This window comes from Neovison vison, chromosome 1 (genome assembly GCF_020171115.1).
Source record: "Neovison vison isolate M4711 chromosome 1, ASM_NN_V1, whole genome shotgun sequence".
NCBI lineage: Eukaryota > Metazoa > Chordata > Mammalia > Carnivora > Mustelidae > Neogale > Neogale vison.
This window is the reverse complement of record NC_058091.1, coordinates 272,583,928-272,656,016: the sequence shown is the minus strand read 5'-3', so window position 1 is coordinate 272,656,016 and position 72,089 is coordinate 272,583,928. Positions and strand designations below refer to the sequence as shown.

General features: G+C 38.7%; 1 non-coding gene across 1 annotated transcript; it reads left to right on the top strand.

Moving 5' to 3' along the window:
• The first annotated feature begins 34,311 nt into the window (after positions 1-34,311).
• LOC122898322 lies at positions 34,312-34,437 on the top strand. Its single transcript, XR_006382989.1, has one exon. It is a non-coding gene; the product is annotated as a U6atac minor spliceosomal RNA (small nuclear RNA).
• Positions 34,438-72,089: the final 37,652 nt, after the last annotated feature.

The following is a 72,089-nucleotide window of genomic DNA, read 5'->3' as shown; positions in this document are numbered from 1 at the left end:
GGGGTTGGTTTCTGCCTTTTGCAACTAAGAGCTCTGACCTTCTTGCTCTTACTCATCTAACCCCAAGAAAGGAGGTATTCGATAAATAGTTTATTTAAATTTATTATCCTCTCTAACACCACTCTGTGTTAATTTCACCAGGCGTGATAATTTCTTCCCTTCCCTCAACTGGTGGGAAAGGAGTCCTGGAGAAGTTAAGTGACTTACAAAGTCACATGGCCAAGAGCACCTGGGTGTCATAGTTGGTTACGTGATCAACAATTGGTTTCCATTTGGGTAGTGATTTTGGGGTCCTGGGATAAAGCCCCACGTCAGGCTCTCTGCTCAGCATGGAAACTGCTTGGGACTCTTTCATCCTCCCTCTGCTCCTCCCCTGACTCGTGTGTGCGTGCGTACTCTCTCTCTCTTTCTCTCTCTCCCTCTCAAATAATAAAATCTTTAAAAATATAAAACAAAGTCACATGGCCAGCAGTGAGCAGTCTCTTTCCACACCATACCTGAGGCCATATATACTACTGCTTGTGCATACAACATACCATAATCATGGTCATTTCTAAACCGGATGTTCATTTCACTTTCAAAGTCACATGAGGTTAGACTAACCCTGCACTCCAGCTGGTAGTGACAGACTACAGACAGGCTGACCACAGTGCCACAGTGTGGCAGAGCCCACAGTGCCCAGCTCCCAACAGTGCCTGGCACCTTCCCTGTCATACACTCTACGCTCTTCACTCAAATTATCTGCCTGGCTGCTGAACTGTACTGTTCTGTCTCCAGGGAACACAGAAAGCAAAGAAAATAAGAATCCACGGCTTACTGCTTCAGCACTGGAGAAGGCTTCCGGATCTAAACAGTAAAAGCTCAAAACAAACAAACAACAACAAAAAACCAACTTCAGAAGCCAGGATTCTGGCTGACAAAAGGTATAGGTCAGGGGGAGGAGGGTATCAAAATTCCTTACCTTTGCTTCACCCTTATATGCTAAACTCAAATATATATATTTTTTAAAAATAAAGTTCAAATGAGCTCATGCAGAGTTTTTAAATTTTTTTCAATCAGTCTTATTTTTGGATTATAGAAGTATTACATGTTGTACAGCTAATTTGGAAAATAAAAATAAAGTCAAGTGAAGGGGAAACAATGTGTACACCACTCAATTCCTCAACCCAAACAAATTCATTACTGGAATGTGTATCTACTATTTTGAATTATCCTCAAGTACTTCAATTATAAAGTTCTCAACGAAGGTACATTTTGTTGATATACTTCAACCACTGGTTAACTCCCACAAAGCATAAAAACAGACAATGTGGAGTACTAGAATCCAAAAGCAGGCATCCACAGACTTGAGTCCAAGAAGAAGAAGTACCCTGGCCACAGAAGAAACCCCAAGACCATCAGAGGAGGAGGAAGGCAAGAGAGAAAGTTCCACTCTCAGTCTTAAGGGATGACAGAGCCCTGCATCCTACTTGGCAGAGGCAGGGATGCAGTGATGTGGAATAAGTGCGCTGGAGCTTGGGATCCAAACAGACACTCCCCCCAGGAAGGAAATATGGAGGCAATGAGGCATGACACTGTTAAAAGAGGAACATTCTGGAGGTGGGAGAATAAATATAGCGGACTAGGCACAACCCCCCATCCCCAAAGAAAGGATAATCCAAGATGAAACATTATGGGGAAGAGGAAGGGGTATAAACTCGAATGCCTCCAGGAGGCAGAGAACCGGCAGGCAACCAAAGTAAATGAACGACAGTAGACCAGGTACAAGGAAAACATGGTATAGGGAGATTTAGCCAGAATTTTAAACACACAAAAAACATTCTTCATTTCAACAGAATATATGACCCCAAAAGATGCCACTTTGGCATGTGGATTATTTTGAGCTGAAGGCACTCAAGACCCAGCAGACTCAAGAACAACTTTCACCTCTTCCTTAAGTACCTAAAAGAATTTAGATAGGGGACCTAGATCAGAGACAAGAGCTATTACCAAGGACAACTTTTATCTGAATGACTGATCTGTGTGGCAAGATAAGCATCTAACCACCCATCTTCTTATTGCCCCATGAATTACCCCTCTTCCCTTTGAAGCCTATGCCCTACCCTATTCTGTAGCTCAGGATGGCAGAGAAACCTCAACTGCCCAAAATGCGCTTGGGTCTCCTGTTGTTATAGGGCCTCTGTATGTACAAACATCAATGTTTTTCTCCTGTTTATTGTCTTATGTCCATATATTTATTAGACCAGCTAAAGAACCAGAAAAGTAGAAGGGAAACTCTTCTCCCAGTATACGCCAAAAAAGAATTCATTCTCACTTTTTGGCAACATGGAAGCCTTCTTCATTTAACTTCCATTTTCACACTTCTGAGACAGATGCATGTCTTTACAGTGGGAAAGACAGCAGGTCAGAGTCAACGATAAATGAGAATGGACAACAAATCTTGATTTCAGGGAGACACCTAGAAGTGATGGAGTATCTAGGAGACTGGACAACTCTTATCCCATCTCAAGGGGTATGCCTCAGCTAATAATAATGAGGAATCAGAATACAGTATTGTAAGATGATCCAATTTTTTAAAGAAAAGGCGGAACTATAAATATTTATGTGCTTTCTACTGGCTTTTAAATTTGCTTCAAAGTTCATTTTTATATTAAATATATTAAATAAATAAAACACACCCTGTGCTCCCATAGAACCCATGAACTGCCCATCTGTGGCTCCTGCCTCATGCTTTTCCAGATCTAATACCACAGTGATAGAGCCACTTGAAACCCAATGGGATCCACAGCTGTGCCTCTCCTTCTCCTTTATACTGTAGATCAATAAAGAGTGATTTCTAGAATTGGAAATTAAAAGAGACACTGACAACTTAAATCATAACCAAAGGACAAGGAAGGAACCTGAAACCAGATGCGTGAGGGACTCATTCTAGGAGCAGACATAAATGTGCTATGATGTAGTGATAAAAAGAACAATTATTATTTAGAATTCTTTGATGCTTCCTAGTTTACATGGTATTTTCACATTCACTATGTTGTTGGACTAACAATAAATTCTAAAGGTAGGCTGGAAAAGTTTATTAATAACATAATAGGAGAGATGGAAGTGAGAGAATGAATGTAAGTGGTGGCTTAGACGTTACGTGACTTGCCAATATCATCATAAGTACTGGGAAGAATGACTAACTGATGAACAAAATGGGGAAAATTTCATGATGACTAAGTATAGAAAACATAATTAAAACCAAAGTTTTGTGGGGGTTTTTTTCCCTTTAAAACTATTTAGACAAAAAGACTAAATGTAGTAAGATACAAATGCTTGGTAGAGAATAGTGATAGGTGTTATTTTTTGTTTTTTTGTTAGTTTGTTTGTTTTTTCCTTGCAAAATTTACTCATGCTTTGAGGAATCAATACTGACATCTACATTTGTTTCATGGAGAGGATTCATGATTTTTCTCTGCAATTTTTAACTGTAAAGTAGAAAAGTACAAGATAATATTTTAGGTCACTATCAATAACATTTTCAAAGCAAGAACTATTCACCTAAAGAAAATAAAGTAATACAGAGTCTGGATGTTGGGTTCTAGAACCAGTATTACAGGTGAACTTTGCCAGGCAATAATCTTCCAAGCCTCAGGTGCTCCTTTTTTTTTTTTTTTAAAACTGGGCATAATAATACCTGGACATGAAAAAGGAGATGGACATTTATGAACTCTCTCTGCAAATTGCTTAGCATTCTACAGATATACATATAGCATAAGGTAGCCTAACATGATTGAAAATCTATAAATATATGTAAGGTATCTTATATTCAATTTAGACCCCTTATTTTAGAACTCAAGGACCTTATATCATCTGGTCCAACCCTATCCAGCTGATCGAATTCCCCTGCCTCACCCAACAACACCTAGCCCTAGGCTCCTCCAGTTCCAGAGCCAGGAGACCCACTTTTGTCTGGGAACTTAGCCCACATACAGAGCACTTTGTTGCCTTCCCCTCCCCCATGACTACCTCCCATCCCACATGCACTGTTGCCTCCAACCTTTTAGAAGTTCCGTTTGGACCATGCTTCTACTCCATATCACTCAGATCTTGTTATGTATCTACCCAAATCCTTAATCTCAGCAAGACTCAAGTCTCCTAACAATGCCCCACTTCTAAAAAACAAGTATACTCCTGGAGTTAAGAATTAGACCAAACTTAGTTCAAAATCCAACTTCACAAGCTCAGCCTGTCTGACTCTATTTCTTTAACAAGAAAATTGGGACTCCAAGGCTTCCATCAGAGGTGTTTTGTTTTGTTTTGTTTACAGAGAGATACAGAAAACGAACGTAAAATACTTATTAGAGCCTACCACAAAGAAACTATCCAATAAATAGAACTTATTACTTTTAATAATTTGTTATTGTTCTTAGTTTACTATACATGAAGATTTCTTGCTTTTGACATGGAGATTAGTTAAAATTTGATCACTCAAAGTTGTGCAATATTATCCAAAGTCAAGTGTTCATGCCCTGTCATCATCACAATTACTATATCACAAGCTTCTTGAGGGCAAAAATCTTTGATACAACATTTATGGAGTATCCTCTTCTGCTTACACTTCTCACACCTAGACCTCTCGGGAAAGCTGATTTCTTTTATTCTCATGGAGCTTATATTCTGAGGACAGGCAACTGATCAACAGCTAAAAAAATTAAAAAGCAGCTCATAGCACATAGTATAAATGAAATAACCAGGTAATAGGATAGAGATACCCTGGGTGGGAAAGACAGGGAGTTGCATTTGATATGGAGGGCAAGGAAGGCTCTTTGAAGACACAAAAGCGGACACAAGAGGAGGAGCCAGCCAGGCACAGATCTGAGGAAGAAAGCAGCACAGGCAAAGCAAGAACAAGTTCAAACACTGAAGGAACTTGCTCTGTGTCTTTGAAAAACAGCAGGGGAATGGGCAAGCTGAATGAGGAGGAAGCATTATACAAAGTGATGTTGAAGGGGTGGCAGTCTCCAGCTCTCACAGGGCTATAAGCAGAGATGGGCTCTAAGCATGTGCCTCTGATTTCACCATCAAGTCACACTTCATATCCTAGCAGTTGACCTCTAGGAGGTCATTTTCTATTTCCATTTTTGTTTGTCACATGCTTTCATCCAGGTCATTCTTGCCTTAGCACCTTGTGAGAAAACACCTGAATACATGTCACGCCCAGATTCCCAATTCCCCGGTGCCCAGTCATCTCCAGAAGAGAAAGATCAGGTGAGGAACCTTTGACCCATTTCAAAGTCCTCTCCTTCCAGCCATCAGAATTGTACTCTGTGTGACAGCCCAGGGAGAATTGCTTCAGCCCATATTCTACTGCTCTCTGGCATTTGGGAAGTTGGCTCCGTTGCCTGAGGGAGACATTTTAGGAGAGGTTTCCATAGAAACTCAAACTTTCTCTCCAGCTGCTCATGTAGTTTATCCCTTTATTTTTACATACACATTATTTTTCTTTCTTCAGCTATTGGGCTCTTGATTCTTTGCGTACCAAAGAAATAGTACCAAATCTCTAGGAAAATAAGCTCTCTCATTTTTCATTCAACAATCTCTCCTAATTGTGCTTCCGTAGCTGATGAAGAGAGGTTTAGAAATTTTACTGCCATAATTAACCATTTCAGATTAATATTTACTCTGTCAGATTCCTTAGATGGCTGGCCCTTCATCACTACTTTACCACTGAAAGCATGAAAGCACTACCCTTAAGGGGGGTTGGGGTGGGGGAGAAGTCTTACTAAACCATTGTCCAGCCTCAGTTTCCTTCCCTGGCCTCTGGCTCAGGACACCAACCTCCTGCCTGGATCACTACTATTCCAAATCTACAAACACCAGCACTTTCTTATTCACACAGGCTTAGGTCTCGCCCGATGAGGTGCCATTTCTTTGTACTTGAGACAACAAATGTCAGCTAGTATTTCATACACATTCTTAATTTATTTTAAATAGTACTTAACCAAATTAGAGACTTGAAATCCCAAGACCAGGGTATATTCAGCTCCATTTTCTTCACAACAAATTTTTAATTATAATAAATTTATTATTTTGACAATTGTACACTTAGTATCTTTCTCCATTAAAATGTAAATTCCTTGAGGAATTATATCTTAATGTCTATATCTATAACCTCTAGCACAGTGTTTTCTGAAGAATGAAAAGAAAAATCAGGGAAGTATTTATATTTAAACCCAGGAAAGAATCAAGTAGCTAAATAAATTCTGCTTTGTGCATTTATAGGAATGAAGTTTATTTTTTCCAAGGAAACATTATGTGTCACCTGTTGTGAAATAACTGGGAAAAATAAATCTGTTTTGGTTTTAGTGAAGCCATCATTTGATATGCTACAGATCAAAGCAAAGGCTAAGTGCTTTCAAGAGCTGCACACAGTGGTTTCATGTGGGAATAATGTGCTTCCCCACCTCCTCTGTGTACAGCTGCACCCACAAGCGAGCGGGACTGTCAGCATGGGCCAGAATTCTCACTGCAGAGAGACAAAAGAGAAAATGGAGGGGAAGGGGAAGAGAAAGGAAAAAAAAGGAAATAAGGCAGATGCTGGGACAGATACAACACTCTAGAAAGGACAAGAAATAGGAAAAAAGAGACCACACCAAGGAGGAGAGAAAGGAGACCCACACAGAGATTCCAGGTCCACCTTGTGGGAGGACGGAATGGCAATGCTCACGATTTGGGGAGCAGAGGCATAGGGAAGTGCTCCAACCACATCTTAGGAGACACAGAACTCTTAACAATTTACAATTCTGTTCTAAGTAGATGGATAGATACTAGGCTAGTTGGTAGCCAAGAGGCTGATATGCATCAGCCTGGAGGTCAATCTGATCATAGCAGCTAAGATGTCGAGAGTGTCTGGTCCATATGCCTTAGTCACATTGCTATACCTAATCTTTACAACAGCTTGTTTTTACCAGTGAGGAAGCTGAGGCTCAGTGAGCTTAAGATACTTGCTTAAAGTCATACAGGTAAATGTGGCAAAGTCTAAGTCTGTCTGTCTTCAAAACTGGGCTCTATCCATTATGCTACCCTGACCCGGCTCATAAAGAGGTCTTCAGAAAGGAGAACCACGGTCATGAATCCCAACAGAGGAAACCCTACAACATGAATATAACCTGTGGCACTTAACTATACTTTCTAATCATAGAAAAGCTGTCTAAGAAGAAAATAACTTCTCCGTGTAGAAGTAACCTCACTATTGGGGATTCAATCTGATGTTCTCTAAGAAACAAATCTCATTAGGTTATCCCTCTGCCTGACACCCTCCAGTGATTCTCCACTGCGCTTATGATAAACATCAAAGTCAAAAGTCATCATACCTGCAAGATTCTGCCCCATGTGGCCCATGCCTGCTTCTACAGCTTCATCCAGTACTCTGCCTTGGATGTCTGCAAGGATCCATGCAGGTCCTCCTCTTCTCACTCAGTACCACATACCTGTCCCAGGGATTTCACAGTGACACAACAAAGTTTTCTTCTCTATTCCTCATCTGGCTTCAGGAGGACCTCAGCTAACTTTCAGGAAAGCCTTCTCACAATATAATTTAGGCCCACACTTTCTTTCCTCTTTCCCATTGCACCTTGCACTCTGCCTTTATGTCATAATATCCTGGTAACTTCCACATATTTATTTATATTGTGATTTTTTAAAAATAACTGCCTGTGAGATAGTAGACTCCAGAAGGGCAGGGACCATGTCTCTTGTTTACGGTGTTATCCCCAATCCACAGTGCAGAGTCTAAGACACTATGGGAGTATAAGAACTCACATATTTAATTGTTGTTTATTTCATGAACTTCATTCAGGATGCTATAAAGGAAATGTCCAAAATGAGCAGGGTAGTAAAAGGACCACCAGAGAAACTTCCAGTTACAACCATGACCTGTGCTAAGAGCTTTGCTTGCTGTATTACTTCCCACAACAATAACTTAAACGGTTTATAAATAGTGGGGATCATTCGGGAAAAAAAGTGGTAACTAGCCCCTACTCCCCACCCTGTTCCCAAAATTGCTATCCCTACCAGCCTGTTTTCACCCTACCTTTTGAGGTGTTTTTGTGCCTTTGTTCTTATGCATTTTTACATCCATTTCCTCTTCATTCCAAATACCCATCAGAAAAACAATGCCATGGAGATCTTGGTCCTCAGCTACCATGAGGAAAATGAAAAGCAAGATGAATCACCGACAGCATTAGAATGGAAACAGTCTCTGAGCCAGCCCAGGCCCAAGTCTGATCTGGGTCATCAAGGCATTTCCACACAAATGAGTTTGATATCACAATCTTGGGATTTTGAATTCACGTGGGGCCCAAGACTGAACCTGAACTTCAGGAAAACAAAGAATCTGTTATTATGCAAATGGTTTTAGATACTAAAGAGAGGAAATGAAAAGATAAGCAAACATAGGCTGCATAATGCCACCTGGCTTCTAAAATAGTTCCCTCTCCAAAGTTTTAATAGGATGTGAGCTAATCTGAAACAAAGGTCTCTAATCACATAGAAAGTGTTTTACTCAAATGATTTCATTTTCTATTTTGGTAGCTCTTCTAATGGTGTGATTGTGCTATCAGAAAAAAGAATAACAGGAGACCCTGGATTTTTTCCTTGTATTGAGAGAAATTTCCACTTCTGCTGCCAAATAACAAATGGGCAATCATGCCCCATGCTTTTCCAACTAGCAATTATTGTGTGCCAGGCACAGTGCTTGGCAATGAGGGATCAAGTATGGAGCAGAAACAGAAAGAGCCTGTCCTCCTGGAGCTGGCAGTCTACTATGAATTTGTGTCCAACTTAGAGATCATAAAATGTTTGTCTTGTTATTACAATACATACATTATGGCACTTAGTGTTTTACAAAGTCCTTTCTCAGTGGGGTTTTGTCGGTTTTTTTTTTGTTGTTGTTGTTGTTTTGTTTGTTTTTCCCATCCTCCCAACAGCCCTATAAGAATAGCAGGAATGTAAGAGGGTCTCTCTAAAATCATGTGAGGTTCAGAGCCCCCCAAAAAACTAACCACATGTTGCATAAGTCATGTTCTTTTGGCTACACCAAGAGCAAAAAAACACAGCAAAATTTTAAATGGGTGATGGGGATTAAGGGCTACACATGTTCTTTTTTTTTTTTAAGATTTTAAAAAATTCATTTATTTGACAGAGAGAGAGAGATCACAAGTAGGCAGAGGCAGGCAGAGAAAGAGGGGGAAGCAGGCTCCCTGCTGAGCAGAAAGCCTGATGTGGGGCTCGATCCCAGGACCCTGGGATCATGACCTGAGCCGAAGGCAGAGGCTTTAACACACTGAGCCACCCAGGCACCCCAGGGCTGCACATGTTCTGATGAGCACTGGGTGTTATATGGAAATGCTGAATCACTTGAACTAATATACTGTATGTTAATGAACAAATTTTAATGAAAAATTTTTTTAAAACACTTATAAGTGCTATGCATTTACATGATTATAGTTAATTATTATTAAAAACCTATGATCGCTACTTTAAAAATGGTCAAACTAAGGCTCAAAAGTTGGGTAACTTATTTAAGTCTGTCATTCAGCTAAAAAAAAAAACAGATTTGAACCTAAGCAATGTGACTGTAGAGCAAACATTCAAGCACAGTGAGATGCTGTCAAGGTACTATAAGCTAGTCGTACTCCTTATTTTAATTGGAAGAGCTATTACTACCATGAACTTGAAAACAGAGAAGCTGAGTCCAAAGAGGTTCAGAGCCGCATCCAAGGTCATGTAGTCCACAGTGTCAAGGTTAAAATAGCATCTAAAACTTCAAGATGCAAAAATTCAACTTACTTTTCCACTTAGCCAAATGTTCTCACCTTGGTACAACTCAGAAGTTATTTGGAGAGATCATTTGGTCTAAATTGCTGCATTCAACATAGAGTAAGAGATCCTCTTCAACTGGACCTAATCTTAGTCAACACACTGGTGTAACCAAGAGCTGCAAGAGACCATTTATAGAGACAGAAGACTTGGAGCTATCCAACACCTCATAAGTGCTGGAGCACCTATAAATGAAATTTTATTCTTACTGGTATGTCAAAGTTTGCCTAAAGAGATTAACATCTTCCTCCTAAAGAGGAATGTAAGAAGAGCCCTTCTCATTAATAAGAATGTAATGGGGGTGCACTTGCATAGCATAGGGTACATGCATAAGAAAAATAAGGAAAAACTAGAAAGATGAAGTTCAGATTATTTATCCATCCAAAAAATGCTTTAGAACTTCCTTTGGGACTGACACCATGTTTAGCCTTGAGAAACAAAGATGAACATGACAGACATAGTCCCTGACCTCACAGACATTAGAATTTATTAGACCATGAATCAGAAGACTCAGAGTTTACACTTTTTCTCTTTGGGTATTGGAAAGCTAGTGAAGCTTTTAAGGAGGAATGATTTGACCATAGCTGCTTCTCCCACAGATTCAGCTACGGTTGGGTTTGGAAGGGATTTCAGAGGTTGTAAGCACCTTCCCTCCACCTCTAGAGCTATTCTTCGCAATACCATAGTCACTAACCACATATGGTTATTACTGAGCACCTGAAATACAGCTAGTCCAAATCCAGATGTGCTTTAAGTATAAAAAGCACACCGTATTTTGAGGACTTAGTATTAAAAAATAATGTAAAGTCTCAAAACTTTTGTATTGATTAGGACAGACATGAAATTAACATTTAACCCAATATAGCCAAAATACTAAGTTCACTTTTTTTTTTTTTTTTTTTTACTTTTTTAATGTGGTTACCAGGAAATATAAATCAACATATCTGGTTTGCATTATATTTCTTTTGAACAATTTTGTTCTACAGAATTCCTACTTGATATTCATGTAGGTTTTCTTGAGACTGACTGAACATTTATGGTCCTGGAAATTCCATTATGTCGCTCAACAGCTCTGACCCCTGGGAAAGAATTTTTTTCTGTTTGTTTGGGGTTTTTTGTTTGTTTTTGTTTTGTTTTGAACCACGTTCTTTCATTCCGCAGAATTTACGCACTGAGACTTGTGGTGCTTCAGTGTCTCCTCCAACAGAGACCTTCACCTTTCTCTTCCAGCCCCTCCGTTTGTCCCAGGTCTCCTAGTATTCTTTCATCTTAGTCATACCTCCAGCAGGTTTTGTTATTCCTTGCACACTATTTTCCAGGTCTCTAATGATCCTCCTCACAGTGCTCTATACATCCTCTAGATTATCAGCACTTCTTCAGAAAGATAACAGAATTCTCTGTTGTCTTGTTGAAGGTAACTCTATATCCTGGTTAAGGACTCTCAAATTGCAAGTCAAGGTAAATTTGCTTCCCAGCTCTCCTACCAGGGTGCAACTCCAGGTCAATAATTTCACATCATGTACAAAAGCGTATGAAAGCCCACTTAAAAGCAAGAACAAAACAAAACAAAACAAAAAAACATGCTCCAAATATACTCTTTGCAGTGAAGCTTTGTTTTCAATAGCCCAGCATTTATGTCTCCCACCAGTAGAAGGAATCTTCTCTACTTTCAGACTGTTTAAACTTTTCAGTTGTTAGGATGACGTAAGGGTAAGTTCACCCTATACTTCTAACTTCAGGGAAGACTGAGGCCAGGCTTGGAGAGGCAAAAATCACAGAAATTTGTTCAGTGACAGACACAGTACTCAGCTGAGGCCAATGCATTACATGGAAAGAACACGCTTGAGAACAAAGCCAAGAGAGGAGGCAGAACTAAAATACACGGGAGTGGAGAAGGAGACCTGATAACATAAGTTACCTCATTTGAACCTCTGCTTCCAGCTGTGCTTTAAGTAATATACCTCTCAGCTATTTTTCAGACTGAATTAATAAATTCCTTTTTTAAACAGAGCCAGTGAGGGCCAGAGCGATTCCATCTTGAATTAAACAGTTATTTTGTTGTTTATGCAATAAAACTTAAACTGACCTTGCCGCCCCCACTCCCCTCCCCCCTCCCCCCTCCTCCCTCAGGCGACTTACTTAAAAGCAAACCCTGGAAACCAGTCCCAGGTAACAAAGCCCAAATACAAGGGCAGGTCAGGCCAGGTGGAGATATCCAATCAGTGGGGGCACATACTGTCTCCTTAGCTACCAAGGAGTATGGGCCCTGCCTTTTGGGCACCAATTCTGACCAAGGTGATAGGCTAGTTCAAATATCTTCTAGGGTAAGTTGTAATTCAATTGGCCACCCGTGTGTGACGTAGCATGACTGTGCAGCTTTCTCTGTATGTTACAATCTCATTGGCCACCTGTGTGTGGCCAGGCCCAACCACATGGCCCTTGCCCTTTAAAAATTAGTCCGTAAGGTGGGTGGGAGGAGTTGCCTCTTTGTAAGAGAGGTGAACCAGAGGTGGACCTTTCAGTTTGAGTTTATAACCAAGACCCCTGACTAATGCAGTAGTATAAGTCACTAAAATATTTATGGGTCATCTACCTCATTTCAGGCCCTTCAGATTAGTCATGTATGTACCTAGCCTCACAAACAAACAGTAATGTTTTGCAAATAAACACAGAAGAACAGACATGTTCAAATGATGGTAGCCAGGGGTGGTTAAGCCCTGATTTTCTGAGTCTCTGTCCTTTTCTCTTAAGAAGTATATCCATCACTCTTCTATCTATGTCATAAAAAATATACATGGTCAACATCTAATTTACTCAAGTTGTCATTTCAGATTAAAATGATACTTGTTATATATTTCCTCAGAGGTGTGTGGCAAATAATTAAATAGCATTGCAGCATGCCTCATTTTATAAAGTCAATACATGTACCAAAAGAAAAAAAAAATAACTTCCGTTAGAATTCACAATACACTATTTGCACTTCTGATTGATCTTAAGTAGGCAGCACCCCCCCAGCACATAAGCCTTCTGGTTTTTTTCCCCTGTCCTTATCTCCCAACGTTCTAATAAGGTTTCATTAGACCACCCTACAACTAGAAAGGGATTTAAGAAATGGCTGCTCCTGGACTCTATCAGTGTATAAATAAAGAGTTCCAGAAGATGGGAAGCAATTTTCCCAATGTACAATGCAGCTGGAGACAGAGCTTAGACAAAAATTTCATGCTCTTGAAATAATACCGTATAACAGCTGTATTCTCAATGGAGCCCCTTGTTTAAAGGCTCTTTGGGTTATGCAAATCATCTCTAAATTTCTTTCTTTCATAAGATCAGATTACTCCATTTTGGTTTATATAAAGTAGGTTTATCTTGTTTGGGTGTGTAATGGTTTGTTTGTTTTTTTTTTTTTAAGATTTTATTTATTTATTTATTTGACAGACAGAGATCACAAGTAGGCAGAGAGGCAGGCAGAGAGAGAGGAGGAAGCAGGCTCCCCGCTGAGCAGAGAGCCCAATGTGGGGCTCAATCCCAGGACCCAGGGATCATGACCTGAGCAGAAGGCAGAGGCTTTAACCCACTGAGCCACCCAGGCGCCCCAGTGTGTAAGTTATTAATATGAGGTATTCATGGAGCAGGTATCTGCTATGTGCTTACAGGAACTATCTGGCTCAATCTTCATAAAAATCCCTTTGAGATGCATACTATTAGAATCCTTTGAGAGAGGAAGAAGCTGGAGTTTAGACAGGTTTTGCAGTTGGCCTAAATCAAACAACTGATAAATGGTAAACAAGATTGCATTCAATTTCCAGCCCTGACTCTGGAGCTCGAGCTTTCAACATGAATATCCCATACCCTCAGGAAGATGATGCACACTTTTTCATTAGAAGGTATTCAAAAAGAAACAAGTCTTTTAAGATTGAAGTGATCACTTCTTGAGATTGACCTGTAAAACTTTTCAGTATATTACCAGACATGCTCAGGAATATCCTTGTCCAAGACCTCTGACCCTCTATTTAAATGCACAATAGACAAAGGCCCTAATTCATGTATATTTAAGCTATGTGTTCACCAACCAATTTTTATAGACATTTCAAGAAGAAACAAATGTAAATCAAGAGACAAAAGGGAAATAGCCATCTCTTACTCCCACTACAGCTTCTGCCCTCAAATCTTGCAGTCTATATTTACTTGTTTAGCTAAGTGTCTAATTTTCAATACATAAAGAGGATTGTACCTGAACAGGCCTGGATTAGCTATATAGTAGTTATGTGTCACCATATAACAAACTACCCCCAAACTTAATGGCTTAAAACACATATTTTTTGCATAAATTAACAAAACGACCCAAAAATTCATATGGAAATTTAAGAAACATAGATACCCAAGACAGTCTTTGAAAAAGAGCAAGTTGGAAGACACAATTTCCGATTTCCAAATTTATTTAAAAGTTACAGTAACCTAGATAGTATGATACAGACCTAAGGAGAGACAGAGATCAATGGACTATAAGTAAGTGTCCCTAAATAATTTATACCTGTTTAATAAGTTACTTTTTAAGAAGGATTCCAAAACAGTTCAATAGGGGAATGAATGGTCTTTCTAACAAGTTGTTCTGGTACAAATGGAAAATACAAAAGTATGAGGGTGACCGTTACTTTGTACAAAAAAAAAAAAAAAAAAGGATCAAGTATCTAAATGTAAAAGTCAGAATTATAAAACTCTTAGAAGGAAACTTAGGTATAAATCCTAATGACCTTAAGTTAAGCCATGATGTCTTAAGTAGGCCATCAAAAGCAAAAGCAACAAAAGATGAAAGATAAAACTTGGCATCAAAATTAAAAACCTTTGTGCCTTAAAGGACACCATCAAGAAAGTGAAGAAAACAATCCACTGAATGGAAGAAAATTTTGAAAATCATATATCTGATAGGAGATTTACCTAGGACATATAAAAAAAATTATTACCACAAGAGAATAAGAAGACAAATAACCCACTTAAAATGGCAAAGGATCTGCATAGACAATTTTCCTAAGAAGACCTACAACTACCCAATTAGCATAAGAAAAGAGGTTTAATATTTTTGGCCATTAGGAAAATGCAAATCAAAACCATAATGACATACCAAGTCATACCCATTAGAATGGTTATAAGGGAAAAGAAATGTGAATGCCAGGATGTGGAGAAGGTAGACATTTTATTTCACTGGGAGGAAAGTATATAGCACAGCCACTTTGGAAAGCAGTTTGGCAGTTCTTTAAAAAGTAATTCCATTCCCACTTATACATGTACCCAAGAGAAATGAAGATGTAAGTCTACCCTTTGTCACGGAGCACCATGCACCCCTCCCAGAAGTCAAAAAAACAGAAAAAGGATCCAGCAGGAGCTTTAGCTGTTATAAGCTCAGCTGCCTTTCTGGGCCAACCAGGGCATCTGGCAACCATGTTACTGTGTGTGTGAGGTACAGCGATGCCATGTGGCCTGGTATAACTTTCTAAGCCTAAAAAACAAAAAAATGGTTACAGTTCCACTCATGACTTTCAGGTCTCATGCAAAATTTCTCTGATTGCCCATGCTAATTCATCACTGTGTAAGAAAGGAAACTAGGAAGTATAGTTCTAGGTTAGCTAAATTAATGCAATTCAAATTCACCTCAATTTTCATTAAATAATTTGGAAGATAAGGAATGGTGTGCAGCACACAAATTACATTTCACCCTAACCAGAAATGCTAACTTGTGTTAAGTTCTCTGGTCTAAATTTCTCTCAAATTTAGGAAAGCTTCTGCAGAAGATATATTCTTTAAATAGGGTTTCTCAAACTCAGCACTATTGACATTCTGTGCTACGTAAATGTTTGTAATGGGGTGGTGCAGATTGTTCTAGCAGTAGAGTGTGTAGCAGCATCCTTAGTCCCCAACAAGAGATGCCTATAGCAGCTCCCGTCTTGACAACCAAAAATATCTTCAGACAATGTCAACTATCCCCTAGGGGACAAAATCACCTCCAATCGAAAACCAGTGTTTTAACTGATGCTAAACATGCGGCCACCTTGTTTTGAAATAAACTCACTTTTAGTTGATAGTACATACATATATATGTACTATCAACTAAAAGTGAGTTTATTTCATATATATATTTTATATATATATAACAATATGTATTATTTATATATATATATATTTTATATATATAAAACATATATAAAACAATATGTATTGCGCTGCTTCTACATTTAATTCCCTAAAGTTTTTTTATTATATAAGATCCTGTTTTACATAAATACTAATTCACTAATATTGGAGGAGATTCTCTGTTGGTTCGAGTTTGAATCAAAGCTTAAAAAGAGGGCTCAGTTGGTCAAGGTCACAAATTAAGAACACTGTAAATGTGCTAGCTTCAGAATATTCCACCTTTATCTCAACTAGGGGAAGGATAGAGCAGGCATGGATGGCCCTAGGCAAACCTATGCCTATTTCAAGAAAGTTTAACTACCTACTCCTCTTGCTATAAAAGGCTACAGAGATGATGCTCTCACAATGGTGAATCATCCCTCTTGACCATTTCAAATTCTCTTCCATTATTATAAACAAACTGTTTAAAGAGTGAAGTGGTTGTTCTCACTCATCCATGCAGTCCTACATAGACCAACCCATAAGAGTTTCATACATTTCAAAAATGACTAGCTGGACAAAACGGCTAACATTATCAAAAGAGAACTAACTTGAGTACATCTTATCCTTAGCTAAATCACATTGCAACCGAAGCACAGAAAACAAATATCTTCAGGGATCACATAAGCAAAGTTAAAACCACAGTGGGACTTCAAAACTATGTTGAGCTGGTTATCTATTCCTCACCTAAAAAGATAAGCTACTCAGGAAACAAGTGTTTGAGGAAGGGGCGCCTGGGTGGCTCAGTGGGTTAAGCCTCTGCCTTCAGCTCAGGTTGTAATCTCAGGGTCCTGGGATCGAGCCCTGGCATCAGGCTCTCTGCTCAGCAGGTAGCCTGCTTTGCCCTCTCTCTGCCTGCCTCCCTGCCTACTTGTGATCTCTCTCTGTCAAATAAATAAGTAAAATCTTAAAAAAAGATTTAAAAAATTTAAAAAAGAAAAGCACTTGAGGAAGCCAGGAGTCTGTATTTGTATGAAGTTAGTTGGCAACTGATATAATTTTTAAAAAATCATAAGGCGACACCATACAAGAAGAAATTGTATATGTGTATTTGTGGGTAAAAGCCAGGCTTAGTTGGCCAAGTTGGTGTGTATGTATTTGTATATACATATGCATGTGTGGCTTATGTACATATATGCGTATGTATGTATATACACATGTGTTTGAGTGTATCTGTAGGCTGAGTTCACCCATCAGGAAGCTAGGTTATCATTTTCATTCTAACCAACTAAGAGGTTACCAAATTTATTAACAAGAGAAGTGGGCAAACTATTTCAGAGGACAATCCTCTCTCTATCAGTCCTAAGTAGACTCTCATTTATATTGGTATCTGCATATTGTCCCACACAGTCAAAGAATATATGATACGATCACTGTTATAGGATCAGTAATAAAAATATCTCCAATTTTCAGAAGAAAAAAATTAAGAATCAGGAGCTCAAATGACTTTTCCAAGGTCATTAAACCAGGAAGCAGTGAAGCCAAGGTCATTAAACTAGGAGGTGTGAAGCCAAACTTAAGTCCTCTGAATGCTGACCCAAATCCTTTGGCCACAGTGTGATAATGTCTAGGACACTGCAGTAATTAGCTGCCTTAAATTAGCATAAATCTATGACGGTGCTGTTTGCAATCTTCATTCTTGGAAAACAAAACAAAACCTGTTTGGTCCGGTACGTCCCCAGGTGGAAGTCTGACAAAGATTGTGTCGAAAACAAATTACACGGTACTGCGCGTGCATTCATTTCTGGGCTAATATTTCAGCTCACTGCATTGTGAACCCCTTCAGAGTCATCATGATCTAGAAGTATGTGCTTCATTCCTTCTAAATATTTGAATTCCAATTTGGAGTCCTGTCAATCTACCCAGACTCATAAGTTGGCTAACCAGATTTTCTCTGCTTCATGACAATAATGTTTAGTATTTGCTGGGCTGTATTTGACACAAGGAAATTTTATATTACATTTAGTCAAATAGATTGAAAGCTGCTAAAATTGCCCCCTCTCCCTAAATTTGCATAGCATTGCATTTTTCTTTTTTTCCTTTTTAACGTTTGGTGAGTCTGTTATCAAAGCAATTACAGAGTTTATCTACATTGGGAAGCTGTCAAATGCATAAGGCCTCGCGTGGTGTGAATCTCAGGTTTTGAAGAAGATTATAAAGGGTTCCCTTTACTCTCTTGAGAGCCCTTTCACAGAGAAAGCCCTTACATCTGCAAGTAACGTAAGCTATGTTGTACCTTCCTTCCCTGAAAACAGTGATATTTATAAATCATATGAATAAAGTCACATTTCTCCTCACTCTGTCTAGTATTTTTGTGCATCTTTTCCTCCTCACTTTAGAATACAAGAAAGAAAGAAATTAACGTGTAAAAAAATCAGGAAGTCATCCTCAGTTCTTCAACTGTATGCATAAGGGAAGGAAAGCTCTGTAAATCCTGCCAGTTCTGGCTTCTGAATAGATCAAGTTTATCCTTTTCTCCATTTCTAACTTTTTACCCCTCACCACCCTCCTTTCTATTCTAATTTCAGCCAAAGAAAAATGGTTTCCTACATCTTCTAGATCACCATCGTCCCTTTCTTGTTTATACTCTGCCACCTCCAATCTGTTTGCCATACAGCTTTTGTGGCAGAAAACGCTGCTTGCCTTCCCAATAATTATTCTTATTTAGTAGGAGAAACTTGTTTTTCCTCTGGGTAGAAATATGCTCAGTTTTTAAAGGATGGATTTTCAGTCTTTCTTGCAGTTTTAAGGATCTAATTATTTGGAAGTCAGAGGGCAGAACTTCCAAGAATAGACCCAGGGCCAGACAGTCAGTTATCATATGCTGCTAGTGCCCTTCTCTCCTCCATTCTGCCCCCTGTGTGGAAAATGGAAGGAATGCGGGAGCTCTAGCAGCCATCTTGTAGATGTGAGGATGCAAGCTAGAGCTAAAAAGATGACAGAGCAAAAGGACAGGAGTCTAGGTTCCTGCTGATCTTCATAAAGTTACTATGTCAGCTTCAGGCTGCCTTTTCTACTTTTTCCTCCTGCATTAGAAATAGCCCTACTGTGCTTGAACCACCACCACTGGAACTGAAAAAAGACTTTGATCAAGGATATAAGTGATCATTTAGAAAGGTAAATCTGACCAACTCACTAAGCTTTGTAAGTCACCTGCTTGCTATGGCTTATGTAGCCCTGAATTTCATATCACTTTCCATCCAGGCACCTGTCACACCACACCTTCAGTGCCTCCTTTCAATTGCTCATACTGATTCATATATTTCCCTTGACACTGGCTGGGCTCAGTGCCTTGACAGTGTGGCTGGCCCCTTCCCCATTCTTCAGATATCACCTTAAATAGTCCATCTTCACAGGAACGTGCTCAGCTTTCTCCAGCTAAAGGCAGCTTCTCTAAGTAGCTTTCTACCACATATATCATCTTGTTCTTTCCCATCACAGAAAAGATCACAGTCCTCAACTGCTGTAGAGCAGAGCCCTTGTTTTGGAAGCATGAGCATTCATCTAAGAGATATTGAGACTTCAAGTGAATAAAGTTTCCATTATTCCTGTCTACAAAACCTTACTCCCAGGCCCATTGCTCTGGTTACGAATATCGGACTACATGAGGCCCTCAGCTTAAACATCTCCTATAGTTATAAAAATAAATTCCATCATCTAGTAAACGTGTGTTGTGATCAGCCTTGTTTCTATCCTCTACTACTCACATTTCCTGAAATGCATTTTTTATTCTACTTTGAATGTGCATTTCCTACTAACTAAAAGATTCACCTGGCTAACTCTTAACGCCTTGAAAATTTCTCTGAGGTACCATGCCATCCAGAAGACTTGCTGGAATCTAACTCTTCAATCTGTGTTCATTGTACTTTCTTCCAGAGGTGCAGAGATTCCCACATAAAACAGAGTGCTTCAGGAATAGGTGCTTTGGCTTTGGAGTCAACTTAGGTTTGAATCCCACATCTGGTACTTAGTGGTTGTGCGACCTAGAACAATTTCAGTTGTCCTCTACTGTGATCTGGGGAAGGATACAGTATTGACCCCACATAATGCATATAATACTCTGGAAGACAGGTGTTCAATCAGTGGTGGCTACATTACCAATAATCACTACCTAATAGCGCATAACACCCTGTGTATACTACTATCATTTATTTAATGTAATATGACACATCTTGACGGTCTTCTCACTAAATTGTGTGCTCAAGAAAGACAGAATTCATTCAGTCTCTTTCTAACCTATAGCATTGAGCACCATACCTTGCACAAGGTAAGCATTCAAGTGATAGTTAAATCCACTGTGATAATGATTAGACTCAGTTCAATTAAATATAATGCAGTATTAGGTGCAGTCCTGAGCTTAGCACAGTGCAGCCAAAGCAGGTACAACAGATCAAACCATGGTGCTCACCTTCATGTAATCACGGTGTATTAGGAACAGACATTCCAACAACTTGACTACAACGTGAGAAAGGTCATGAAGAGGAAAGCACACAAAGCTATGGGAAAGATTAAACACAAAGATTAAACCTTATCTAGAGGGATAGGACTCGTCATTTTTAAGTCTTTAAAACCCCCTTGGGTCCACCATAAAGGTGTTCAGTAGTTGTTAGGATCTTTGTGAGAAGGGTGTAGCTTATGCTATTTTGTTTAAGGTTTGTATCTGGAGAGCTAATGTTTGAAGGAGAACAATCATATTCCACAACCTTGATGAAGCTTGATGTTCAGTAGAGAATCAGATTCTCTCTCAAAAAAAAAAAAAAAAGCAAAAGTAAAATTTGCAAACAAATGGAAACATCATTTTACTTGCTCTTATTTGGAAGGAGCCCATTATCTTGCCAGGCCAGAGGGAGGAAAAAAAATTTTTTTGAATTAAACTGAAAAGGAACCCTGAACACGGGATAGAACACAGGGTATATGCTATGAGGTTAGGGGAAAAACTAGAGGCACTGAAGACAGATGGAAACTGAAAAATCATCAGAATGAAGTGGAAATCCTAGAGGATTAATGTGTAGGACAGCCTCATAACTAACTGTCTTTATCAATCCATAGAAATTAAATCATGTAAATAAATAATTATAAGTAGTTGCAAAGGTGGAGATTTGAGGTTTTGGAATTTTTTTCCAACCTAGGATGTGGATGCCATTTAATAAGCCCATAAATATTGGCTCCATTCTGAGTGAGAAGCACAGACTATAGAATAACGGGTTAAAAGTATAACTTTGGTGTAAAACACAACTGGCTTGAATTCTGGTTATGACACATAATGGCCATATGACTGGAATATAATGACTCTGTTAACCTTAATTTCTTTCTCTGAAAAACTGAAGTAACCCCTATCTCATAAGGCTGAACCCCACCCAAAACAACACACATGAGCCTATGCTGAGGGTTAAAATTTCCTGTCAATGATGCAGAAGCAATTTTCTCTAAAATTCATAAAGCTTTAAACAGCAGTAGACCTGAGCATTCCAAGGCCGGCAAGGTTGTTCAGGTGAAGCAATTACCAGGTTGATTGCAGGGGTGGGGGGCTGCTGGAGTGAGTCACTGAATAAGAGATTGGTTTGGATTTCTGTTTGAGCTGTGTTTGATTAGCTTGTCCATGACAGTGAGCAATCCAGTCTCCATGGACACATTCTGTTGGACACAGAACAGCTCCATATTCCCAGCCCCAACTGCCTTTCAGGAAAGAGGAATGAGTTGGTATCATTAGCCCATGTTCATTTGTTTTAATGGAGCATTAAGACTGATTTATATGGCAGCATTAAAGAAGAAAAATTATTCCAGAATTACACGTATATAAGGACACTTGACATTATCTTGCGAATAGGCCTTGTAAAAGGATGAATGCCAGTGTCCTCAATTCAGGAAATTTCCATTTCATTGTACCATCAAGTTGACCAGTCAGCAGAAAAAGGGAGCAGGAACACACAGGGACTCAGGTTCATCTTCTACATTTCTTTTCTGCAGTGAAGTTTGTGTTACTACTGGAGTATTCAAATGTTAGCATAAACAAAATAATACTTATTCTCCTGAGTTTCTAAGAACAGCCTAAAGGCTGCTGTAATTCCTTTAAATAGAAATGCTACTCCTCCTTTTATTGCTAATACTTTAAGATAATAATATAGTCATTATTGATTTTAAGACCAAGCATCATGACAGCAATAAGAGAGCTCAGTTCCCTATTTCTTTACAATAATGAAGTCAAGAACAAAAATGCAGATTAAAAATCTCCTTACATGGGGTGCCTGAGTGGCTCAGTGGGTTGAGCTGCTGCCTTCGGCTCGGGTCATGATCTCAGGGGCCTGGGATTGAGTCCCACATCGGGCTCTCTGCTCTGTGGGGAGCCTGCTTCCTCCTCTCTCTCTCTCTGCCTGCCTCTCTGCCTACTTGTGATCTCTCTCTGTCAAATAAATAAGTAAAATCTTTAAAAAAAAAATCTCTTTATACAACTTTCCTCTTGGCATTAGCTCTTCCCCACTCCTGTTTGCTATTATACCTCCTCTCTTCTGGTGATTGTCCCTTTATCCTCATTATTAACCACCAGTTCTATCAAAAAGAACTGTGGAGGGGAAAACTACAAAAATCATGCCTGCCATTATCAAGCTGATTCCATTGAAAATATGGCAAAAAGTAACTTTTTAGAAAGGTCCCTGAAACCACTGGTAAAGAAGAGTTTTTCTTAGTGCCTGTATTTAGCACAGGAAAATAATTAGAAATTTATTAATAGGCTATTTGTTCAGTCTGACTTGCCCATTCACCTTGAACTATGAAAACAAGATCAGACTCTGAATGTTCACAAATGGATACTCTGTTCTTTTCTTATTTATCACATAAAGTGCTCAATAAATCCATCCAAGTAACAAATGAGTAGGGGGCATAGTTTCCCAGGACTGTTATTTCCTGCTCATGGCCATCCCACCTTGTTAGAGGAGTAACATTGACAGGCAACCATCTCTCCAGTGTGACTTCATTCAGACCTTCCCAGACTCACAGGATGCATACCTAACTTTTCAAGTTTATCCCTGAAACCTGACACAAGAATCAATCCATTACACAAACAAATGATAGAATATTCATAACCACAGGCTGTAAAGAAAAGGACCCAGAGAATTTGAGAGCTGGAAAAGCAAGAGAATGTTCAAAATTACAGCTCTACTCAAGTCTTTGCTTATGTTCTGCCCAGCTGGATCAAAATTTTATTTGCAGCCCAGGTATAAAATCCAAATTAAATATTAATATTTACAAAAGGTACACACTTTTCAGTACAAGATTCCCTCCATTATTATTTGTTATCAAGGCAAGAGCATCTCAGGATGTGGGACAGGTTTCATATGTGAAACCACATTATGCTTGCTTTGAAACTCTGGGAATATACCAATGTTTGTATAAACAACACCTTGCCTTCCAAAGATGAGCAAAATCAGGCCTCCAGATACTTCTAAATATGCTGCACTTTTACTTTACACCTGAGCACAAGATATCTCCCAGGTGTCTGTGATCTTTACATATTAAAAATAAGGTATAAGGTTCATATCCAATTGATCTCCCACATTTCTGATTTCATATCTTGTTAGTCTGAAGTGAATTCATTTTCATTTTATCTTTTTTTTTTCCATCTAACACCATCAGTAATTTCCCAAGAATCACCTCTAATATACTCATATCTCATCAAGAAAGATAATGGCCCTGCCAAGAAGATATATTTCTTTAGGTGTGAATTTTCAGTGAATGAGAGCTTTGTAGAAACAGAAAGAAGCCAGAATGACATTTCTGATTTTCATAGGTTTAACTGACCCTGCCATATTCTCAGGAAAAAAATGGCTGTCAATCAGAGAAACATCAGATTTAAGTTGTTTATTTTGGCATTACTATGTATAGCTTCTCTTTATGCCAAACATCCACGCTACTGAATTTATTATTCAATAGTTGGGGTTTCATCCATGCTATAAAATGAAAACAATTCAAGTAAGTAATCCCAGGGAACAAACCATTATTAGCTCATAAAACCTGGATCTCTCAACCAATATTTTAAACCCTGAAATCTTTTGAACTGTCAAAGCAATGGAACAATACTCACAACTTCTCTATTTATAGGAGAACATTTCATTGTTTTTGAGATAAATCTAAGAAAGCAACTGTGCTTTCTTAGTAGCACAAGTAGATTGAGTAAAAAGCAACTTTTTTGTAAGATAGAGGCAACTGGTCACATGTAAACATGGGTGTGGGGAGGTGAGATAATAAAACTTAATTTCTGATTCTATCTATAGGACAGATCTCCAGATTCTAACCAAACTCTAGTTTTAATGAATTATAGAGCACACAAATATATATGTATGTGTGTATGTGTATATATATGTATGTGTGTGTGTGTGTATATATATATATACATATATATATACATATATATACACATACATATATATACATATATATATATGCACATACACACACACACACATATATAATGTGTTAATGAATTTATTCAACTCATGAGGGAACCAGCAGATATTACAACCTGTGCAGAGAAAAGTTCCCAGATGCACACATTTATGTAAAGGGATCGTGAAATGAATTACAAACTGGAGGTAGAACCAGTTTTGTTTGGCCCTCGCAGAGGAGGATCAGGGAAGGAAGTCAACTGAAACTTTGCCAGATCAGATGGGGTTTTCGTGCCAATTAGATTCCTATGGTTAACAGAATTTTAAAGTAGCTCCCATAGAATCAGAATATAAAAGTATTAGGTAGAAGAATGTGCTACAGATAATGCCTACTTTTTCCACTGAGGCACATGGTTTTCATTTACACAGTTATCTTTTAAGTACTAAGAAAAGGGAATAAGCGTATATTTGGGTGAAACAAGGAGCCTACTCTGCTCATACTTAATCACTTGTACCTTGAGTAGTTGTTGCCTTCATTCCACACACACACCTAAGTTATCACTTCTTGGCACTTTCCTACTTGTGCCAAAAGCAGACAAATCTCTGAAGTAGATGGTCTAGACACAAACCCAGAATTCTATCAGTGCTGTGCAGTATAGATGTCATTTAAATACTCAACTGTTTCATGAATCTGTGTGAGGTACATGTACAAAGACTCTCTCTTATAAGGTTATGATGTGTTAAGATTATTAGACAAAAATGAAGACTGAGATCAAACTACCACAGGAGATTTTTATTGGCACAAGTCAGAGAAGAAAACAACCAATCCCCAAACCTACCTCAAAGCAAGGGAATATATGCATTATTATAAAGCACAAAGAATATATGCATTATTCACTTCCCCATGTCACTATGTCTCTTCCCTCCCAAAGTCACTTACCTCCTAATAACCCATCCTAATAACCCATGTCCTAGATCCTAGAATGATTAGAACAAAGTCTATGGTTCTCTTCTTCTGGGGTATCTGTGACATCCTATGACTTACACCACTCCTAATTTTTAAGACATGAGGGAGTGGGACATTGCCAGCCACTCTAGATTCTCCAAATTCTTGCCAAATTTAAATTTGGCATAGTGATTTCAAGATCTTAAGTTACAATTGTATTATATAGCAGCCTACAAGGCTTTAAATTTATCAGATAAAGGAAACTAGATTTCTATCAGGCAGTCATGAAATGGCAGTAATAAGATAAGGGAGGGGAAGGTCATCTAGGTAATCAAAGCAATTTCCTAAGAAAACAAAGAACAGGGAAAGACAATTAGTAAAAGCCAGCCATTCAGTTTATCCCCAACCAGAGGAAATAATCTCCATTTTCTGGTTCCAAACTAGAAAAAAAAAAAAAAAAGATGAAGAAGAAGATATATAAAATTTTCTTCCCTTTATTGAAATTCATTCCTCTTTTACTACTGGGCCTCTATAACATTATTAGGATTTAATAGTAACCAAATGAGTCCATGATCAAAAGCAGCTCTGAACTCTTAATTTTAATATACATCAGTTTAAGTTTATTTGTGCAAAAATTGATTCAAGTTAGTCAGCACCAAACTGGAAGTGGTTAGGAGCTTGCCACTCGCAGGAAGAGTTCTGAGAGATTTTTATAGAGAAAAAAGTAGAAGCAAAGGAGGAATGAAATTATTTAGCTGTAGTTTGAAGTCTAGCTGGCTCTTTGTGATTGGTTTATCCTTAGGTTTCAATTTAGCAATCTTGAGGCATTTAAAGTTTCAGGTTTTGGTTTGTTTACATAGACTGCCAGGACATTAAAGCCACCTCCGTCTAATGGCCTCCTTGTTTAATTAAAAAATCTAAGATAAAACTATTTTTATAAGGTTTTTTTCCTTCCCATGGCTTTCTCCAAGCTCTCGTTTGATTTCATGTTACCACCTGACTGCTAACCTTTTCATCCTTTTCTCTAGACTAATGGTTCTCAACTGAGGTCCATTTCATCCTTCAGGGAACATTTGGCCAGCTTACATTTGATGTAAGGAAAATTTTTTTTAAATAAACTTTTTTTTGCTTATGAAGAGAAAGGAAGTATCTTCTCTGCTTTCCCCCTCTTGGAAGAGTCTCCTAGAAGACATGGTGGTCCTGAATCCTTTCTTTAACAAGCTTATAACAAATTATAGACCAGTCTTTCTAGGGACTGGAAAAGTCCTCTTCATAATGCAGAGAGGTGTCCAAAGCCACAGGTCCAGAACCTCTTGAAACGTAACACCTTGTTAATGCAGTTAATGTAGGAGGCCATGTCAAGATGTAACGTTTTTAGGGGAGAACTAAGAGGTCTTGCAGAGAAAACATTTCATTATTCTTTCAGAGGAGAACAATTAATTAAACAGCTACTTTAATTCCCAAGACTTGCTTTGCTGTGTGTGTGTGTGTGTGTTGTGTGCGTATGGTGTAATTTTCTCTTTGTCATCTTACATGTAGACTGTTGTGTTAATATTTTCTAAAATTTCATTTTAGAGAGAGTATATGCACAGGGAAGGGGAGGGGCAGAGGGAAAGGAAAAAGCAGACTTCCTGCTGAGCATGGAGCCTGATGCAGGGCTCCATCCCAGAAACCTGAGATCAAGATGTGAACCAAACTCAGATGGCTTAACTGACTGAGCCACTGAGGCGAGTGAATGAATACATGAATTCATGTATTCATGTATTCATTCATTCACTCATTTACGGAGAGAAAGATATCATGAGGAAGGGCAGAGAGAGGGAGAGCATCTCTAGAAGACTCACCACTGAGCTCAAAGCCTGGATCAATCAACTTGATCTTACTGCTGTGAGCTTATGACCTGAGCCAAAATCAAGAGTCAGATGCTTAAATTGAGCCACACAGGAATTCTGTGTTAATTCAATAATAAATCAGTTTTCTTCCTTTCCATTTTGGTGTGGAAAGGTCAGTGTTGGTAGGAAACTTATTTCTACTTACAATGAAGTTAATTTTGACAACACAGTGGTAGGAGGCAGTGTGATTATGAGTGGGCATCTAGTGCTTTGAGGCCAGGGATGCTGCTAATTCTACAATGTACAAGACAGCCTTCAACAATGAAGAATTATCTGGCCAGAAAACTCAAGAGTGCTAAGGTTGAGAAGCCCTACTATAGACCAGTGGTCTCTTGAATAATCTACTCAGTGGTGAGTCTTCTGGAGATTCTTTCCCTCTCTCTGCCCTTCCTCATGATATCTCTCTCCCTGTAAATGAATGAATGAAAGAATGAATGAATCAATGAATGAAACACCAGGTAGAAACAGTAAAGATCTAATCAACTCTGCTAAGAAATCAGTAAGATAGATTACAATCATTACAGGTTTTTTTGAAATGTAAATTCACACCTATAACCACTAATATCCATTATCATTCTAAAGTGTACATGTTATGATTTGAGCAATAGATAAAAGGTATAAAACCTTTTTAATAATATATAAATTGTTCATGTGATGACATGAAAAAGAATCCCCCAAAGACATTCATCATCTATTTCATGGAACCTGTAAATGCTAACTTACATGTAAGAAGCATCCTTGCAATGAGATTAAAATGAGGATTTTTAAATGAGAAAATTATCCTGAATTATTAGGATGGACCCTAAACTCAATCATTCCTATCTCCAGAAGAAGGAAGCAGAAGAAGACATGTCACACACAAAGGAGAAGGTGAAATAAGATAGAGCAGAGAGCTATTTGAAGATAGGAATGATGTGGCCAAAAGCCAAGGAATGTTAGCAGTCATCAGAAACTGGCAGAGGCAAGGAATGGCTTCTCCTCAAGGGCTTCTGGAGGGAGCATGGCTCCACTGACACCTCAGCTCCAGCCCATTAAAACTCATGTGTACTTCTGAACTCTAGAACTATAGGAAAATACATTTTTGTTTTAAGTCACTAACTCTGTGGTAATTTGTTGCAATAGCCATTGGAAACTAATAAGGCTAGTTTAATCTTTCTTTTAGGCTGTATGTAGATTTAATAACATATAAGATATTAGTCATTTTTACATATAATCTATGAACATTTTTTTTTCTTCAGAATGGCAAATGATTTAAAAACAAAGCAAAACACTTGAAAGTTACTTCTCCTCAGAAGTGGTAATTACTTGTTATTTGTTATTGTTGCTGACAGTGTTTTCAAACAATTTAAACCAACATTAAATATTGTTTTAAACAAACCTTTAGAACATTAAATACCATTTCATATGCAAGTGCAAACTGTTAGGGTCTCTCGGAAAATGGGAGATCTGGTAATCTAGCGCCCACCATCTGGCAGGCCAACAGTTGACTGATGATGAGTATCAGTGGTCCCTTTAGGGACAGCGGTCTTCAGTTCCTATCTCCCCATCCTTACCTGGACAACTCCACTTCCTGTCCCTACCTAGCCCTTGGATGAGAAAAGTCATCAGCTCCTGATATTTCCTAATACACTTTCCCATCACTTTCATGTTCATTATCTCATATTCTAGGTTCATCCTCTGATCAGTAGCACCAAGTCCATGAGGGGGAAAGTGAAGGTGAATATACCAACTGTTCAGTAAACAATAATAATAACGTATTTATAAACTAAAGACACTCTGGACGATCCCACTCAAGTCCTACTGTAACTAACAGCACTCCAACTAGTCTTAAGGATTAACTAGCTAAGGATTAATTAGTTAGTTAATTAGTTAATTAATTAGTTAGTTAATCTAAGGATTAACTAAGAGTGCATAGGATTATGCACTCTTTGTTTGCTGATCTAAGTTCCTCAATCTATAAGAGAACTGACCTACTTACCTGGAGATCTGCAGACCACTGGCCTGGAGGAATGAAGGGCTAGACTTTCCCAGAAGTTAAGTCTGACTACATTCAAGAGCCACCACCAATGATGCCAGAAAGTCTGTTCAGGGTCATCTTGACATAGAAAAACCACCTGATCACCAGCCTTGCCACACTAGCCCCATTTCCCACACCTTCCCCTTTAAAACCCTCCTGCTTTGCCTGGATGGGGAAGATGATCTTTGGGACATTAGTCAGCATTCTTAGGTTGTTTGTTTCTGAATAAAACAAGCTTTTCTTTTCGATCATCACCTCTCTCTGATTTTCAAGTGATGAGCAGCCAAACCAGAGTTTGAAATCCATTCTCTGTTCCATAACAATACCCATCTTCAAGGAACTAGTTCTGAGAAAGATGGCCATTTCAAAAAATAGCCTGACTGGGACTCAAGAGACTAGTGTTCCAGGGTCCTACGTGTTTAATTGATATGAGACTTTGGGAAGGTAAAGCCCACTTGCCCTCTCCAAGTCTCAGTTGCTATTTTGTAAAACAAAGCAAGGTTTAGAGAGTGGCAGGGAATAAACAGAACCTAGATGTTGTTCTGAAGGTCACACATCTATGCCCGGGTCAGGGAAGGGTGGGGAGCAGGAAAGAAAAGGAGAACCACAGGCCAAGTTACAGACTCTCATGCCCAGTTCAATGTGGCAGACCTGTTTACCATCAGAAGGACCTACAAACTGATGCTCAAGCTCCTTCCTGCACAACCAATCAACCATATTTCTGGTCACCCTCTCCTTCAGGCTCTGCCCTGAAGCTGTCCTTGCTTTCTTCCATGTGCGCCAATATTCCTGCTTACTCCAAGCCATTGTGTGGATCTGACTAGATGGTGTTCGTGCTTACGGTGTCTGAAATACTCCCCAGTCTTAGGACCCAGTTCAGTCCCCTTGTTGTGGCCTATGCTCCTTACGTGGTCTAGCACGTGCTCACTTTAGCTTCAGGATGGGCCACATCCACACCCTACTTTTTCAGAGGATTCCATACTCATCTACTTTCCATTTTGCAAATCTGACAAACCACTTCTGCTTAGGACCCTGTGTCCTCCTAGACCCTCTGTCTGAAACTGTTCTTGAGTCTTCCTTACTTCATCAACAACTGCTCTTCCTTTATAATCCAGGCCCAATGCCTCTTCCTCAGGGAAGCTTCCTTAACATTTATGACATTTTCAGCTGCAAGCAAGAGAACACTGTGATTTAAGTGGTTTAAATGAAAAGATATATACTTCTTCATATAACAGGCCATCTGGAGATAGAGAGTTCCAGGGTTGATTTAGGTGTTCAGTAGTCTAATCAGGTTCCTAAGCTCTCACCATCTTTCTGTTCTCACTCTATGGTCAGATAAAGGAGAGTCATTTCCCTGTGTATCTATTTGTATTAGGATATAAAATGTTTATTTCCCAGAAATATCACCACAGACTTAGCTCCAACAAGCCAGCACTGGTTACAGGTGCTTTTTCTAACTGCAAAGGAAGTGGGAGAACCAAAGTGTATTTTTAGCTTCCAGAATGAGAGGCAGGTTCTTCCTGGAGGAAAACATGAAAACATATAGGCAGGCAGTATCAGGCTCTCCAGTATAAGTACTACCAGCCCCTATCTACTTTATAATATTTACAACAACAGTAGTCACAGTCATATAACTGCTTTGTCAGTGTCCATTTTCCTCTACCAAACTACAGGTTTCTTAAAAACAGGCCCAGAGTCTTAGTGACAGATGTGTACTTTTGCTTATTTCTGACGTTTCATGATCAGTAATTCCAATCCCAGAGGTCTCCAGTGGTTCTCAAATTTCCAATAAAACAAAGTATATCCTATTTACAATTTACAACATCCACACTTCAGAAGTCTTACATGAAATAGATTCAGTATACCAATGGACCAAGTATCAAGTAAATGCTTGCCAATAATAAGGCCAGCTCTGAAGTTAGAGTGCAATGGCTTGAATTCTGAGCATGACCACTGATTTGCAACAACACCTTAGGCAACTACTGAACGTGGTAGAGAGGCAGTTTTCTCAATGGAAATATGGTGATAGTGATCTTAACAACTGTAAGGTCATATTGAGGATTGAGTAAAGGTAGGTAAATATCTCAGTCATACTTAACTCAAATGATTGCTATTATTGTAATAATGACTACTTGTGAGTATATTATAGCAAGATACATACTTCATGTTTTCCTTACCTATAACCTAATCACAAGTGTCTCCAGCTTGTGGAAGCCTCAAGGACTGCCCCTCTGACCAATACTGGAAGAGGGGATTATGAGAACAAAGGGGTTGCATAAGAACTATTAGGCATAGGAAAAACAATTCTTCATCAGCCTATTCTCAGAAGGAAAGGGTAAAGTCTACAAACTTCAGTGAGTCTGCACAATTCAGCCAGATTTTGTTTGGATATTAGACCTCTCCAGAGCAAACAATGGATCTCTTTAACACCTTCCAGCTGAAAATCCTGCAAATCTATTAGAGGGAGAAAAAAAAAGCAGCTAGCTTTTCTTTCTGCACATTTATCACCCTTGTTATCCTTGCCCTAGCCACTTCTGAAATTCAATTCAATATGACAGAACCCATGGTATTGCTTTTCTTTTTTTTTTAAAACCATGATATTCTGGGAAAATGTAAATATATATATAGAGAGAGCAGGTGCACAGGTCACTTGGGGGGAAGCTGACGATGCGTTATGTCTTCAAAATTGCCATCACACCTCTCAGAATCAAATTTTCACCTGCCATCAAGCCTTGCTTTCAGAGTGCTCTGTGGTCTCTGACTCCCCCACTGTGACTTCAGCCGCCCCTGAAAAAGCCATCTTCACCACTTTGAGAAGTGCTACCAGCCTGGGCAAACATAAGCAAGAATAACTGTGTAAACAAAGCCAGGTGCAACTTGAATGCAAGTTTAAAAAAAGAACACCTTTCAAGGGAGAAGACTAAAGATCTGGTTTAGAACAGACTGCTTAACATCCTAATCAGAAATGAACACTGGATTTAAAAATGGCAAAATGGAGGGGGTGGTGGGGCGAGAGGGTGGCAATATATTTGCATTTTCTTCCACCAATATGGGGCAAATACTTGTCATCTACAGTTGGAATGACAGACGTAAACAGACTGATTTGACAAGTCAAAACATTGATGGACTGTCTACATACAAAGAACTTAAGTAAGGGAAAGGCATAGAACTAGTTAAATTTAAAGACAACACTTAATTGAATGAAAACAACTCAATGATAGCATTATGAATAGAGAGCCTTCACAGAAAACGTTGAAGGTCTGGGTGATTGACTGAAATAGTTGTTATTCCTATCAGAATAGTTGAACACTTGTCCTCACAGAGAAAATCTAAGTGTCTAGATGGATGTATTTTCTGTGCTACCTACACACCACTTGATGTGAGCTCATTATATGTAGAAGAGTTCTTTGTGAGTCTTTATTCATATCCAGGGTTTAAGTTTTTTCAATAGTCGTTAAAATGAAGAACACCTTTCATAGTGTCAAAAAACACTACTGGCTTAAACTCAGAACTGTATTCATTATTTGAACCAAGCTTGAAATTCTAATTAATCTAAACCCAGAAATAATTGACACATCAGTCATTTAACTGGATATTTAGGTGCACCTAAAACAAGTAGTTTCACGGATAAATATATCCTCCAAATCAGAGTCCAAATAACATTCAGGGTCAAAAAGGAGTGTGTCCACTATATATATATATATATATATATATATATATATTTCCCACAGAACAAAATTTCCCATTGGGTATATTTTCAAGAAATAATCAAACCATGAAACTATGGAGGAACAAGAAGAAAATGTATTAAGGAGAGTAAAAGTAAAAAACTAACACAGGGTGCCTGAGTGGCTCAGATGGTTAAGTGTCTGCTTTTGGCTCAGGTCATGATCCCAGGGTCCTGGGATTGAGCCCCACATCTGGCTCCTGATTCAGCAGGGAGTCTGCTTCTCCCTGTGTCTGCCTCTCCTCCTGCTCATGCAATTTCTCTCTCTGTATCTCTCTGTCTCAAATGAATAAATAAAATATTAAAAGAAAGGAAGGAAGGAAAGAAGGGAGGGAGGGAGTGAGGGAGAAAGGAAGGAAGGAAGAAACCAACACAAAAAACAGAAGCAATACAAATATTACTACTCAAGTTGTTTGCTATCCTGGAAACTTTGTCAATGACATAGCATCAATAAAATCTTCAGTGCATCACTGTCCAAGAACAATAAAATCAAGAGACATTCTTCTATCGGGTTGAACAGCCAACAACAAAAAACTTCCCATTATTAACGAAGGGAATATAGATCTCTCTACTACAAACATCATTTTACCTTAAACACTACCCATATAGGCAATAATAAACAGATAGGAAAGGGAGAGAGGGGGATGAAAGAACAAGAAGAGATAGGGAAGATAGATTGAGAGTTCTAACACGTATTCAATAGGGGTTTGAAGTGGCGGGGGGGTGGGAGGTTGGGGTACCAGGTGGTGGGTATTATAGAGGGCACATCTTGCATGGAGCACTGGGTGTGGTGAAAAAATAATGAATACTGTTTTTCTGAAAATAAATAAATTGGAAAAAGAAAAAAAAATAGAAGTTCAAAAGTAACAAAGAAGGAAAGACGAAAAAGCATTGTTTGGATAAAAGTAGCTGATTCCCTCCCCTGCCAATTGAAAGAAAAATCACAGTTCAGATTAATAGGGAACTGCTAGTGGTGAGAACAATAAACAACAGTAAGTCCACATGTAGACACATGATAATCACCTCTAAGGAAAAACAAAACAAAAACAAAACAACTCCTATTACCAGGGATCAAAAACCAATTATTTTCAGAGGAATGACAATTAAACTGAAAACAGATTTTTCATTAGCAACATTAGATGTCCATTCTGGGCAGTGCTGAGGAAAAATAGACAATCAAGAAGTGTCACTCAATCATTCAAAAATAAAGAACAAAATAAAGAATTTACAGGCATATGAAGACTAAAATAATTTACCCAAGCTGAAACAGCTCTTAAAAGAGAAGTGACCTCAAAGGGAAGGCATAAAGTTTAGACAATGACGTGTTGTACGAAAGGAGAAAAGGTTAGCACTCCTAGTGACAAGGAGGGAAGAGGCTCTTGTCCTGACAACATGCATACAGATAAGGCATTGCCACCTACTTCATGGCATCTAATCAACATCTTTGCACAGAAGTTCATAGGGGAAGTGGAGAAAACTAAATGGGAAGTCACCAGAGGAAGAAAAACCATGAGAGACTCTTAACACTAGGAAACAAAGTGAGGGTTGCTGGAGAGGAGTTTGGTGAGGGGTGGGGTAACTGGGTGATGGGCATGAAGGAGGACACATGATGTGAAGAGCCGTGGGTGTTATGTGGAACTTATCAGTTACTGAACCCTACATCTGAAACTAATGATGTACTTACTATATGTTGGGTCATTTAAATAAAAAATTTGAGAAAGAAAATTATAATGGGAACAAATCTTTAACTATTGGTAAATGTTTAGGTGACTATAAAAATAGAGTTGTTTTAACCAAAGTTCTATTTTGAAGTAACTACATTACCATTTAATTATAAGAAAGAAGATCAGTTCTGGAGGGAGAGCTCTTGTTTATAGTAAAATATTGAGGGCTGATTGATCAATGGGGTAGGGGAGGATGATTGGAAAAATCAGCATTTTTATTTGATTATAATATAGACCAATTCATGCAAGCATCATTAATGTGAGATATTATGCTAAGAATCAGGACATGATTCTGTACTAAAGAGCCTGACTTCATTATTTGATGTTTGTCAATAGGCTATAAGCCTCATCTCTAGCTTTTTCCTTTCTAGCCAGTATCTGGGAAAGGTGATAAGAAAGCCAGTGTTCCCTTGCTTGATGCTGGCAGGCTTGATGCTGGCACCAGTTTCAAGTCAATTAAGCCTCAGCCCACCTATAAAAAAACCTCATTCAGGCTGGATCCCCTTCCTTTCCCTATTCTCTCTCAAGTCATATTTGGGCCACCTTGGGACACCTGCCTTCATTTCTCAAAACAAAGAACACTTCTTTCAGTAACAGATCTTGTTCATCCCTTCTTAATATGTGTATGGCATTATCAATCAATTTCAATCCAAAACAAATTTTGCATGGGTGTCTATCCTGTTCATTCAGTCTTAAAGTACTTAGTTGAAGGTAAAAAAATATATATATTTATAAAATATTCAGTGAAGAAGCAAGACCACACTTTGGGTGAGTAAAACTGAGATCACTAACAAGGGACAGACACACATAGTATGCCTCCAAAGCTATACCCTGAGAATGACATGCCACCTAGATAGTTATCCAACTGAGAAGGCTTAATTTATAAATCAATCTTGAGCAAACAGTGTATAAACCCAAAATGAGAAACAGCCTATTAAACAGGGGAGTTTGAGGGTGGGGGAACAGATTTTATTCTTCACAAGTGTCAGTATCATAAATGACAAAGACTATAGAAATAGAACAAATTAGAGACCTGTCAACCTAAGGTAATACATGCCTTCAGACTGGGTTCTGTGCTATCAGGGAAAAATGATAATCAGAGACATTGGGTCAACTGACAAAAATGGAATATGGGTAGTGCATTCAAGTAGTCTATCAATGTTAAATTTATTGAAGCTTAATAACTACCTTTGTTATTTAGGAAAATATCTGTTTTGTTTTGTTTTCAAAAAAATACATACTACTCAGGTTAAAAGGTCATGATGTAATTTATCTTCAAATAGTTCAGAAAAAATTGTGTGTATACACATTTGCAGGCATAGAGTATGCACATAAAAACATATGGAGTAAAATAGTAATAACTGGTGCATCTAGGTAACTATATATATATATATATATATATATATATATATATATATATCCCTTTTACTGTTATTGCAATTTTTTTGTTCTTGAAAATCAAAAGATCTTGCATGCTCTTGAATATGTTTAGTCTTGAAAATATAAGAAAAAAATTAGTAATAGATTTTTAATCTACTTTAATTAAGCATCATTAATTTAAGAAAATTTGGCAGCACACTTGGACATACATATCCCTGTACCCAATAAGCAATAAATACACGTTTCAAAACTCAGGGAACATAAAGAAAGCTTGTCTAGGTATAAGATCACAAAGGATCTCTGACAACAACAGATTTCGAATAGAAATCAATGGTAAGAAGAGTGTCTTAAATTTGAAAACTTAAAATAATTCACATGATACAAAGAAAGTCAAGTTGGAAAGAATGTTCTTTTTTTTTTTAAAGATTTTATTTATTTATTTGACAGAGATCACAAGTAGGCAGAGAGGCAGGCAGAGAGAGAGGGAGAAGCAGGCCCCCCGCTGAGCAGAGAGCCTGACACAGGGCTCAATCCCCGGACCCCCGAGAACGATCTGAGCCAAAGGCAGAGGCTCAACCCACTGAGCCACCCACGCACCCCAGAAAGAATATTCTTATAACTGAATGATAATCTAAAGATCCAATGATACAACTGGTAGGAAGCAGATACTTAAAAATGGTCCTTAGAGGTATCATATAGTCATACTCAAGGTTTTTTGTTTTTTGGTTTTTGGTTTTTTTTGTAAAGATTTAAGTAAAAATGTTCATCTACAAAAGCTGAAACAGAAATAATAAACCAAATGAAAACAGATGGAGTAAAACCAGATAAAAGCAGAAATTCATCTAATAGAAGACTTGATGTGAGAGTAAATAAAAGCAAATAAATTCAAAACCTTTATCTTTAGAAAATTGACAAAGCTTTAGCTAGACTTAGTGGAAGAAAATGAATACTAGGAAAGAAGAAACATAACTCCTAGGACCGAGTTTCTGTTTAGTACGTTTAGTAGGAAAGAGTTTCTATCTGTTGTCTGAATGACAAAAATAAATAGAAAACAAAATGGCTGTTTTTCTAGAAAAATAACAATTACCAGAACCACCCCAAACAGTAGAAAGTTGAAACAAACTCTTCCAAAATAGTAACCAAATTTACCTCAATAAAAAAAATGCTAAAACATCCACCCTAAATGACTCTAACCAGCAAGGAAAATTTCATTATTTTATTATCTAATAGGTTAAAAAAAAAGAAATATAGAGAAAATTTCCAAATACTAGGAGGCTAATATAGTTTGATACCAAACCAAAGAAGTTTTAGAAAAGAAAATTAGAGCATTTTCTTTGTTTACATGGTTGCAAGAAGACGGGGACAAATTTAAACACATCCTTCATGAACATTCTAAACCAGTAGAGATGACTCACTTGTTCTATTTGTTGAGATACAAGTCTCTGCTACTAGGCTCTTAAATTCAAGAACAAGCCCTGTGAATTTTCCACTTGGACACCATGGTTGAAAAGCTTTTAAACAGGGATGAGCATAGAATCAACTATGGAAAGTGTGTGTGTGTGTGTGTGTGTGTGTGTCTGTGTGTCTGTGTGTCTGTGTGTTTTGTTTCTATTTAGATCTGTGATCCGTAGACTCTATCCCTAAAGAAACTGATTAGGTATAGGTAGACACAGACAGGACCCGTACATAGTTATTTAAGACAAAACAAACCCTTGGTGATCCAATGCCCAGCTCTAATAACTAAAATGCCTGAACACAGTACAATGTCTACACACAAAAGATGTTAACTGCCTAGTAAATACAACTCAGTATGTGATGTACCTACCCTGTCCCTAATGCAGAGCCCTTTCGGAGTGTGGTTCTTACCAGGTTTTTGTGTCGACATCTGCCTTTGCTTACACTGCACTGAACCCTCAAGGCTCACTCTTCCTGCTTCCTTACCTTATGAAAACCCATAATCTGTAAAATCCACTGGATTCCTGGAACAGAGAAACCATGGAAAGAACCTCAAACCAGAAAGGATAGAAACTCTCACTCTAAGGAGTCAATACTCAGTGAGTACATGGCTCAGACATGAGGAACCAGACAGTTAATAGTCAACATTTTCCTGTCGAGATTTGCTGTTTCAGTGGCTATAGTATTAAAGGTCTTTGTGGTCTTCCTCCTGAGATTCAAGATTTTAGCATTATACTTTTCCCACAAATAAGGAAAAAGTATGTTAGAGAAATACAAAAGCAATGTTTTATTAACTAGTAGTCTTTTCTATGAAATATCTTTGATCAGTTTATAAACAAATTATCTATCATGGCTCAGCAAGCAGTTGCAAACAAGGGACATCATTATTTAGAGGTGAGAAGTCTGATGTCTCAGGACAGGACCACTTGGAAGGGTCTATCTTCCCCACTTCATTTTTCACCCCCACACATTCAAATATCCTCCCCAGCTTGCTGATGCTGTGAATCCCTTTGAGTGGAAAAGTAAAGGAAAGGGCTGAGGAGTCTCCTGCGGGACTGTGCATCCCAGGGAATGAAGATGCCAAACAGAATCGTCTTGATGTGATAATAGTGACGTAGTCACCACAGTGGGGAAGTCCATACCTTGCATATACCATGATAGCTGTTATGGATCTACACCTGATGCTAAATATGTCAAGATGGGGGTTGAAGGAGGGAGATAAGGGGTAGGAAGAAGATTCCAGTTACTCCTGGAAAAAAAGAACTATGCAATTCATTTATTAGAAGAAACTTGGGACACCAAAGTAGCATTGCTTTAAGGACCATATAACAATGAACTGCTAAAGGCTGAGTGACTTTCCCTCACTTGTCTACACACCTGGTGCAACCATGGCACCAGGGGGGCGCCCACATTAGCTGATACACTTCTTACAGCTTGGTGCTCTGTAGTGTAGATATACAAAAAAATCCATGCACATCTTCCTGGTGATTTGAGAAAACCCTCCTCATAGGCAGAGTAGGAGGAAGAAAATCCTAGATCTGGATTTTCCCAGAGGGGAGATCATTTGAGGGAAATTTGAGTTAATTTGTCAAATAACAACTGGTGTGACCTCATCTGTTCTCACAGACTGATGATTAAGGAACCCAATGTTACTCAAATATCATCTTTCGCTAATGACAGATTTAAATGCAAAAGAATTACTGACGTTTGGTCAAACACTGATGATACTGTAGAGGAAAGTAGAAATACATTTTCCTAAATACTTCACCAAGGACATAATCTGACGGACACTGCTATTATGCAAGGAACACCACTGGAAGAATAAGTTCACGAATAAGTTTTTCCATGAAGTGTGCCCTAATGTTTCATCCCATTGTGTCTACCCCAAGAGCACAGGAAAATTAGGAGGGAAAATTTCAAGTGGGGTCTGCTGTTAGGCAAGGCCTAATTTCTCTAATTTAAATATTATCTTCCAATCACTTTAAGGGGACCTCATAGTTAGAATAGGAAACATTTTTTCTAAGTCTTTCTCCAAAGTTTATTTCCTCCATGGGTGAGTTAATACTATGGTAGCTTCTGATCTTCTCTTCTTAAATATTGTATTTATTATGCTCAATTCATCTCACAGACCACAGGTAATTGGTTATACACACAAAATATGAATTACTAAAACCAACTAACAAATATTAACTGATGACCTCCAACAGGGCCACACACTCCCTGATACTAGGTGCATTTGTGACTAATACAGGGTCTATTCTACAGTTGCTGATGATAAATTTTGGAAGAACAGATGAATGCACATGACACAACTGCAAACCACAAAAATGGTTCATGATTAGATTTTGCATTGCATGACTATTCATGAGACAAACTAGAGAGGGGTCAATGTGGCTTGAGTTACTAAGAAAATTTTTGAGGAAACTGACTTGTGTTATCACTTAAAGGACAATTAAGAATTGTAGAGGAGGCAAGAAAAACATTAGAATTTTTTTTAAATGGCCATCTAATATCTGAAGCTTTTCCCCTATTTGATGAGTTCCTACCATCTAACATGGAATTGGCCCACCAATATAGAGACTGCAAGTGCTACACAATCTTTCCTCTAATTAGCCCTTGCAGTATAGACGTGGACACATGACCAGAGTTCACCAAATCAAATGTTCCTATCCCAAACTACTAATCAGAGGCTGATGTTGAAGGAAGTAGGGGCCATTTGCCAAGGAGCCAGGTATAGAATATCTTCACTGAAGCAGTTTGAGGCACAATTTTGGGTATCACTCTTGGCTTCACAGCCTCAAAGCTTGGCTCCCTGGCTCCCTGAATATTCTTGTTAATTACCTTATATTCTTTCAATAAATTTAATTTTTTATTTACACTAACTCGAGGTAGCTATTACTTTCTACGAACAATCCTTAGTAAAGTAGGAATATTGCAACCATAGAGATATGAGAGATAAGACCAGAGAGAAAATCTAGCACATCTTAAGAGTTTTAGGAGGCAATAACCTGGTTTTAGAGACGTTGGAAAAGGGATAATCATCTTTTCTCAGACCTACTGGATATGTCCACGTGGGTTGATCAAATTAATCACAAAACACCAGACAGGATGCTAAAAAAGAAAGTTTTAGACAAAAAGAAAGTTAAACCAATTACCCATTGTCCTCTTCTCCCAAGCTGATCCTGATACATCATGTTTTGGTATTAGGATGATTCTTTCTAGTTGAACTGGGTAGCAAAGAATGTACTATCAATGAATTCTTCTAATCGGATCTTAATACACCTTCTTTGCATCCCATCAAGACAACTCTATGGAGTCTCTGAGGGGTTAAGTCTGAAAATATTCCACATGCATCACGGAAAAATAACCACTGGGAAACTTGTTTTAAAATGTCTGGGACGCCTGGGTGGCTCGGTTGGTTGGACGACTGCCTTCGGCTCAGGGCGTGATCCTGGAGTCCCGGGATCGAGTCCCGCATCGGGCTCCCAGCTCCATGGGGAGTCTGCTTCTCTCTAACCTTCTCCTCGATCATGTTCTCTCTCACTGTGTCGCTCTCAAATAAATAAATAAATAAATCTTAAAAAAAAAAAAAATTTAAAATGTCAATGCCCTGGCCATTCTCCCCAACGTGGATTCAACAGATGGCTATGGAAGGCTCTGGGATCTGCATCTTAACACGCTTCCTGGGATGGTCTTGAACACATGAAAGTTAGGGAAACAGTGACCCAACAGCTCAGGCTGTTTCAGCACATCATCCAAAGGTATCATTTCAACTCCTGATGGAAGCGTGGTCTTCTTCAGAGTTTTTGGAAGAAAAACTTAGAAAAGCCCTAACCAACAAAAACAGGTTCTGCTTCTCTCTGGTTTGTCTGTTGATCATTCAATCTGAATTGGGGTTACTTTATTCATATAATCTCTCCTAGAAACAGTATCTAACTACTGCTTTACCCTCTTCATTTTAATTATGTATGCCAAAATTTATGTTAATATAGGACGCATTCTCTCTTGGCAATGCCATGTGGACCATTATAAAATATTTCTAGCAACTATCAAAGCAGCCAGTTTATACCAGAATGCATTCATCAGGACTCTTAATAATTATCCTCCCCAAATGAGGGAAGGACATAATCTTTAAAAAGTTTCCCATTCACATGGGTCAAAGATATAGGAAAAATAAGTCTGGGTAGATAGAAAATAACCAGATGTATGGAAAATTTAAACTGAAGATCATGAGTACATAACAAGTGTAGTGAAAATTATGCTGCCCCCTTTTTGCACATTAATCACAGTAGCAAGCATTCTCGAGAACCTCAGGTTTACTTTCTTGAATAGATGGTTCTATTTGTTTCCTCTGGATACTGTAACAACTTACCACAAACTGGATGACTTTAGACAGAAATTTATTATTTCACAGTCTTGGAGGCAGAATTCTAAAATGAAGCTGCTGGTGTGGCCATCCATTCTCTTCCTCTTCCTGCCTCTGGTAGCTGTTGGCATTCTTGACTGGTGGTCCCATCATGCCAAATCTCTGCCTCCCTGGTCATGTTGCCACCTCCACTTTTGATGGACAAATATCCTTCTGCTTCACTCTTTTAGTAACACTTGTCATTGGATTTAGAGCCTATTTGGATAATCCAGGATAAAATGCTCCTTTCAAAATCCTTAATTTAATCACATCTTTTGGCATATAAGGTTAATATTCACTGTCATCATATAAAGTAATACTCTTAGATTTCAGAGATTAGGATACAGACCTATCTTTTTGGAGGCTACCATTTAGCCCACTACAGGGGTCTTAACATTAGAATGAGGGGGAGGCTATATCCCATCCAAAACAAAACTAGCACTCTATGTGTTTTTCTGGGGAGAGGGTTCATGGTTTCAGTTAGATTTCCAAAATGTTCTTGATTCAAGAAAAAAATTAAATATTGCTTTAGTAAAGAGGAAGTTGGATATGCCTGGAGAATAGGTAGTCCTACTTCCTCAATTGCCAAAAGATTTATTAAAATACTCCCTTATACCTCTCCCCAACTTCTTTCTCTGTTCCCATGAGCTCCTGGGCTACCGAGGCACCTTGTATGTGTCCATCATCAGCTCCCAAAATGATGAAAGGGGGAATTTGCCTGTTACTGTGTGGCTTCCCTCAAGTCACTACTTATCTCTGGGGCTCAGATCCTCTCATCCTCAAAGAAGTCAAACAGTCCTAAACGAAATGATTTTCTAAGGCCTTTCTGGATTTCTCCCTAAGAATAGGAAGTCATTATAGAATGGTGCCAACCCATCAGCCGCCATGACTGCTTCAAGACTTTTACTGGATAAAACATCATGCCTTCATATTTCCTGGAATCTCTCCCTCTCCATCCAGGTCCCACCAAGAGGGGAAAAAAATACACTTATTTTTATCGATCCTAAGAAAGGAGAATGGGATTTATCTCAACAAAGAGCAGCTGCAAAGATCTTCTAACCTCTGGTAAGGGGGCTTCCTAGATGAGATGATGTTAAGAGCCAAATAAATAAAGAAGAGGGGATAAAGCTATAGACAAAACATGGAATGATGAGTGTTCTTTAAATTCATAGCATCAGGCCTGAATCTTTTTCTTCTGTCAGGTTAACCCTCTTCATTCCAGCAGCCCCTACCTCTACATTCACATTCTATTTCTACTTGAATTATTCAAATTCCCATCTAATTACAAATTCACTGATTTCTGAAGATATAGATTCATCTGTAAAGCATGCATCTATAAAGCATGTGTTTGTTCAACTCTATTATTTTTTGCCAAATAACTTTTAAATGTTTACTCATTAGTGTATAGCTTCATGTGCTCATTTTTTTCATTCTAATACCAGTTAAATATAACTATTAAAGTTCAGGAAAAAAAAATAAATTTCAGAAAGTGTCTATGAACCACCCAACTTACTTGCAAACCTGTGGTATTCATTTCACTTTTAGGAAAACTGTCTTCATTAATTCATTTATTTAATTAGACATGTGCCTGCTATGTGACATAACCCAAGGATTTCATACCCAAAGGATATTTTTTTAAATATCACTAAGGGATAAAAATATTTGACCCCGATTTAAAGGGCCACCTTTAAATTGCCTGACCACCAATCAAGCAAAAGAGGAGAGTAGCATGTAAGGGTCACCTGAAGCACATTTGCAATTACACAGGTATGTGCTTATCTCCACTCTTCGGAAAATGGTTAGAGAAAAAGATTAGATTCCAGGAAACCAACTAGTAATGACTCATGAACTGCTTGTCAGTTTGTCAGCTTTCACCCCATTTAAGGATGCCCTACCTAGCAATCAGTTTCATAACTCAGACTCTCTACTGTGAACTGGGCAGTCTCAGAAAGCATAAATCCCTAGCCTGATCACATACTTGCCAAGAGAAAGGTTCTGCCAGGACATCTGGAATGCAGGTTTTATTGAAGGAACTAGAGGTGAAAAATGGCAAGTATCTTTGTACACTGGAATGCAGAATTCAAGCAAGAGATCACGTGGATGAGAAGCCCTTGGGTTCTTACAGAAGACAAGACTGGAGATAGCGGAGACCATTATAAGCCATCAATGGCCTGAAATGTACAGACCAAGCACCTAGAAAATGAAGTCTAGAGCCAGCTGAGGAGTCACAGGGCTGTTCCCTAAGTGGCTATAAGATTACTGTCCTTGGACCTTTCTCTTCTGGACTCTTTCTTTATATAATTGAGAAATCTTAAATAAATGAGTTTTGGTATATCATGGTTATCAGAGTGCAAGTTCTAGGGTCAAATACACCCGGGTTCAAATGTTGGCTTTATCACTTTCTAACTATATGGTCTGGAAATAATAATTGTCCATTTAGTTTCCTCAAATACAAAATGTATTTTGGGGAGAATTAAAACAATTCATGAACACATGGCCCAGATCTGCTATGCAAAAATTGCTCAGGAAATGTAGCCAAGATCATAGTTACTCTATTAATCAGCCCAAGTCAGGAGTCAAACCTGAATAACAGATCCATGAATGACCTGGACAGTAAAAAGTAGATCTGCAATAGATACTTGCTAGACAAAAATGGACTTAGATTAGTAAGTAGAAGCAGACCAGGAAAACACATTTTCCAGAGACTGAGTGCCAAACTTACTAGGTGCGACAGAGGAGCATTCAGTAATATGGTATGTAATATGGCCCAGTAATCCCTGGGCCATACCATAAGAGATAGGAGAACTTGTACGGTGGTTCTAAATGTAATCACGGAGACCACTTTTATTTTTGGGCACTTAAGGAGTTAGGGATAAGCACAAAATCTATTACAAAAATACTTTTGTACCTACCACCTAGACTTGAAACAATTTTCATATTTGTTTCTAGGGTTTGCATTTTTTTTTTTAAAAGGAATTACAACCTCACAGATAAAGACCCCCTTACCCTCTCATTTACTTGGCAGGTCATATTTTTTTTTTTTAAGGTTTATTTATTTTAGAGAGAGAGAAAGAGAAAGAGTATAGGAAGTGTGGGAGCACAGGAAGAGGAAAGAATTTCCAGCACACTCCCCGCTGAGTGCAGAGCCCCATGAAAGGCTCAATTCCTTTACCTTGAGTTCATGACCTTAGCAGACAAGAGTCAGATGCTTAACCCGCTGAGCCACTCACGCGCCCCTGAACAGGTCATTCTAATAAACACCGAAAGTGGAACTCCCTGTTGAAGGTAGATCGTCTTCCCACTCACACCAGCTTTCCCAATTACAGTCCCCCAGGCCCCAAACAAAAGCCATGCTACACCGCAGTCAAAATTAGCACTCTACCTTCAGTTATTAGAAACTTGGAAAAAGCAACATACTTAGCGGTCATAGGTTCTCCCTACTTGCTAATTCACCATAAGACTTCACACATTTCAACTCGGTTTTCTCTCCCTGCCTGCTGGGAAGTGGGTTCCTACCAATGGACTCATCAGAGGGGAGCGAGTCCACAGAGCACCACTTGCCTACAAAGGTCTGAAACATTCAGATTTGCTTTTTAGAAGTTCAACTGCACATCTCCCACACTCTAACCCAATTCCTCCCTGGAGAACCCCTGACAAAGATGTAAAATTAGAAAAACACATCAATGAATTGGACCAGTGACACCCCAGAAAGTCAAAATAGATCAAATCTTTCTGTCAGTCTCTCGCCTTAATTACAGCACCACAGTTGCTCATTATCCATCTTTCTTTGCAGGCTGTGTAAGCAGAGAGATCGCAGAACACTTAACAATTACAGGGGTTATGGGGCTCTGAAAGATACACCCTTGGGACTCTATGAAGTATGTTTTAAGCAATGGTGAGCATAAATTCAGCCTGTAGAGTTATTTGCGTGAAAGGTACCACATAAATGCAGCTCATTATCACTATCATTAAACAGCTGTTCAGGATAAGCAAAGCTCTGTCTCTGCACCCTCTCTTTCCCATAGTAAATAAAATGTCTGAATTGGTCCTTGTCTATTGATAGAAAAAAAAAAAAATCCCAGCTCAGGAGGAAATTTTGACATTTGGTTTTTCAAGTCTAGGTCATTAATAGGCAAAGTACCTTACTCTCCACTTTACAAGTGCTCTGAAATTCTCAGGCCAGGTTCTGATCCACATCCTTGTTTCTCTTCACAAATAAGACACACTTCACATCTAACAACTCTAAGTTACTTACCCTGTTGATGGCCCTGAGGTTAGGTGCACATTGCGGACGCCAAAAGAGAAGATGAACGAGGAGGCACTAGGGTCCACGGAGAAGACAGACAGGACGGAGGCAGGCACAAACAGCAGCAGGTCTCATCAGTTGGCTTCAAATAAAACCTCAGAACTACTGATGAACAACAGCAATGCCTGGCTAACATTGGGGTAGGTCATGCCATGTAATCAAGGGAAATCCAAACACCTGTAATAAGGGCACATGTTACATTCTGACTGGGGGAGATGATGATTCTTCAATTAATATGCATTAGGATCACCTGGAAAAGTTGCCCAAAATAGATTTCTGGGCCTAGGATTACTGAAGCAGTACGTAAAGGCTGGATCCAAGAAGTTTCTTTTCTTAGATGCTAGTACTACTGGTTTGGGGGAGACATGGGTGGAGGCTATGGGGCCAGACCTCACAAGGAGAGAGCAGGACTGGACGGAGTCCACTGCTGCCCTTGCTAAACTTCAGTGCTACACGTCCCCTCTCTGGGCCTCAGCTGAGACATGTGAACTAGACCCGAGCTTCTTGAGGTCCATTTCTTTCCATTTGCAACTCAATGACCAGGATGCCAGTGAAATGCACATTCTTGGACCCCAGCTTAGCTATCAGAGTCCTGGGGCTGGTGCCTAGGCATCTGTAGCTTAACCATCATCCCAGCTGCTACTAACCCTCCTTAAAGTTTGAGCAATGCTAAACTATATAACTTCGAGTGCTCCTAGCAGCTCAGAAATATCATAAACTCTGATAATAAAGAAAAAATTCATTTTCTGCTCCTGAGGAGACAATAATCATCACCTCCATGTATAAATAAACCTTGGGGCTTAAAATCCAGACAGATTATTTTAAAAAGAATAAACCAAATCCTGGCTATATATTAGATTTGCCTGTATTGCACCTAAAACAAAACACAGGCACAGATTCTAGTTTAAACCCACAGTTTCGGAATCAGAGTAAAGGCAGAAGAGGTAAGAAGATCTGAGGGAAAAAGCAATAGACTCTCAATCACTCTTTTCCATTTTCTTATTATTTCTCAAAATTCTTATCACTGGTATTAGGGGTCTCCAGAGAAAGAACCAACAAGTGTGTCAGTGTGTGTGTGTGTGTGTACAGACAGGTAGGTTAAGGGATTGGCTTACACAATTATGAAGGCTGACAAGACCAAAATCTGCAGGCAGCAGGCGGGAGTGTCAGGGAACAGACACTGACAGTTCAAGTCTAAAGGCCATCTCTGGCAGAATTCCTTTTTTTTTTTTTTCCAATTTATTTATTTTCAGAAAAACAGTATTCATTATTTTTTCACCACACCCAGTGCTCCATGCAAGCCATGCCCTCTATAATACCCACCACCTGGTACCCCAACCTCCCACCCCCCCCCCGCCACTTCAAACCCCTCAGACTGTTTTTCAGAGTCCATAGTCTCTCATGGTTCACCTCCCCTTCCAATTTATGAGATATTCCAAATCTAAAACTGTTTTCACTTATTTGTAGAGCATAACAAATAGCATAGAGGACAAAGGGCGTTAGAGAGGAGTATGGAATTGGGGTAAATTGGAAGGGGAGGTGAACCATGAGAGACTATGGACTCTGAAAAACAGTCTGAGGGGTTTGAAGTGGCGGGGGTGGTGGGAGGTTGGGGTACCAGGTGGTGGGTATTATAGAGGGCATGGCTTGCATGGAGCACTGGGTGTGGTGAAAAAATAATGAATACTGTTTTTCTGAAAATAAATAAATTGGAAAAAAAAAAGTTGAAAATAGAGCTACCCTACAACCCAGCAATCACAGTACTGGGTATTTGCCCTAAAGATACAAGTGTAGTGATACGAAGGGGCACATGCACCTGAATGTTTATAGCAGCAATGTCCACAATAGCCAAACTATGGAAAGAGCCTAGATGTCCATCAACAGATGAATGGATAAAACAGATGTGCAATGGAATTCTATGCAGCCATCAAATGAAATGAAATCTTGCCATTTGCAATGACGTGGATGGAACTAGAGGGTATTATGATTAGTGAAATAAGTCAGTCGGAGAAAGACAACTATCATATGATCTCTCTGATAAGAGGAAGTGGAGATGCAACATGGAGGGTTTGGGAGGTACAAAAAGATTAAATGAAACAAGATGGGCTCGGGAGGGAGACAAACCATAAGAGACTCTGAATCTCACAAAACAAACTGAGAGTTGCTGGTGGGAAGGAGGATAGGGAGAGGGGGTGGGGTTATGGACATTGGGGAAGGTATGTGCTATGGTGAGTGCTGTGAGGTGTGTAAACCTGGCAATTCACAGACCTGTATTCCTGGGGCTAATAATACATTATATGTTTACTAAAAATTATTTTTAAAAAAGAATGAGGGCAGAATTCCTTCTTATTCAGGGGAGGTCAGTCTTGGTTTTGTTAAGTCCTTCAACTAATAGCATGTAGACAACTCACATCATGAAGGGCAATCTGCTTCACTCATAACTTACCCATTTCAATATTAATTTCATCTAAAAAACACCCTCACAGAAACATCTAGAATAATATCTGACCAAATAGCTTGGCACCAAAGCCTAACCAAGTTGACACACAAAATTAAGCATCATTTCATCCTCTAACCTACTATGTATTATATCTCTTCATGATATTTCTCATCTGCTTGACATGAATGGAATGAAAGTGAGCTCCTCTGGGGCAGTGTTGGTCTGTTTTGTTCATTAATATATCCCCAGAGTCAGTACGAATGCTTCATGCTTCGTAGGCACAGAATAAATATGTATAGAATAAATCTTTATCATCATCATTATAATCCTCTTCACCTTCATTCAATGTCACATGGTTACTTTTGGAAAAAGCAAAACTGAAACCCCAATATATTACCTTCTTATCCAATGCTCCTTCCATTTCTAGAATGAAAAATCTATCTTCAAAATGATCTATAAGCCCTAGGATTCTCCCAAATAATGTGAGTGCTTTTTTTTCATTGAACAGGGTCTATGTTCTTTAAAATCCACAGATTACCCTTGGGCTTGGCTATGGGTATCCTCTTTCTTTTTCCAGATAGGGCCTGAGGGCTTTTCTTCAGCATGGTGAAGAAACATCCCCATCTTCCTATTACCAACTAAAAGCTAGAGCTCAGCTGCCCAGAACATTGATAATAATGCTAATTGGAAATTATTTATAGCTGTAATATCCCTTTTATATCTTGACTGTCTGAGGTACAAGATTCCTACTGCCAAGATTCACAGTGACAGCTATGGCTCATTTGGTTTCTTTACCTCCTCCATTCACCATCTCAGATTCATGGCCCTGAACTTGCCAGTTATTTATGAATAATTCCTGGGCATGGCCCTCAGTGGTAGAGGAAGAGTGTTGGATTCAGAGTGCTTTCAATATTCATAACCTGTGCAAGATGTCTTAATAAATGACTGCCCAATCCTGTCAAAGAGAAACTGAATGAAAATTGATACACCCTTTTGGAAACCAACTGGCAATAACGTGTGTCAAGAAATTTAACAGCAATCTTATTCTTTGACCCAGTAATTCCACTTTAGAGAATCTATCCTAAATGCTAAGAAAGATTTATGCTCAAAGATGTCCATCATGATATTTGCACTAATAGCAAATATTGGTAACAACTTAAATACCCAACATAGGGTTTTATTTAAATCACAGCCAGTAAATAAAATAAGAAAAAAAATAAAAAAGAATAAAAGACATTTTAAGTATTGTTTGCAACATGGAAATAAAATTCTTCATTATGTTTAGTAAAAATTCAGTACACAAAATTACTTTGTAAAATATAATCCAATATAAAATTAAAGAAAAAATAATGTTAAGATGGAATAGAGGAGGAAAAAAGATAAGATTATCACTGTTTTTATTTGGTTAAAGATATTATGAGTGATTTCCAGCTTTTAAATATCATGCATATATATAACTTTTTGACTCTCATTCTGAGTAAGGACACAGTGCTAGTTATTAATTTTCAGGAGACAAATTTTATTAATTTTTAATCTCTTTTACCCACAGCCAAGGCCAAGATTAATATGTTACTGTTTGCTTCTCTTAGCTGTTGTGTGCTTTTTCTTTTTCCTTGTCCATCTTCTCACTACATAGCCCTTGTATAGAGTGACCATGTAATTCATTATCTAAATCTTCATATTTCTGAGAGGGAAGCAGCTGCTATTAGCAATACTGCAGACACAACAGGCATGAACAAGGACTGTCCTAGGTGAAGGAGGTCACCCTCCATCGAGACTTTTCATTTCACCAGCTGAGAATTCGGATGGGGTCTCATGATCAAATATCCACCAGGTATAGTTATAAGGCCTTCTTTCCTGCCATTGGTTTGACTGCTGGAACCCAAGGTTAAGGCTCCCAGTGTCCCCAAAGTCAGCTGCTGTGCCAGCCTTAATTCTTTGGTTTAATAGTCTTGATTCCTGTCTTGATTTTGTTTTTAGATCCTTTGTATTTTCCTCAAGGTCTGCAACGTCTGTGTATTTAAAGAAACTTCTTGTATTTTATCAGGATCTTCAGTATATTATAGTAGAAGTTCCCCTCTTCCTCACCACCACCCAACTTTCTAGTCCACAAATTGCCAGAATTTTGAAAAGGTCAATTAATGGTTATTAAATCTCTTGGGGAACTTTTGGAATATTTGTTTCCCAAGCTTGTCTCCAGACCCAGTGGGTGATGCATGGACATTGCATAGTCCATGAGCAGGAGTCATTGCTGAAGTCACAAAGCCTGGCACTTTGGCACAAAATATACAATAAGTGTTTATAGTATATATAAGTATAAAAGAGTAAGTGAATGACTGAATGAACAATCATTTACAAAATCACATGATGTTTTATTTTGCTTTACAACAATATCATGCTTTCTTTCTAGCTCAAAAAGTATGTAACTCTATTATTCAACCCCAAAATAGTTTAAATAGTTGCACTAGATTATCTTACCTGATTTTAGTCTTAATTAGAGAATAAGTACTTAAGTTTTTTGTTTTTGTTTTTTTTTTACCTAGTATACTTTATTCAATGTGGATCTTTTGAAAAGCTCAATTTACAAAAGATCTTATGGAGAGAGAAGACAAAGCTGTCTTTGTCCAGAGACAGAATGAAACACACTTCCTATTAGCAAACTAAGCAGATCACTTTCAGAAAGTATTAGCTCAACTATCCTGGAGACATTTTATTGTGGGGGAAAAATGTGGACTAAAATAGTGGGTTTGACAGTGAATTCTTTCATAAATATCACTGAGAGGTAGGGTTAAATCAAGACAAAAACTCGGGTCTCTCGGCTCCCTGTTAGATATTGTTGCCATGGCTGATTCACACCACTTTTCCTTAGCTAAGTACTCTGCCTGCTTCTCAAAATCCTTCTCATCTGTAACTTTACTCCTACTCCTTCTCAATATGGCCTTTAAACAACAAAAAAATCTCTTCCCTTATCCACAGTTTTCCTAGTTTCTTTCACTTAAGTTCTTGGAGCTCTGGCTGTGGTACATGAACAATGACTTTTGGAAAACTGAAAAGAAATAAACAAACAAACAAAAAAACTCCTCAAATTCTTGATCTTTATTATAAGACATTTCTATTACAATCTTTAGTCCCTTCAAATAAAACCAAAACTCAAACTCTGTGCTTTTTATTTATAGGCAAATATAAACACCTTAAAGAATTGACTAGATCTTATTTTAAATTCAGTTTGTTCAAAAAATATTTACTTAAAATGTACAATTGTCAGACGTTATGGTAGCATCCTAAATATGAGAGGGCACAAGAAGGGTCTTTTGTCTCATGGAATTTACTGTCTACCTGGAGGGAGGTTGGGGTAGGAGGGAAGGGAATAGAGACAAGACAGAAAACTATGGAATTACAATGCAATTAACAAATGTTATCAGCTCAGTCTGACAAACACAAATGTAAAGCAGCTGTTTCCCCAAAGATCGGAGGAAACCCAACGAAGAATAGTGCAGTACCCTGGAGCTAGGAAGATCAGGGAGCTCCTAGGATCAACCCCTATGTCTGAAGGTGCAAGAGGAAAGAGAGTAGCTGTGTGGAGAGAGCTGCCTGACAAAAGCTACAGCCTTGGGTAGAGACACATGTACAACCCACTGCAGCCCACCCTCTCCCTCACTCTCCTCTCATTCCACTCATTTCTTTCCAGGCAAAACCAAACTGGAAACTGCAGGGCAAGGACCCCAAAGATCAGCTCTCTGTGGCACACATCTGGATGATAAAGGGTGAAAGTCGGTCTGAAGGGGAAAATTGAAGAGACCCAGCACACTAACGAAGGGTTCTGTTATACGGCTTACAATGGCTCTTAAACATACAGTTGAAGGGCCAGTGGAGGAGATGCTCACTAGAGGAGGCAGAATCTCAGATGGAATCTGAAAATTGGGATCACTTACTCAGAAAGAGTGCAGGAGGTGTCCACACAGAGGAAGTAGCCTGTGGTGGAGGACTTCTATGCACGAGAGAGTGTGAGCTATGCAAGGAGCTAAAGGAAGCCCACCTTGGGGAGAATAGAGAAGATGGGCAGGAGAAGGAAAGGAGTTGAGGTTGAAGAGGTAAGTCAGTGGGAAGCCACCAGAGTGTTTCACACCATGAAATTAAGGGAGAACTGAAACACAAATGGAAAAAGTCTGGAAATTACAGACCCCAAATCATCACATTGTGTTGTAGCTTGAGAAATAGTCCATTCCTTCATGGGGACTCTTTTAACTTCTGTACTAATCCATTTTGTGTAGATAAGGTACTTAGTTCTAGGAGAACAGTGTACATCTATAAATTCCGGCTTCTCAAAGGGCACCTCACTACCATTTGTGCATAGCCTACCTACATCCTCCCTGGGGACTTCTAGCTCTCAAGGGCTAGGCTCCTGTAATTGGATGATTCCTTAGTCTTAAAGTGGGCTTTGGGAAGAAAAGTACCATGAAGTCAAACAAAAACCCATAGAGTAGGAAATCCCTGCCCTAGTTTTTGAGCTTGTACTTTGTTCATGAAACAGCTCTTGAGTGTCTCTATCAGAAGAGAAAGTGGCTGTGATTTCATTGTCATGCAAAGTTACATTTCTCTTGTTCAAAAGCAGGTCCCCTGTAGGAGGAGAATGAAAAACCCAAATTCTGAAACTCCAACCAGCGGGGATTGCCTACTGTAGCTGGAGAACTGAATTTTTCCTCCTCCTTTGTCCCTATGCTAATTTGCCAAAGTAAAATGCCTTTCTACAGTCTTTGAATGTGCAGCCATCTAATAATACCCATAATAGCCATCTAATAATTCCCTATTTGGAAATGTGTCAGAAAGTGTGGTGAGAGTGAACCAAAGCAGGAGTAAGGTGACCTGGGCTCTGAGGGGTGATAGATCCTCTCTGTCAGAAAACTTCTCCAGTCACCCCAGAAAAACCATTTAAGTTCTCTAGGCTTCTGTCTGCCCATGTATCATATAAATAGTTTATTAATTCATTCACTCATTCAACAATATATATTGGATGAAGCCATGTCTGACTCAATTTAGACTGTTAGTCTCTGTGGCTCTCATGAAGAGTGTATGGAGTGAGGGAAGCAGGCAATGATCAAAGTAGATCAAAGTACAATACATAGTATTTTAGATGGTGGCAAGTGCTGTAGAGTAGATACAGCAAGGAAGTGGTAGGTAAGGTTCAATTTTAAATAGAATAGACAATGGATACGCAAGGTCTCACTGAGGAGACGATATTGGAATAAAGGCCTAAAGCAGACAAGGTGTTGAATGGTATGAAAATGTGGATGAAGAAAGGTCTAAGCAAAGGCAAAAGCCAGTAAAAAAGACCTGAAACAGGAGTATGTTAGGCATGATTGGGAAATAGCCTGGAGACCAGTGTGGCTAGAGCAGACAGGTGGGATACTAGGATATGACATCAAAGAGAGAACAGGGAGCTGGATAGCAACCCTCAGAGACCATAGTAGAAATTGGCTCTAACACTTAGCAGGTAGCTAAGACATAGGATCTCTTGATTTTTTTTAATATAATTATTTTATTTTTATTTACTTATTTATTTTATTTTTTATTAACATATAATGTAGTATTTTTTTCAGGGGTACAGGTCTGTAATTCATCAGTCTTACACAATTCATAACTTTCACCATAGCACATATCCTCCCCAGTGTCCAGATCTCAGGATCTATTGACTTTGGTATTACTTTTGAGTTTTCCTGAAACAAAGAAGGTTGGAATGAATCCTTACCATCTCCCACTCTGCCCAGGGAAGAAGGTAGGGCTGATTTTCCCAGGGCTTAGCATCCCTGGACAATGTTTTATAAATGGGAAGGGTTCCAGAACTTCCAGGTCTCTGGTTCCCGTGTACCTAATCATGTCAGGTTAGTATGTCCCCCTCTGGTGTTCAAGCTGGCAGTTCTCCCACTGTGTATTCTGCCCTCGTGGCTGGACTCGGACTGCTCCGAGCACACAATTCCGCCAAAGTCTTGGTGGAAGAGATGGGTTGGGAAGGGAGAAGTAGCCCCTAATCAGAATCAGATATAGGGTTCATTCTCACAATTCATTTTTCTAGACTGCTCTGTCCTTGGTAGATTATTGGGCTGCCACTGTGGATGTTCAAAATACTGTTACTTTTATTAACTGAACCAGTGACACTTACGTGTATTCTACATTGGTCTAGAATTATGGGAAAGGATAAATTCCAATATTTGTTCCACCTTTAAATTCTCTGGACTTCATTACAAAGGAGTCACAGTTCACAAATGTTAGAGGAGAGGAATCTTGTTTATACGTCTTGAAAACCTTGAAGCACATATTAAAGTTCAGCCCTGAGTGTGGTTTTGTGCTGATATGAAAACAGTTTTAATTATAAAATCAGGAAACCTGCATTCTAGCCTTAGTTCTGCAACTAATCCATTGTAAATCATTTAGATGGTCACTGTACTTTACTTCTTTCATCTGTAAAAAGGAGAAAGTTCCTACTTGACCCTACTCACTTTACTGACTTTCTATGAGGATTAATTTAGTAGTATTTGTGAAAATGATTTGGAAGAATAAAACAATTACACAGTGTTGATATACACATTAATACTTTTACTATCATTGCCATTATTAAGAGTAATACTTTCCATTTGCCCATGGGTATACTGAGTGTAGTTGGATTATCAAATCCTCAAAGCCAAAGCCCAACAAAACTCAAACCCCACCTCCCTGGGAGATTCTCCCTAAGTTGTCACCAATGATGCTAACAATAGTAATAATAGCAACACAAAAATCATGTAGAAGAGAGATACTGAATTTGAGTTTCTGTCCAGTTTGGGGAATAGACTTGCACCCCATTTAGGGTACAATGTAAGATGCTCTGCAAGCCAGTTGAATTGTACACCATAAAAATAAATGCTCTGGGGGTTTCAAAGAGAGAACAAGGAGGTTTGGCATGCTTCCTCCTCTCATTCCTTCTTGGGAAACAGAGGCAACTTTTTAATGAAAACGCTTCCCATTAGTTATCTCAGCGTGGCCTCAGTAGGAAGTTTCAGCAGCTGAAAGAAGATAATGGTTTTAGAGGAGGTAAAAGGACCCATTGCCATCAACCATCAATATGGCTGTTTTTTTCAAGGAAACAAGGGTAAGAGAAGGGTCAGTCACCAAGGATGAATGACATCCATTTCAAATCCATGTTTCCTCAATATTGTTAAATTATATTGGGTGAGATTTGTTCTTTTTCCTTTGATCCCTATTGTCTTATTTTTTTCTAATGTATTTTCTTGTTTCACAAGCAACATATGTTCGTTGTTGAGATATCAGAATAAAAACATACAAGCAAAAAGATGAAAATTAAATACTATATTATTCTGTCAGCTAGAAATTCTTATTGTTACCCTTTAATATACAGTCGACCATTGAACACCATAAGTCTGAATTACACAGTCCACCTTTATGAGGACTTTTAGGTATAGTACAGAACTGCAAATGTATTTTCTCTTTCTTATTTCTTAATAGCATTTTCTTTTTTCTAGCTTATTTTGTGGTAAGAATATAGTATATAATACATATATGTATTATATAGGATTCCTACATAATACTATATAATAGTATTCCTATCTTATAGGAATACATATATGTATTATGCATGTATTATATTATAAAGGAATTCATGGTTCCTTTATTCCTCTAACCTGGTGGGGGTTGGGGGACCATTGTTCTGTGTTGCCTGCATTGATGCTGGAAGCTGTATAACATAATCAGTGCTTGTGTTATTAGCAAATCTTCCAGTCAACAGTAGGCTATCAGTTGTTAAGTTTTGGGGAAGTCATAATTTATACACAGATTTTCGACTGTACTGGGGTTGGCACCCCAATCCCTGTACTGTTCAAGGGTATACTATATATGTTCCAGATTCCTTTTTGATGTATATGTAGCCAGCTGGTTCCATTTTATTTTTCAAAAATGTGTATTTTTTCAAATCTGTTTTCCACTTAAAATAAATATTAACTTCCTCCTACTAATTAAAGGTATTTCTATAATACCATGTATACCATATGTACACAAATTTGTGTAAATGAACTAAAATGTACTCAACTGATACTCTATTGATAAATACCTATATCTCTTCATTTTTTTATTGTAATTAGCTGTGTAATAAACATCCCCATAGCCAATTTACTAAACAATTGTGTTTAGTTCATCAGGATAAAATTCTAAAAGTAGAATCACTATTATAACAGGAAAGAGTTACTTTATATTACTCAAGTACAAGATGTAACCTGTATCTTTGTTTTTTTAAATCAACCCAGCCCTGAATTCCCACTAGCTTCAATATTCATCAGTCTCCCTGTTGCTCTACTACTTCCTTAAGTCATAAAATTTCCTAGGCTTCAAGTATTCCAGAACAAAAGGGATCAAGGCTGCTGTCATTTTGAGTGATTTAATATTGCCTTCATCATTCCTCGTGGTACTCAACAGTTGCAATCAATAGCTAGTCTCCCACTTGCTTTAGCACACTCACTTTGGGGTCTACTTGGGTCCCACTCTAACCAGTAGACAAGAAAGTATGTAACAGATATTCAGAAAGGAATTTCCCCATAAGGTGCTCAAAGGCCCTTTAAAGCACACCTGGGACAAAAGGCATGGAATTCATGGTTCCTTTATTCCTCTAACCTGGTTGGGGGGGGGTGGGGGGCCCTTGTTCTATGTTTGCCTGCATTGATACTGCAAGCTGCTCCACTCCCCTGTATGTTTTTCTGGTGTGTTTTCTTTGTATTGCATGTTTACTGATAGATCTGCAGTAAACTGAAGGAAGAGACTGAGATTGAGATTGAGTTGTCAGCCTCTCCAGTCTTGGAGAATAGCCCAGTTCCCAAGGTCAAGGTGATGAGTGTCCATGAGGGTATCACCCATTAGATGTAATACAATGTCAAGGATAGACACTGAGAGATTCAGGTCTCTGCTCCAGAAGCCTACAAAAACCTGTTTCCTATCAGAGCCCCACAGTGTACCACTAATCAACCCCTCTCCCCAAAGAATAAGGCTACCCATTTTCTGCTTTTGACATATAAAGTCTCCATGCTCTTCTGTTCTCAGATGATAAAACTTCAAAGGTCTCCTCGGGCATTCAAAATCTTCATGCAATTTTTTTGCAGTTGTCTTACTGGGATTAGACATTTTTTTTTTTTCTCTGCCGCACCTCTGTTGTCATTCCCACCCCTGGTTTTAAATGGCCTATAAAAAGTTGTTTAACTCTACACTCGAAGTAAAAGAAAACAAAAAAACAGTGGAAGGAAAATGCCAACTAATACCTCTAAAATTTCATCACACATATATTTTAAGAGAGGGAACCCTCCCACACTGTTGGTGGGATTGTAAGCTGGTGCAGCCACCCTGAAAAACAGTATGGAGGTACCTCAAAAAGTTGAAAATAGAGCTAACCTAAGACCTAGCAATTGCACTACTGGGTATTTGCCCCAAAGATACATATGTAATGACCCAAAAGGACACCTGCTCCTCAATGTTTATAGCAGCAATGTCCACAACAGATAAACTATGGAAAGAGCCCAGATGTCCACTGACAGATTAATGGATAAAGAAGATGTGATATATTCATTCATACACATACACACACACACACACACACACACACACACACACACACACGCACATATATAAAATACATATATACATATACATATATATTCATATACATATGTATGTATATGAATACACACACACACATGCACACAAGGAAATACTACTCAACCAGCAAAAAATTTGAAATCTTGCCATTTGCAATGACATGGATGGAACTAGAGGGTATTATGTTAAACAAAATAAGTCAATCAGAGAAAGACAATTATCATATGATCTCACTCATGTGGAATTTAAGAAACAGAGCATCACAGAGGAAGGGGAAGAAAAATAAAATGACGAAATCAAAGAGGGAGACAAACCATAAGAAACTCTTAATCATAGGAAACAAACTGAGGGCTTCTGGAGGGGAGGTGGGTGGGGAATGGGGTAACTGGGTGATGGACATTAAGAAGGGCACATGATCTAATAAGCACCGGGTATTATATAAGACTGATGAATCACTGACCTCTACCTCTAAAACTAATAATACACGATAAGTTAATTAATTTAATTTAAATAAAATTTAAAAAAGAATTCACATCTTACCCATCTATAAAGATAAACTGACATCTCTCCATAGGAAGTTTTATCCCTGTCTGATTCCTGTAGCCACAAATGTTTTCAGTCTAGGTGATTTGACTCTGCAGAGGACAGCTGGTACATCTGGAAATACTTTTGTCACAACTGAGAACAGGAACTACAGGTATCTGGTGAATAGAGGCCAAGAATGCCACTAAACATCCTATGATGTGCAGGGAAACCCACTAGGAAGGAAGGAAGGAAGGAAGGAAGGAGGGAAGGAAGGAAAAAGAAAAGAAAAGAGAAAGAAAGAAAGACAAAACAAAATTGTCTGGCACAAAAGGTCAGTAGTATTAAGGTTGAGAAACCCTGCTCTAAACTATTATTGTGTATTTGATATTTCATTAATGCTTACAGACCATATATTGTTTTCTAAGGTCCTGAGGGTGAGGAGGGACTGGTCTGAGAAAATTATAGTATCATCACCTACGGCTTCTGTCCTCACGTCTTATATGTAGCCAGCTTTCAGTGATTATCAACTGCCTAGAAAATCCCCCAGCAAAAATACCAAATAATAAGAGGGATGCCTTGGAACAAGTTGTGTCTTCCTAAAGCCCATTCTTCAGTTTTTTTCCAATTCTGACCACAACATATAACCCTCTGGGAGCTCTCAAAAAATGTATTTTCTTTTTGTTTTTTTAAAAAATGTATTTTTTTTAAATGATGTATTTAAGGGGCATCTGGGTGGCTCAGTGGGTTAAGCCTCTGCCTTCAGCTCAGGTCATGATCTCGGGGTCCTGGGATCAAGCCCCGCATTGGGCTCTCTGCACAGCAGGGAGCCTGCTTCCCCTCTCTCTCTCTGCCTTGCTCTCTGCCTACTTGTGATCTCTGTATCTCCGTCAAATAAATAAACAAAGTCTTTTAAAAAATGATTTACTGGGGCGCCTGGGTGGCTCAGTGGGTTAAGCCGCTGTCTTCGGCTCAGGTCATGATCTCAGGTTCCTGGGATCGAGTCCCGCATCGGGCTCTCTGCTCAGCAGGGAGCCTGCTTCCTCCTCTCTCTCTCTCTCTGCCTGCCTCTATGCCTACTTGTGATCTCTCTCTGTCAAATAAATAAATAAATAATCTTAAAAAAAATGATTTACTTAATTACTTTACAGAAAGAGAGAGAGCAAGGGGAGGGCAGAAAAGCAGACTCCATGCTGAGCAGGGAGCCCAGGTTGGGACTTGATCCCAGGACCTGAGATCCGAATCTGAGTTAAAATCAAGAGTCAGATGCTTAACTGACTGAACTACCCAGGCACCGCCTCAAAAATTATCTTAACCCAGCCTTCATCTCCAGGCCAGTTGAATCAGAAACTTGTAATGGGCCTGGACATGAATATTTTTAAAATTTTTCTGTGTGGCTATAATGTGCAGTCAGAGTCGAGAATCCCTCTTTACACTTTCAGGGTCTTCCCCTCTGCCTTCACCTACCATCTCTCAACCTACGTTTAAACTCACTAATGCTATCATTATTCATGAAGAGATACAAAAGAAAAAGAGAAGCATTCTAAGCCTTACTCCTCTTAGATGAATTTGCTTTAAAAATAAGGATCAAACTCTTTAAGCTGCTGCCTCAGGCTCTGATACAGTGTGGTTAAGGCCTCATCTTCGAGTCCAGGAAGCATTCCGGTGTTGGAAGCCATTTCTACTACTTTTCATGCTGCATATTTCCTCCTGACACTGAAATTGGCTCTCTACTTAGGAGGCAACACATTATACCCATCAGTGCTCAGACCTGCTCAATAACCTATTTAACTACTCTGAGTTTTGAAGCTATAAAAGGCTGGATTCAAATCATAGACTGTACTTTTCTTCCATTTCCTTGCAGGTCACTTGTGAGGATTAAGTTCCATCACATGAGTAAAGGAGAACATCCAGGTCTGTGTCTTGTCAATAATGGTAATTTTCCCCACTCTCTGTGGCACTCTTTTTCCCCCCTCTGTTCCTCACGTTTTTTCCCATCCATTTTTCCAACCCATATTCCTTGAGAACCTACTCTGAGACATGTACTATTCTAAGGGCAATAAGACAAAGTTCCTAGTCTCACGGGGTTAGGAAACAGAACACTGACAGTACACAGGAAGCAAAGGGTAAGCAGGATAATGTCAGATAATAATTAATTCTATAAAGGAACGAATCCTAAGTTAAGGGCTAGAAGGTGACATGTTGTAGGGTTGTGTGCTTTGGACGGCTGGTCAAGAGTGGCCTGAATGATGAGGCATCACATGAATTAAGGACTGAATGAGAATGAGCCTCGTGTGTGAAGGTCTGGAGAAAGGACACTGCAGACAGTACCAACAGGAAGATCAAAGGCTCTTGGGGTGGAAACAACCTTAGAGTTTTCAAGGGAGAGAAGACAAGTCTATATGACTAGGACTCAGTAAATATGGGATGATGCTAGAAACTGGGATTGCAGAGAGCCAGATGGTGAAGATCTTATAAGCCACATGAGAGTCTGTGTTTTATTTTACACATAAGGAAACCATTGTAAGCAGAGATAACACTATCTCACTTACATTACAAGAGATCGCTTCAACTGCACCTTGACAAGGAAATGTTAGGGTGCAGGAGTGGCTCCAGGATGTCCAGGAGACTGTGAATATAGTCCTGGCAGGGGATTCATGGTAGCATGGATGTCCAGTTCCCTTTCTGAAAGTAAATGAAGGCTCAATGCCTAAATAAAGACAGGAAATTATCTAGATCTGTGGAAAACAGACATCCTGATTCTGAGGTCACCAAATTTAGCAATAAATCATGTTGTATATGGGAAGAGGCAAGTGGATGTGGTGAGGATGTAAAGGATGATCTCTGTTAGATATGGACAGGGCAGGATAACTGAACTGGGACATGAACACTTAATCGTAGGCTCTTAAAGTTATACATCACCTAAAATATTACGCTCAACTTTCCCTCCCACTGCATAACCAGGAAGACTGAGTCTCTGAGAAGAATCGACTTGCCTAAGGTCATATAGTCAGCTGGCGCCAGAACCCACCACCTCCTCCAACTACTACCTGAGGATTTTTTTTTTTTTTCCTAAGATCACCTTCTGGCATCATAATAACCTATTTCAATATAAAACCTATGATGACCTAGAGGGAGATGGCACCCTAATATTCCCTCATTCACTTGCCCCATAATTCTTGGATCACGCTGGTTAGGCTCCTATTCAGAGGAGGGGGACCTCCTGTCTCCTCCAGGGTGGCTGCCTCCCCGTTCAGGTGTTCTCTTAGAAACAGAATCCCTGCCTGGTGCAGGTGTAGATTGCATCCTTTTCCACCCACCTGCTTTTCCTTTCCTGACTCACTGCTTCTGGCCTGCTGGGAACTGAGCGGGGGCGAAGGTGTTGCCTTCGCTGTGCCTCTGCTGGCTTCCTCCTTGCTGTAGCTTCCAGATAGACCGAGTTTCAGCCAAGGGAGTAAATCTTTCATCAGTGTGATGCTAACAGGCAGCTACGGGATAGGAAGGCACCAAGAAAGCAATCATGGAATGAGATGAAGTAGTCAAGATTACTGATGAAAATAATTCCTTTCAATACCCACAGCTGTGCCTTCCTTGGACAAAGGAATTCTTGAGTGTCCTCTGAGACAAAGAGACTCCTTTTATGCATATAACACTTGGCAGTTTCCGGTACTTTTCCACATGATGTGTGACTTTCTAACATCTACAGCTTTACCTCTGCCCGTGAATAGGTTACCCTTTCCCTGTTAAGTGGTTTCTCTTTTCCTTGTACAAAATTCAACTTTGTTATTTATCACAGTATTTTGAAATTATATTTATCTTGCTTCCCATTTGGTATGTATTTCTAATTTGAGTAGAAACTATGTCTTCTTCATCTCAATATTAATACTCCTTAGCAGAATGCCTGACACATAACTATACCCAATAATGTCTGTTGACTTAAGTAATCTCTACACCCAGTGTGGGGCTTGGACTCACGACCCCAAGATCGAGTGTCACATACTCCTCCAAATAAGCCAGCCAGGCTACCCTAAATATGTGGTGACAGAATTCTAAGAGTTGACCTCAGGATATAAGTCTTGACACTCAAAATATATTCCAGAGATCCAGCTTCAACAACACACAGCAGCTTATTGAAATGAGGACTCTCAGCCCCTGCCCCAGGTCTAATGATTCCAAGTCATGTCTTAATAAAATCCACAAGGCATTCATATGCATATCAGAATTTGAGAAGTACTCCATCTGAACCGGCTCCATCTTGAAGAAGGCAAAACTGAGTCCCAGAAAAAGGAATGGTTATATCTCAGTTCATAGTCTATCAGTGGCAAAATTGCAAGCAAGACTTGGTTCTTAATGTCAGTGTTTAATGCTATTGTTACTTTCCAATCTGCTCTGTTTTACAGTCCCCAGAGTCTGACTCATGGTGATTAGGAATTGGTACAGACTTAAAAATGAGAACTCAAAGGCCACAGAGTAATAATTTTATAGCTTAGTATCCATTGTCTCCCATAAACAGTTTCCTACATTGTATAATCTGAGGAACCCCTGCACACCCTTAGCTTAAATCTATTATCTCTATCTCATGCAGGGTCAGAAATGTCACCATTAGAAATTAAGTATTTGGTCCTCAGATATAAATATTCTTGAGGGAGGCAATGATTGAAAGCCTTGTCATTCACTACCTTAGTAGGGATTATCTGATCCCTAGCTAAGAGGGAACTGGTGCTTGAAGAGCACATGCTTAGGAATGGATAGACCCAGGTTCTACTGGGTGACTTTGGGCAATATGGTTCTCACTGGTCTGTTCAGTGAGTATATTAGGTTCTTCTTAGAGTATGAGACTAATGGGACCTTTCACTGTGGTTGTTTCAAAAGTACATCTCACCCCCAAGCACTTGGTTTAGGTGAACTTTTATCAGATTGCCCCAGTACAGTTTGTCTTAACCTGCTTCTCAGTTGGCTGATATGGTTCTACTCATCTTGTCCACAGCAAATTAGCCTTAAGTCCTTAAAGAAAAATTAGCCTTAAGCCTCAAAGTCCTAATACTAGGTTGCCATCCCCATCTTCTTTTTTTTTTAACTTTAAAGAATATATTCCAAGTAAGTTTTTAAATGATAACAGAAAAATCATCAATCACATTGTTTTTCTGAGTCACCAGAACAGCTTATTTCTAGTACCAAACACCTATCTCATATTCAACTTGGGCAACATTTATACATTTATACATTTATACAGAACTCATAGGGGAAGCAGATAAACTATGGAATAGCAAAAAGACAAAACAAAAACAAAAAAATAACAAAACAAACAAAAAAACCAAAACTTAGTCTACAGGTAAATGAGCAATACTCAACAACAATTCGACTCTAATACCCATGAGCTACCCTTACTATTAGGAATGACTTCCTTAAAGCATATTCTAGAAATCATTCAAGGTATGGAAGAAAATTTATTTAGCTTTGTGAGGCTTTACTTTCACAATAATACATGCCCTTGGCACTCTAAGACCCTATTAAAATTTCATAAATTGCCTTAATAAGGCAAATATTTAGGTTGATTTTATGAGACTTTCAGACATTTAAGTTTGAGAAAGTTAGTGGTTTTCAGAATTTGCACACATGATGACAATCATGTTAGGAGACCCACTATCAGTCTCCAACAACTTACTAGCAGCTGAGCCCTAGAGAAAAAGCAGATCTCCGGACTCCCAACCCAGTGCTCTTTTCCTAAGTGACTTCTGAAGACCAAGATCTATTCTCAGAGAAATCTGCCTGCTGATTATCCATGGGACACAAAAATAAATCTAACTACAGAAAACAGCTGTTAGAAAATTCTTTCATCAGAGTCTTGATGATAGTTCTATTATGAATGATCATAATGTATTAACTAGAATCAGATTCTGAGCCTTCCCAGGAACTCTCATCCCCCCACAATATTGATTGAAGCTGGGTTCCTGCTAAGAAATGCAAGTGAAATTTGAGCACATCATTGCTTCCTGGCAGGCAGTAAAGGCCATAATAAATTAAGATGAGTTCAGTCCCAACAGATGACTCTAGACACCAATATAAATGTAAATATGTTCCTCATGTTTAAATGTGCTAAATGTTATCTCCTTTGATGGACACTGGCTAGAGTTTGGTAGACACCCAGATGTAGCTTTAGATATGCACTCATGCAAAGGCAACAAAATATGTGATGCTGGTCTCAGTTCTCTCTGGTTTATTCATTCCATATTTAACACTGATTATGTGCAAATCACTGAGCAAGTATTGTACAGTTGGAATAGCAGTAAATCAAAGATCAACTCTACCCTCAAAAAGCATCATGTCTGTTTAGAAATAAGATAAAAATATGTACAGATAACAAAGAGAGGGTGGTAAAAATCTCTTTATAAATTTAACTATATTTGTTCTTCTAAGTTGGGTGCAAGTATGTACATTTGAGCAAAGAAGAGGTGAAATGGAAGTAGAGGGAGAGTACTCTGGAGTTCCTAAGAAAAATTTCACTTCAGGAACAAATGCCAACAAAATATGAGCTATTATTATTAATATGGTTCGACTCTAGCCATAGGATCTCAAATATGAAATCTACATATAAAAATATATCTTGAGGCACCTGGATGGCTCAATTGGTTAACCATTGAACTTTTCGTTTTGGCTCAGGTCATGATCTCAGGGTCATGAGACTGAGCCACAGATGGGGCTCCACACTCAGCTCAGAGCCTGCTTTAGATTTTCTCCCTCTCTCTCTCTCCCCCTTGGCCCCTTTCCTCACTCATGCTCTCTCTTGCACACACACTCTCTCTCTCTCAAATAAAGAAATAAAAATAAAAAAATTTAATACCTAGAGCTCATCTATCATTCTGTACAAAATTCTTTCTAGGCTAGGGTAATAGTTTCATCCAATAAAATGTTACCAGCCTTAATGTTCTCATTATCTGATCAGATCACTCAACTTCTGTAAAAGGTTTAAAATGTATCCTTTTGGATGGGGCATGTGGGTGGTTTAGTTGGATGGGCATCTGACTTTTGATTTTGGATCAGGTCTTGATCTCAGTGTCATGGGATCAAACCCCATGGCAGGCTCTATGTTTAGCAGGGAGTCTGCTTGGGATTTTCTCTCTCTCTCCCTCTGATCCTCCCTCTCTGGTCTCACTCTAAACAAAGAAACAAACAAATAAAATCTTTAAAAATAAAATATATCCCATTTGAAATACAAGCTAGTGCAGCCATTGTAGAAAACAGTATGGATTCTTCAAACAACTAAAAATAGAACTACCTTATGATTGAAAATTCCACTATTGGTTATTTACCTAAAGAATATGAAAACACTAATTCAGAAAAATATGCATCTGTGTGTTTACTGCAGTATTATTTATAATAGCCATGAAACGGAAATGACTTAAGTGTCCATCAATAGATAATAGATGAATGGATGGAGGAGATATGGGGTGTGTGTGTGTGTGTGTGTGTGTGTGTGTGTGTATGAATATTAGTCAGCCATTAAAAGAATGAAATCTTGCCATCTGCAACAACAGGGATAGATCTAGAGGGTTTAATGCTAAATGACATGAATCAGTCAGAAAATGACAAATATCTTATCATTTCACTCATAGGTAAAATTTAAGAAACAAAACAAATGAACAAAGAAAAAAAGAGACAAACCAAAATATCAGACTCTTAACTATAAAGAACAAGCTGATGGCTAGCAGAGGGTAGGTAGGTGGGGGATATGGGTGAAATAGGTGATAAGAATTAAGAATACACTTACTACAATGAGCACTGAATAATGTATGGAATTATTAAATCACTATACTATGCACCAGAAACTAATATAACACTGTATATATTTTTTAAGACTTTATTTATTTATTTCAGAGACAGAGATCACAAGTAGGCAGAGAGGCAGGCAGAGAGAGAGAGGGGGAAGCAGGCTCCCTGCTGAGCAGAGAGCCTAATGCGGAGCTCAACCCCAGGACCCTGGGATCCTGATCTGAGCCGAAGGCAGAGGTTTAACCCACTGAGCCACCCAGGCACCCCTATAACACTGTATGCTAACTATACTGGAATTAAAATTAAAATAAAAAACTAAAAATAAAAATAAAACAGAGGGGAAATTTTTAAAAAATGAAAAAAAATTTTTTTAAAAAGTATCCCATCAAGGCGTCTGGGTGGCTCAGTGGGTGAAGCCTCTGCCTTCAGCTCAGGTCATGATCTCAGGGTCGTGGGTTCGAGTCCCACATTGGGCTCTCTGCTTAGCAGGGAGACTGCTTCCTCCTCTCTCTCTTCCTGCATCTCTGACTACTTGTGATCTCTCTCTGTCAAATAAATAAATAAAATCTTAAAAAAAAAATGTATCCCTTCAGCTGCCAACATAAAAAAATTCATGCTCAGGCTATGCTTCCTGCCTGGAATACTCTTTCTTTAGTCTTAATATACTGAAACTTTACCCTTGTTCCAGGTCTCATACACTGGCATCTCCAAAATGCTTTCCAGTGATTCCAGTATATGCTAGCAACATGACTTTAGGCAATTTGTGTATCTTGTTTCCTGGTTTCCTGATATATAAAAACAGGTAATATGGTACCTACTTCATACTCATATGGTGATGCCTGAATGTAATAAAATATGTAAAGCACTCAATGCACTACATGATACATAATGGGCATTTAAAAGAGATAGTTTAAACAGCAGCAACCATATTATTGTCATTATTTTTATTGTCATTTTATTAGTACTGCTACTTTTCTGTTCTCCCACTGGAGTTTATACTTCTAATATAGCCATTGCATACCCAGTGGGCCTTGGGTTATATCCACAATCTTTCACTGAGTTGTGAGAGAGCCAGATGCCATGTCATATTCATTTCTTTCTTCAACATTGCCCGTGCCAAGCATAGCATTACACTCAGCACAGACTTGATGGATGATTGTTAAATCTTACTGAACACACATATTATATTTGTCATATAAGTTACAACTTATATTCAAGAAGAGGCTAATGGCAGCATTAGTCTGAAGGATTAGATAATGTTTCACAGTCTAAATTGAGTCAGACAGAAAAAAATGTATTTTCATCAATGCTGAAGAATTAAATTTACAAGGTTAACCAAGAAAAATACAACCATGTGGTGTGTGTATCCCTGTGTATTTCTTTTTTCTCCTTATTTGAGTTATCTGCCTTCTCTTGAATCCCTACTTTGTGCCAACATCTCAGTGAGAGCTAAGGTATAATTGTGGCTAAAAGGAGAAAGAGGGGCACCTGGGTAGCTCAGTGGGTTAAGTCTCTGCTTTTGGCTCAGATCATGATCTCAGGTCCTGGATAGAGCCCCGCATGGGGATCTCTGTTCAGCAGGGAGCCTGCTTTCCCCTCTCTCTCTGCCTGCCTCTCTGCCTACTTGTGATCTCTCTCTCTCTCTCTCTCTTTCTCTCTCTCTGCCAAATAAATTTTAAAAATTTTAAAAAAATAAAAAGAGAAAGAATGTTAATACCTAGGATGCAGTGAATGAAAAACTCCCATACTCGCTACTAGGAAATAATTTAGTGTCCCCTTACATTCAGTGGTATATATTTAAGTTTTAAATAAGCACAGTCTTTGACCCAGACATTCTGTTCCCAAGAATTTTTTCTAATGAAATCATCAGAAATGTGAATAAGGAAGATTACATAAGAATATTAACTAAATTAGAAATAAACTAAGTCTTCAAAATTATGGGATGAGTTACATAAATTATGACACATCCACATAGTAGAATATTGTACAACAATTATCATATGATGTGGAAAAAGAACATGAAGAAATTTTTGACATAACTGAGAAATTATTAAATTGAGCTACAAAGCTTTATATTCTTTATACTGGTGTTCCTTATATTGGTTGATAGATATGTAGATAAGTAGATAGAAGCCCCCATAATTCACAAAAATAATGGAGATTATATTAAAGTTTTAGAGGAGAAGGACAAGAAATTAGGCCCTGAAGCCAACTTTACACTAATCTATCAAAGAAAGAAGTAGAAGTGCCAGATGACATAATTATTGATTTTAAAATCATATGCTAAAAGGGTATAGTCATGTATTTGATAAGTATAATGCATATTCATAGCTATGTAAATACTCAATATATTTCTTTGTATGATACTGCATCAAGTGAGAAAAGGTGGAGAAGTATTTGTTAATTCTGAAGGATGAGTTTAAGCAGGTGTGACCTAAAAATGGTGACTCAGGGGTTTTGGGAAAGCACCCCAGGGCAAAAAGCCATTTACTTCAAGAGAAGCTAAAAAGGAGATTGAGAGATCAAATCTCAGTCAAGAGGTAGCCCATACACATTAAGATACTATAGCCAGAGAAAGCAAACCATGGTTTTAAGTAAGAATCCCAAGTCTGGTCATAGAAACTCAATGGCAGACAAAAGGCAGATTGTGGGCTTTGTCTGCCATTGTGTTGGTTTTCATGAGAACAACTCCCCAGCAAGAAGCATGGTAGCAATTGTCTTTTTTGATGATGGTTAAAGATTTCCCAGGCAATAATATGGAGAGCAGCTGGCATCATTAGAATAAATGGAGAGACCTTGTGAGTCCCAACTTCCAATCTCTTGATCCCTTGTGGAGGCAAAGGCAAAGATGAAGTGATGGGGACCTAGAGGTAAATTTTCCTGCTTCAGGATTTCCCTGCTGCTAACCTGAAGAAATATGGAAGATGTAATTTGGTGGCAATATACTCCAGTGCAAAGAAAAGTCATGCCTTGGTTCCACTTACAAAGGCCACATTCAGATTATAATTCTCTGAAAAACTGTTTTTTTAATTTTTGTTTTGCTTTTGTTTTCTTCTGCTTTTTCAATGTCTATCTACCAGAATGGGCTGCCTCATAGCTCATGTGCTTGGTAGATCAAGTAGGCTTTTGCCTATCATCCATTCCAGGGAGGATTCCATGCCTCAGTGGGAGCTCAGACTGGGAGACACTGGGAGAGCTCTTTTCACTCACAAATCAGCCCACAAGAAACTTTGTATCAATGAGTATTTTTTATTTTTCCTAAGTAGTCTCTCTGCACAAGTATCTTTGTGTGGGTTCCCCACATTGCTGGGGTAGTGAAAACAGAGGTGCCCCAGCTTTCTTATTAAAGGAACATTGTGCACATAATTAAACTCAACAGATGAGAAATACAAGACCACAGCTAAGAGTGTTGGCCTGGTGCCCAGGCTTCTTAAGAAAGCTGTAGTGAGAAGAGATTATTAGGGAGGACTAGGAGTCTCCTAGGAACAGCCATTTGTAATAGAGACTTTTTTTTTTTTTTTTTTTTTTTTTGGCTTTTGAGCAAATCCCAGTGGTCCTGATAGTTACTGTCTAAGCCTTGGCTTACTCATGTTGATTGAGTGGAAGATTCCAACTGAAAGCTAAAATTTTTATTTTTCCAGACATGCTCACCAAAAAAAAAAAAAAAAAAAAAAAAAAAAGTGAAAATATATTATACTTGAGAAATTACTATGAATTCCTAAGGATTCAGAGAGTGGATAGGGCTTTGGTTTTTGGTCAAGCCTATGCAGATTCAGGTCCTAGCTTCACCACTTATTTTTCTGTATGATCTTAGGCAAATTCCTTTATATATCAACCCCCTCGACTATAAAATTAGGATAATGGTATTTACTCTTCAGGATAATTGCAAAGATTAAGCACATTTAAGGTTGGTTATCTTTACAGAAACATCATAGATTGTCATAGACTTTACTCTCACTTAGTTCTGCTGCTCTCAGATATTACCACCTACTTAGAAAGACAAATCTTGGTCACTTTGAAATTTTAACAAAAAGGAGAGGACATTAAGGAGTTGCAAAGAAGTGACAATGACTTTAAGTACTGTGTGACAGAATGCTTACACAGTGTCAACATCACAATTAGTGTAGCAGGTGCTTCTTCTCCCCATGTTCCCCTTGAGCCTTAGCATTTGAGTGCATACCAGCTTAGCTTTCCAAACAGGACTCCGCATTTCTTTGGCTGCATCTTTTGCTAGCCTCTGGAGCCCACTCCACTCACCTGCCTGGCCAGCCAGAAGTGCTGGAGATTAATACTTCCAGAAGCATCTCAACCAATCCTTGAAGAGAATTGGTAGGTGCCAGTGGCTCTCAAATTTTAGTGGGCATAAAAATCACCTGAAGAGGTCTTTGTTAAGTCACATATAACGGAGTCAAATCCTGGAGATTCCAATTCGGTAGGTATGGGCTGAACTTAAAATTCTGCATTTTTAATAAGTTCCCAAGTGATGCTGATACAGTTGTTCCTGGGACTAAGAATCACTGGGGTGCAGGTACCATTCTGTCCTTGCTCCTCAAGGGGGTAATTCTGAAGTCCATTATTTGCACAAGGTACATTAGTCTGCTTGGGCTGCTATAACAAAATACCATGGACTGGGTGGTTTAAACAACAGAAATTTATTTTCTCAGTTCTGGGAACTAGAAGCCTAAGGTCAGGGTGTCAGCAGGTTTGGTACCTCATGAGGTCTCTGTCCTGGGCGTAGATGGCTGCTTTCTCGCAATGTCCTCACATGGTGTTGCTTTGTGCACGTGCTTCCCAGGTATCTCTTCCTCTCCTTGTAAAAATCCCAATCTAATTGTATTAGAGCCCCAACTTTATGATCTCATTGAATTTTAATTGCCCTTTTAAAGGCCCTATCTTCAAATATAACCACATTGGCCCTGAGGGCTTCCATATATGAACTGGGGGAGACACAAATTAGTCCACAACACTGGCTTTCAGAACTCTCCAGGCAATTAAATTCCAGCTATTGAAAACACACACTTTGCCTTCTTTTCTTTGTTTCAGCTACTCACTTCCCCACTGGCATTTCCTAAAATTTTGTTTCAAATAAATTACTAATGCTCCAGTCCTTATCTCATAGGATGATTCTATGACAGACCAAATTCAAACAACGTACAGAATTAGAAGTCAAGAGATGAAGTGTAATTCTAGGTTTGTTGCTAACTAATCTTAGAGTGCTGAGTGATTGGATCTAAGTCTCAGTTTCATCATATATTAAATATATCTATCACTCTCAGCTTTGACTAACTTCACTGGAAAATGTGAAGATATGTATCACTTCTGACTCTTCAGCTATAAGTAACAGAAAACTATCTTAACTTAGGCAATAAAGGGTCACTTACTAGTGTAAGGTTAACAGGGAACTTACATAGGATAGGAACAAAAATTTTCCATGTACGCAGACACTACTTGACCCTCTTGCCTATGGAAGG